This window comes from Genypterus blacodes, unplaced genomic scaffold (genome assembly GCF_046128005.1).
Source record: "Genypterus blacodes isolate CSIRO-AG114 ecotype Tasmania unplaced genomic scaffold, CSIRO-AGI_Gbla_v1 ptg000011l_1, whole genome shotgun sequence".
In the NCBI taxonomy this organism is placed as follows: domain Eukaryota; kingdom Metazoa; phylum Chordata; class Actinopteri; order Ophidiiformes; family Ophidiidae; genus Genypterus; species Genypterus blacodes.
The window spans coordinates 1,316,428-1,388,516 of record NW_027466825.1 but is presented as its reverse complement, the minus strand read 5'-3'; the positions used below and the strand labels follow the sequence as shown (position 1 = coordinate 1,388,516).

The following is a 72,089-nucleotide window of genomic DNA, read 5'->3' as shown; positions in this document are numbered from 1 at the left end:
ACAGTCTTGCACTGCTGAGGAGGTTTGAAATCCAAAGGCAAATGGCCGAGGTTTGGAATTCGGGAATGCACTGAATCCTTGTTATCAATATTGGCTCCTGGGTTTTATAACCTGAATCTCAGAATGTCAGATATTTTCCACCAAAGCAAGGCCGCGTCTGCATCAGTGTGGATGTGGCCTTGCCTGAAAAGGCTGCTTTATTACGCCTACAACAACGTACAGGGTACAGGAGTTTGCTTTCTACCTTTCCTATAGCAGCATAGAAATCACAAACTAGGGGAAAAGCAGCTTAGAGTTGATGGTAAAGTAATAAATAAAAATAGTGGGGTCGGATTTTAAAGGTTTTCCTTGCATTTCCACGCTTCCATGGACACACTCAGATGGATGCTGGCTTCCTATGCTGCTACAAAGAGAAGGGCAACAATGTTAACCCCAGCTTATATTACTGCGCACAGGCAGCAGAGTGGACTTCAGCGGTGGATAAGGCTGATTTTGTGAGCGGGGAAGCCTCAAAATGAAGTGAAAAGGTGTTCGTTTATCCGCATTAGCTTGGGCATGGCCTGGAGATGCCAAACAAAAATCACAACTTCACTTTTAACGACACAAATCTGACCGCAACAATGAGGTCATGGGCTCGGGCCCGTTTGAGAAACGACCTCCTGCCCAAGATTGATACACCTAATTAGGTACGAGACGGGTACAGTATATGCCGAAAGGAATGACGGAAAGAGACGGGAGGAAGGAGAAAGGAGGGAGGGAGACAGAGAGAGAGATAGAGATGGATGGCAAGAGCGAGGGAGATAGCGTCTCGCACAGATGTTTTCACAGACGCGCGTGCAGCTTGGCCGTGACGGGGCTCGAGTTACGCCGCGCTCTCACGGTAAGTTCCGGTGATCGCCCCCGACACAAGGAGGTCAGCCTGTACCCTGAGGCTGTGCGTCTCTTGTTCGACACAAAAAAACACAACCGCCACCGATAGCCTGCAAAAACATTTCACACACACACACACACACACACACACACACACACACACACACACACACACAATCATAGACATACTTAGGTGAAGTTAGTGCATCAGTTAGTGCCCTGCTTTTCTCCCCTAACTGCTGTAATCTATGCGGTACAATATTTCAGAATATGACCTGCCATAAATAAAACAGTATTAATCATACCAACTCCCATTTGAGGGCCGTTCTCACATTTATCAGGCTTTTAATATTAACACAGATTAAGGGCATGTCTCACGCCTTAAGTCACTGTATGTAATCCTGCTCCAGATAAGAGCTTCAGTTGTATCAGGGACATATAGTGGGATTCTGTGTAAAGGCAATAGTAATGACCTGTGTACATGACAACCTGGACAACCAAATACCAAAACTTTCTTAAGTCACTTTACCAACATTATTCTGATATTATGAATACTGTACAAGAAAAAGGACTAGAAAACAAATAATGTACCTACAAGCAGTTGAGCTACAAACTCAACTACCTTTTGCAGTAACAGTAGCTCAGGTACTTTCAAAACAATGTAGCTTTTCCAAATACTACACACGAAAAATTACTTTGAATAATGTTCTTCACATGTTTCTGCTCATTTGTTTTGAGAGTAAAACAGGCTCAACTTCTGGTGCCGCAGCACTGGAATGAAATTAATCTGAAACTCGCACTCGTCTCATTTCTCGTTACTTTCCACCCACGTGAGGTACATTTGCTTGTTTGTCTTCCTTTTCTTAAAGTTTTGACAGGTTGTCTCATCACTTTCTTTTTACAGTCGCTCACCATATCAAACAGACTGATCCGGGTTGTGGTGGCTCATCTTTTGTGTAAAGCGGCACCTTTGAAGCTAAATGCTGCTGAGTTACTGGTTGGGCTCGTTTGCATCAAGGAGCAAATGTGTGTATTATTAAATATGCTAAACTAGTGGTAATAATTAACTTTCATTTATTCAAATTATATACAGATGCTGCTAGTTTTTCTATGCAACAATGTTTAACTTTTTGAGCAGTATTTAATGATGCACATTCAATGAGGCTGTATATTATGTATTTTTGAGAGTTTCTATCAGAATCTGGAGAAGACCAACAGACTGTTCCAGCAGTTGATATTTTGCAATAAAAAAACATTCAGCATCAAGTGCAGTTGTCTTAAAAGCCACTTAGTTTCCATGCTGCACAATGGAATCAAATCCATTGTGTTTTAGAATACTGGGGTAAAATTTACAAAACAGTGCCCATCATTTCTCTGTTACATAGATACATTTAATATAAATGATATAATGCATCCACTAACAGTGAATACATTATATGAATAACTCATCTTCTATGTATTCCGTACTTCTACTATAATATGAAAGAGGCAAGTATGTGCAAAAGTAACATGTCTTCTTCTTGGAAACTACAGAGCAGATACAGTATATAGTGATACTATACATGTTACTAGGCGATACCACAAACACTGCTGCTTCAATTTCAGATTTAGGTGTCACAAATTCAATATAACTGAAATCAAAATGCCAGGAGATGAAGACAACACACTCTTACAGTGAGAGTAAAAAACAGTTACCACTAGATCAGGTCAGGTCCCTTGTTAAAGTCAGGTTTTAAATTATGTTCACTCTGGCCAATTAATTGATATTTACGAGCCAGATTTAGCCCACGGGCCACTATTGAAATAGTGGAACACACTGTTTACATCTGCGTCTATGAGCATTACAATTTATAATTCTTCCAAAGTTGTGTTATTCAGTTCGTACAAAATCGCAAACTTTGCATGAATAAAGTTGTATTGCTTCTCGGGTGGATTAAAAGGAAAAGGCAACTTTTCCAGAAAATAAATTATTCATCAGCTAATGATTATGACAAGAAATGCTACTCATTTCCCCACACCATCGAGGCATTCCCCCTTGTCTATCGCTCGCTGTTAACACCTGCTTCATTTGTCAGAAAACATCAGAAAACGAAAAATCTTGCTCGCTCTACAGCCGCGCACGTCTGTTCTCAGCAGCTCTTTACTGCAGAGCAACAAACAAATAAACAAAAAAAGATGAAAGGTGATTTTCCCTCAAGTTTTAATTATTCCCCACTTGTCTGCTGCGTGGCGCACACACACACACACACACACACACACACACACACACACACACACACACACACACACACACACACACACACACACACACACACACACACACAACACACACACACACACACACACACACACACACACACACAATTTACAGATGCAAATAAGATGAAAAAGCCATTACCTTGAATTATAAGAACAAGCTTGTTTTGCTTATCTCTACTTCAGGTAAGGATGTTTTGAGGTTAAGATTAAGATGTGCTGAAGCAAAGTAACCCCCCCCCCCCCCCCACTCTCTTTCGTCTCTTCATCATGGCAGACAAAAATGTGAAAATATAGATATTTATTGTATATTTATGCTAGAATATGCACGAAAGACTCTTGAAATTAAATGACGAAATGAACATTAAGGCTGCCGGCTACAATTACACATGATGTCACCATAAAACGCTTCCAAAAAGGTACTACATTGCAGTGTAAACTCATATACCGTGAAGGGTTTTTTGCCGTACCTCTGCTCCCTCTGGCCCCTTCACTCCCGTCACAGTGCCCTTTGCACAACATGGGCTCTGTGCCTCCTTTTAGTTAATAGGGAATTCTTGTAAAGGTCACATTAGGATGAAAAGCCAAATGGAGAACAGGAGATAATCCCCCCCATCCAGCTATTCAAGCCTCCTCTGAGATACGAACCCAAGTCATACTTAAAACATATGAAGCCACATTGTCACACACAGCCACCACACGGAAAGATAATAGAGACATAAAAGGATTTGTAAAATACTCAGCTTCGCCTAAAAATTCATTCTCCATTTCTACCACAGCTATGACCTGAGAAGATGACTTCACACGCCGAGCACCTTTGGTAACTCCCTGTACCGGCTGTACGAGGGGGCAGATAAAGTGCACTAGACCTCAACTTCAGCACTGAGATAAGGTGCAAAACAATGGCTGTGGCCCATCTCCCATTTTGAAAAAGAATACTAAATAAAGGATGAACTCTGCAGTGTCAGGACAGACAATATGCAGTTGAATAATTCAAAGTACATAAAGTTATTTCAGTTTTACTAAAATCCCCAGAATAAAAGGTATCTAGCAAAACTTTTCTGCAAGGTTTACGTAAGCTAAGTGACTTACACAGAGTTACTGTAATTATGCCTATTCTGTTTCAGACTGAAACATACGCATTTTACCAACACATGTCAAAGTCTTGAAAAGTATTTTTTGGTGAAACAGAGCTGTCAGGATATTATATATGTTCGTTTGAGCACTAACTATAGCTTCATTTTCAGCGTGATGGCAAATACTCTTTTGAGGCAATCCAAAGTCATACATTCCAATGTCATTAAAGGCAAATCTCGATCTGTAAAGAGTAAGTTTACATAAGTGAGTAAAGAAATAGTGAATAGTACAAACTGGAAAATGCATTCTCCCTGACATAACCCTGAACACCCAGGCCAAATAATGCAGTTATGTACATTCCCCAAGAAAACTCAACTCCTGTGGGTTGTTAGTGTTGCGCTGTGTCTGCCGAATGTCTCTGTAACTTTTTCCAAATAAAATGAATGTCGATTTCAGTCTACAATTTGAAACTGTAAGGAGCTTCCTCCTCTTTATATTTTTCTGAGAATATCTATGCACAATTCACACAAACTATAGCCAAAGGTCACACTAGCATAACCTCATAGCACTCAGCTTTAAACTAAATGTAGCTCCTATATGGGCTCTTTCTTGGAAAATGTAAGATATGCATTGTGTTAAGTGAGACTTGGAACACAAAGGCCTCGCTCTTGGCAAAACAGTAGAGCCCCCTTGAGACAGAGGTCCTTGATGTATTCCGAAGCACTCATCGGCTCCAGGTCCCAAAGGCTCACTTTTAAGTCCTTATTCTCACAGTAGTTATAGCTCCAAGCCTGAAGTCACTCCAAAATGTCAGAAGAGACCTATTATCTTATGAAAATGGATTTCACGACATAGTAAGTCACCATATTCCTGTACTGGGTGCTAATGAGACAACCTCAGTGAGAAGTACCTCTTGATCCTCAGGTGAGAAATCACACATCTGCAACATTTCCACAGATGTTAATGCAAGAAACAAAGGGCGCACATCAGACAAAGACATTTTAAACGCAGCAGTTTTTGTTGTGTTCACTAAAATAAGCCAGCATCTTTTCACAAAAAACGTGTAATTGCACACACCTGTCACTTGATCCAAGATGATGTATTTCAGACGTACACTGGTAAAACGACTATGGATACAGGAACTATCGTCTAGCAGCCAAAGCCAAGATTAAACCTAAGGTGTAATTTCTCACTGTCTTTCAGTTGTATTGTTTTAATTTGGCTGCAGACAGTAAAAAGTGTTCCGAGTTCACAGACATGGCCCTCATAATTGTTGGCAAGTGTGGTGGAGTGATTTCTGCTGCCACTAAACCCCCTGTGAAATTCACAGCTTGAGCCTTGGGACCATCGCCAAACTAGTTTAAGGTCACCTTGCTGAACACGGCGGCGGGAAGCGAAAAGCTGCCGTACAGCTGCTCATCCAACACGTTTCTGTCACAGACATTCAGCGTGAAAGCAGGGGTTCCTGGCAATCATCTGTCTTTTGACGATACCGGTCGCCGGCCTGCATCGACCACACTCCCACGCGTCGCTAAAGCAGCTCCATTTTTCACCTTCCCAGAGTGCAGCTGCGGCCTACTCACTCTGCCCCGGCTCTGAACCTTGCTAACCATTTCCCATCGCTGTTATGTCAGGCCCGTGCTCCACCTAACAAGGTCCTGCTGACCTCCAGCCTGCGTCCTCTTCAGTCCTGGCGCCGGAAAGTCATCGCCGCCGCAGGGTTTGCAAGTTTAATTAACCTCAAACCTGGATCAGGCCAGTTTCGACAGTTTTCTAGCATCTGGGCTGCCCGCAAGTGGCAAGGTAATAAAAGCAACGTCCGTAGCCTTACACCTGTCTGTCTTTACATTGAGCATGGAGAGGAGACTGCAAGGGTAACAGCCCATTTATAGTGTCAAAGCAGTGCCCGAGACATCAAGAGGGAGATTATTTTCACATAAATTATAGTTATGCGAATTGTTTTGAAGAGTGATTAACTTTCTGAACAGGTGGTAAGGACAGATGCATTGCAAAAACAAAAATCTTTAACTCTTTTTAAACACAGCCAAACTTTTAAAACTAGCAAAGCAAAGCATTTCATTTCAGTTGGTAAATTCCCAAACATCTTCAAAAGGCCCACACTCTCTGGGGCAAAAATGAGCTGCACTTCAAAAATGAGCTGCACTTCAGCAGATAAATGAACAGATAAACGAACGCTCCCCCCCCCATCTTCCCAGCATGCATCAAATGGACGGTCATTTGCATGCAGGAGGGTTAAAAGAAAAAAAACATACCGAAGGAAAATACAACCCGGATCTCTCTTTATAGATACGGGTCAGCGATATTTCAGACATCAATAAAATTTCCTTATTTCAGGACACGTGCAAGGGCCTATGGAGGAGGCGGCTGCCGGTGTTAGATACACAGTCGTCCCTCTCAGTCTCGCCTAATACTGTATTCAACTCACAGCTAAGGACGGGAGTGAAGCTAATCACCGGCAGACAAACCCAATTCAAAGCTGACTTTGGAGGGAAAATCTAATTAACATAATAACGAGTGAAATAGAGCGAGAGAAGAACCGGGAATGTTTTCACCTGCTGGTTGAATAAGTGATGCGATCGGTGTCAAGACGAGCGAGAGTCAGAGAATTAGCCTTGTAGTTAAACTGTGGCGGGTCGAGGGTCGCGCAGCACGACATCAATCGAAACACTGAGAGGTAGATCGCTTTCTCTCGCTGAATGAATAGTGACTAATGTCTATAAATAATTGACAGTGCTGACAGAGCAGAGCGAGAAATTGATTTTATAACCCAAGTCAAATTAAGTGAAATGTCTATTTTGCATATTAAACAAAGTAAAATATAAATGTCAATCACAGTGTTTTTTGTCCTCCACATCCTTTGACTTCTTCGCCCAAACTTTAAGCAATTTCACTCCAGTTTAAGATGACATGCAGGAAATTTCTTTAAGCTTTGGACTCGGAAGACAAGTGGAATCTCATTTATGAGAGCTTGCACAAAAGTGAAATAGAAAAAGGAAAAAGGCTAAATTCAACAGCTCTGTCAGCACTGCGCTGTGAATACCTGGGCAGTGCGGCACCTTGGAGTTCTTGTCACCGATGTCACGCATCACTGTCTCATGAAATTGGAAACACACAGAAATACAAATCTTGACATTGCTGGATATCTGTATGACATTGAGGACGTTTAACTGTCACAGTCTGCATATGCAAGCATTTACCGTCTTGCATACAAAACAATGCCTTGCTGTGTCTGTGTGTGTTTGGGCATCTCTAAAAACACAAACGACGGCAACAATCAAAATCTTTAACCAGCTATATTGTAGGTACGAGAGCAGAATCGTCCCATGCATTAATTATGGTCTCTTTGCCAGGTCAGAACCAGGGCCAGAGAACATTGGGAATTATTCATTCTGTCAGCTGAGCCATTGGAACCCCAGTGTATGTGGAGGCCTATTGATGAGCGCTTAGGGTGCACAACTGTCCTCCAAAAACACACATTCTTACACCCTTTTATTTAGGGAGCCTCTGGCTCCTTTATCTGCCTTCTTTTACTCTCCTTTACCCCCCATCACTCTCTCCTACTTCACTTCAGGATATGAAGGGCTGTGAGGCAGTGGGAGGATCACTTTCCCTCTTCCCCATCAGCTTCCCTCTCAGTGGGGAGTCCTCTTGCGACACAGCAGTATCTCACGATTACTATGCTTGCCATTTGGCTCCCCGAGGTCTCCTTAGACTGTCCCACCCCCCTAAAGAGAAGTCACCTTTTCCTACAAGTCTGACTGCGGCTGGGTAGCGTGCAACACAGGGAGAACAGTCAAGAAAGAGGCGATGCGAGCGAGATGAGTTGAAACATACCCGCATACTTCTCAACGGTGCCGTGCCACCTCGCAGGTTTTGCTGAAATGATAGCCACAAGATTCTAAGCTTTGAGGTTAATTTGCCTCAAACTGCGCTCACATATAATGTATCTCTGATTGGGTGAAAGAGGCACCTGTGCAGCCATTTGGAGGCTTACAGACTAATGGAAAAGGGTGTGCAATATTGGGGGTCAGCAGGGGCAACACGTGTCCTGGTGTAAGTCAAGTACGGCGAGCTCCAACGGTATTCCCCCCCAGAGTGCCTGAGTGAACAAAGGGTTTGAATCAGACACTGGGAGACCGGCAGCTCGGCACAATCAGGGAATCAGCTAATGACAGGAGTGCCAGGTGTATCGCCAGGTGTGGTTGATTAGAGGGAATGAAATTCACAGTGAAGGTGACAACTGGCGGCGTGCTCCAGCAGAGAATTCTCCATCTGATTAGACATGGGAGTTTGTGATCAAAGTGGAACAGAGGACAAAAATATACGAATGATCTTGAAGCTGACAGTGAAAAAGGAGAAACTTTTACCGCAGTTACGCAAGATTTTCAGCCGGGGCTCTGCACACTGTGCTGCTGGAGCCCAAATCAGAAGCCTTACTTTTTAAGAACCTGACATGAACAGAATGAAGTTGTTGTTTTTTGGTGGGACACAAACACCGCAGAATTGGAAGTGGCCGCATTCTCCAAACTCTGTACGAGACTTCATCCATATGCCCAAAAGGCCCAAGATGCACACTGGTGGAACACATCATTGTTTCTGGCTTCATAACGTTTGATTATCATAAATATCCCCAAGCTTAATGCAGTCAGACAGAGAGCTGCAGGGGTGGAGGTGAGAATTTTTAATAGAGCTCTTGGTTCTCACAGCGCGCTTAATATTTGATCACAGTTGATAGTGAAATCTCTATTTAAAAACAAACTGCTGACAAGGACGTTCTTCCACTCCCCATTTCTGCAACGGCATTAACACCAATGTCAACAAAGCTCCGTCTCTCTGGATTCCGACCGTGCCCCGGAGTAGTCGGCGAAGGTTTGAGAGGGTTTATGTCATTTCCACCCAGTCTGCCGCGCGTAATGAGGCTCATTCATCAGCATTCCGCTCATGCAAATTGAATATCAAAGAGGGTCTAACATTGTTGTCACTGCAAAAGTCAGCCTCGCATATACTTTCTGAAACACATTTACGAGTGAGATGAAAATCTGGAGGGGGAAATCAAACATGCTTAAATTCTACGTGGTGACTTTGCTTATCTGGTTGTTTGAAATATGTTAAAATACCATTAGAATCTATACATTTTGACAAAATTGACAGCGCCATCAACCTGCATATCAACTCAGTTTATACTAATCTTAAATAGATTTGATGTAGCCTTATGCAATGTTTGTTTACATATTAGGTTTTTGTACGTTTATATTTATTTTAGTTGCTCCTGCTGCAAGTATAAACTCAAATTGCAGATGTTTTTGGGGTTGTATATTTCTATTCAAGAAGCAGTTGATATGACAGGTCAAGGAAAGAGATGTTGATTGGGGACGATGGAGTGAGATACACAGGTGGATAAAATGTATAAAGGGATGACTTAAAGTTTAAGTTACACCATTTAGCAGAAACATAAACAAAAGGCAACATGATTTCTCCTAAACAGGCCCAAAGTTGAATCACTTGCACGAGTGGAACGTAAATAATCAGTTGGCGTGCAGCACATGGCTCTCTTTCCGCATCCGCCGCTGATTTATTAGACTCCAGTGTAATAATTTAATATAATGAGAAAATTTCATGAGTCAGAGTTGGCAAGGATGATCTATGGATCATTTTCGTGGTAAATTGTGCGCTTTTTTTCTCCTCTCACACAGCTTGATGAATGAGGGCCAGTGTCTTCAGTGTCCTTACGCCTCACTGCTTTATGGACACCTTCTGTGTCAGTCTGCATGTGTGCATCAACAACAGTACACAGCGTGGACTCGCGTAGATACGTGCTGTTTTAATGAACGACAGCCAGATTGACTCAAGTTTGAGTCCTGGTCGCATCCGCAACTTTGGGTCAGAATTCTGCACAAGAAGTCATGGTGACGAATCGTTTCTTGGCAACAAATGTGGAGGGTTCCTTAGCAACGGCGATTAATTTCTTCACAAACACACACACACAACACCTGTTACCAAAGCCATTATACCAGCTGCACAGAGCTACATTTCCGTTCTTGATGTTAAGCTTGATTGACAGGCAGAAGTCAATCAAAGGGTCACATCTAAATTGTTGCTTTACGTTGCTCTTTCATCTACCAATGTGGTATCATCCTCATTTTTAAACATTTAGTGAGGTAATTATACCGAGTTAGCCATGATATCTTCCTCACAGCTGTTTAATGTCCTGCCATAAACATTGATGTCTCTTTAACAAAACAAAAACAAACACTTTTTCCCCAAAACCAAAGCTTCACTCGTGTCCCAGAGAGAAATCACTTTCTGAAGTATTAAAAGCTACGAAAAATAGCACAAATTACAATTGATGTTTTGTTTTAGTAAAGATGGTGATTAAATGAACTTAACGGGCAATGTGGTCATCAATCTGACTGGGCTCTTAGCAGAAAATACTGCTTTATGAGTAAAACAAAGAAGAGTACTGGCCTTAATCTACATTGAGAAAACAGTTGAACGTGAAAATGCCCTTAAATAAGAGTGTATTAATGAGTTCACCATAGAATTAACAGATCCTGTAAAGAAACGAGAAAACCAACATCACACAAGCAACGGACTCTCTTTACATCAGTGCTTACATATTGTAAAAGCATTGATTAACAGAACCTTCAGCGTCACAATGAAACAGACAGCTTCTAACTCATTCATGTAAATTTCTCATGCATCGATATGAAGTCATGTTCATGCATGATGAGCCCAATAACCCCAGTTTTTCATTCAGTGCATCCACGCTCATCGTTCATACATCTACAGTCTGAGTCCAATTTGAAGCGAATGAACCAAAAACTAATCTGGAAGTCTTTTGTGCTCAGACGAAAATATGGAATCTTGTGTTGCATCTTCGTATGAAGCCAATAATGATTCATCCACTTTCATCCATTAGTGAGTCATTCATTGCCAAGGCACAAACATGAAGTTGTGGCAAAACCCACAACAGCTGCAGAGACTTCGGTTTGCCTGCAGTTACATTGATAGAATGGAGACACGCGCTGTAGGTGTCTGCCTTAGGCGATGTGCAGTCAAGTAGAAGTGGAAACGCACTTTTTTCCCGCAGTCACCCCCCCCCCCCCCCCCCCCCAAGGCCATGAAAGCGGTCGGCACCACAAAATGGAACGAGGACCTTTCTCTGACCACCCAGGACACCAAATGTCAAACTGTTCCGAAAAAAAAGCAAAGCAATGCCCGTAAATGTGGGTGCCTGCCTGGTATATCCGGGAGTTGCAATCTGTTTGTTTCTAAATGGGTCAACATGAATGAAGGCTGCGTTGGGTTGCGTGGGCTTTAAGACAAAGGAGAATGAAGTGCCTGTTTGTGCGTGTGTGAATGTGTGTGTGTGTGTGTGTGTGTGTGTGTGCAAGAGGGAGAGAGGAGAAAGCAGGGATATAATACGAGAGACTCTGTTGTGAGTCTGCTTACAAAGAAAGCATTTATAACAGAGATGAAAAGAGGTATATTTTGATACACACACACACACACACACACACAGTGTTCTTCACTTTAGGCATTACAGTTTCCAAGGCTACCACAAAAAACCCCTTCCCTCTGACAAACGCCACAGAAAAGCTTTAGTTGCCTTTGACCTTTGCACAGACTATTCTTCAAGGTCATCAGTGTGTGCACGATTGCTGCCGCTTCTATTAGGTCCTGAAGCAATTTACCTCCCCATCAGTGAGTGTGTGAAATATTAAGTAGCAATGGAGTTGGACAGGGGCTTTAAACTGCTTTGAGCAGATGCTCTGTGCTTTTAAGTGCTGAATAATACATTTTGGTTCAATGTCTCTGTCTCCATTAAAGCCCCAGCTAAACGCTGCCGGGATTTCACTACTGCGTTATTATTTCTCATAAACACTACTCACAAACTAACAATTAAGATATGTTAGCACTCATGCTTGCAATAACACACACACACACGCACGCACGCACGCACACACACACACACACACACACACACACACACACACACACACACACACACACACACACACACACACACACACACACACACACACACACACACACACACACACACACACACACACACACACACACACACACACACACACAGTGTATACTGATTCACAATCTGTGATAATGCTCTGTAGCAGAGCCGGTAAGGCGGATACCCGGACGGTCAAAATCACCTGCTGCTCCAAAGGAACATTAAACTTAATTCTAAGAGTAATGGATCTCATCAGTCAGTGAACCTAAAGCATTATCCTTTGACTCGCATGAGTGCACGGCCATTAATTCCGTCACGGCGATACTTTGTCACCAGTACTGACCGGCTGAAATTGCAGCTCGTGCGATAGAGTTCGATATAGTCTGAAATTGCTTCAACTTTAATCCAAGTTAATCGTGTATTTGTGTTTCCACACATCACACAGACACAGCTTTGGTCCTTATTATACTTTTTACTCCACTAAATGTATCTGAGAGCTGTGACTACAAGTTACTTTGTAGGTTCAGACTGTGTCCTCAAAATAAGCTTGTAAACTAGTGTACCTTTTATCTACAAACAGTGCTTCTGAAGCTTGTTATAGAATAACCTAGCGTCACAAAATGATTTGAAAGCAAAGACAATCAACAATGTACGTAGGGTTTGGGTGAAAATGTTCAAGTTTTGTTACAAATATTTTATTATTCCATTGAAAAAAAACATTGCTAGCAAAATGATTTCATTAATATTTATTTTACTGGCTTTCATTATCGTATTTTCCCCTTTTTGTATACTTATGGGTACTTCTTAACTATTACTTACTGACACTGATTTAACACTGGAGGGGGTTTTCATGTATCATCACGTATTTCACCACTTTAACCCCCACACAGGATTTGAGTACTTCCACTCTGGCTGTGCTGTATCTTATTGCTTCCTGTCAGTTTGTCTTTGTCATTTCACACTAATCCTCAACTTACAAGGCTAGTGTGTGTCTCATTGGTCACACTGCACGGCACCTCTTCAGCTTTACCCCTTTAAAAACCCCTTTTTGTCTGAACTGTTGATCATGTAAGTGGATTGACAGAGTGGGGACACACACATCTCTGTTATTCAATTACAGCATTACAGCTTCCCGGGGGCTGCGGCGGCTAACAAGGCGGATTCCAGGAAGTGGGGAGAGATGATGTGCAGTTATGGCCGTTCACCCAAGATGCTACAGCTAAGACAGTAACATCCCCCCACAAGGCCTCTAATCCGTCACAAGCTCGGTCAATCCGTGCCGTGCACATTGACGGAAATTGACGGGTTTAATTGATTTCTGTGGGAGAGGCGGACGGTCTCATCCCAACTAAAAGCCCCCCAACCGCCAATCGACACCGGCGGCCAAGCTCAGATTTGAATGCCTGTCCGTGGCGAGGGGGACGAAGGCGATGGAGCGCGTTACTCTGGGGGCAAAACGCGGCGGTGCAATCTGAGCTCTGCGAATCAGCGTTCAAACGACAAGGCAGCTGACTGATCGAGACCCAATCCATGCGGGGACGCTTGAATGCGTCGGGTATCTGTTAAACTCAGCACAGATTTCTTGGCAGACGGCGCGCTCCGCTCACTGCCAGCTCCTTTGATTATCCCTTAAAAGTTGAGCACATAAATGGTGGGACATGTTTTCATTGCCGTGGAGTCTGCACATTCCCTTAAATATCGTTCCAATTTTTATGGACCAATCAGCGGCATTGCACTGCCTAATTAATCTCCTTGATGCTTTTGTGAGTCACCATTTCATCTTTTATTTGATGTCTGTGGTGTTAATAATATGCAGATTTGGTAGTTTACTTCTGGAGGCATATGGGAGAGTGAGACATATGTATTGGATTGGGTAGTAAAATATGTGGATGTGTCAATTTTTATCCATAGTAACTTTTATGCCATCGTATAGTGAATAGTCAAGTCTCCATGTATAAAGCTATATGTTACAGGCTGGTGAGGCCCAAACTACATCTGATCTAGATCCGATCTGAGGCTACAGATCAGAACGCGTGCAGGGTTTGTTGTCGTCGTTGTTTATGTCTCACTTTTCTGTGTGGTCGTAAAAATGGGGGCAGGTGGCAGCAGCGAAGGGCGTCAGCGGAGAGAAGAGGAGCTTCTAAAGAGAGACGAAGCTTTATCCATCATGAGAGGTCACCGACAGCTCAAGGAGCACAGCGAGTAAAAAGTCACATCCAGCTTCACATTTGCATGTTCAGTCACACTCGTACGTTGAAATTGTATTCACTCACATTTAGGAAGTGGCCTCCTGCATCGCAAAAGCCCCACCCTTCCAAGTATCCATTTTCAACACAGTTCGAATCTAATTGAAAAATAAGTGATTGAACAGCAAAGAAAAGGCACTGCCATAATACTTGCAATAAGGTTTTAATTTGAGTTTAAGTAGACGCCTGGAAGGAACATTTAATTTGCCTTTTGTAATTGCATTAGGTTTCATACATTTTAAATCTTCCACCCTGTAACTTGTTGATTAAAAAAGCACAAATGGGGAAACTTAATTTTTCCTTATAAAGAATGTTAATAATTCTCTGAATAAAGTGATATGTGCCCTCCCACCGTGCACACACACACACACACACACACACACACACACACACACACACACACACACACACACACACACACACACACACACACACACACACACACACACACACACACACACACACAGTGTGGCCATATGTAGCCAATTTAGATAAAATACCATTCGAGAATTCAACTTAAATGTTTCATTCTATTATTATTATTTATTTTATGGTTTTATGTAATTATGGATGATTGATGTTACTCTAATAAGGATGAAATGATGTGCTGAGCATTTATTTAGCTAGTCAGTCACCTCTGTCATATTAAAAACAGCACTTTCAAACTCAGACTCAGCGCAAATTAGACAGAATCTCATGCAGCCGAATCTCAGTGGAGTGGAGCCCCCCCCCCACCCAAACACAGACACACAGTTCATATTTCATAGCACACCCGCTAGCATTAATTGCGTTCGCATATTCGCATACCCGAATATTCAGACGCAAACTGCTTTTAATACAAATTACTTCAGACAGCAAGTAATAACTTTTCCCTCGTTCACAACAGTCGCAGCCTAGCACATCTTTCATATTCCTGCCTCATGAGAATACGCCCACTGCTTTCTAATCAGAGCTCATGCTGCACGTTTCCACTCACACTGGTGTTTTTCTAAATGTCACTCGTCTCAATAGAGGTTGAGGTCTTGTAAAGACATTTCCCCATCCAGAAGGATTATATGAGACATTAATTTGAGATTGCAAAATATACACTTTACAGCTGGATGGTTTAAGGTGGTATATATAAATGATTAAGCAGAGACATCCAGCATCTTTGTGCTCTGTTCTTCCTTGATCTCCACCAACCTCGGACACCTTGTGAGAAGAACATCAAGCAGCTATCTGGCATGGACATTCTCTCATCTCTTTCACCCCGAGGTTAGACCGTCTACTTGACATTCAGCAGGAATGGGGTTTAGGCCCTCCCTTCCTCACCTTAGCTACCCTTGTTGTGCAATCCCAAACTACCTATGTCTGTTAAGGTCAGTCCAGGGTAGTGGCGGGCCTGCATGATTCAGACACCGTTTCTCATTGCTCAGTTGGCCAATACAAATGAATTCGGATGAAAAACAAAATTGTTTCTACCTCCACCCTCTTGCCTGAACTAGAAAAGGGTAGGAAAAGAAGGATTAATGCAGCTACATCTGAGACAAATGGGTGTTCTAAAAATGCCTTAATTGGTACGGAAAACAGTTGGGAGTATAATTATACACCTCATGTTCCATTAATCAGTTTTAGGACATTAACTAGTAAAGTCAGCAGAAACGCAAGAGCAACCGTGTCACCTAAATTTTAACTCAACACCACAGAATTGTGTACGTACACAGCAGGAGACAGTGTGACATTCTTATGTTCTAAAACATTGTAAAACAGTCAACATCAGAGGTCAGTTTGTGTGGAATGTTTCTACATGATTACATTACAAGCGTTTGACTAAGTTGTTGCCTGAATGACTATAATATCAAAAAGCTTTATTAACTTGCAATGTAGCTTTTGCGTTGTGAAAAGGTGTTGTAATGACATTGTGGTTTACCTTTGTGATGTACATCGTGTACATCTGATTTGAGCATATTAATACCATGTGTTGTGTTAATGGAGATTCACCATGCTCAAGAATAGATGGATGACAAAGTTTAAAATAAAGGATAAAATCTTCCGAGCACAAGCCCTGGAGCGCTTTTGGATCGGAACTCTGGAGAATCGACTCTGAACTTTTGGAGCACAATGGATTGCGGGGTGTGTCAAAGTGAGCAAGCTCCCTACAAAAGGCAGCAATCTGCTCTTCCACAGAGCAGACAAAAACAGACTGAAACCTGCACTCAAGCTAATGCATGAGTCTTTCCCTTTGCATGGATTCTATTGATGATGTTGATGTTCTATTAATGTCTATTGATGTATATGTGAACCACTCGGAGACATGAAAATGGGAGCCTAATGATATGTCTTCACTGTAATTAGCAATTGATTACTCATTCGCACCCCTAAGTAGTAAGGAGGTACGTTTATGTTTGGACGTGGAACAGAGGAGTGAAGAAACAATATGGTGTATGTTTACATTTGTAGCGAGGCTGTCGTGGTGTGATTTCTAGTTTTCTATCACTGTCAGCGGGTAAAAACATGTTCCAATTCCACAGATTAAGGCGTGGTCAGAGTTGTAACATTCACCAACATTTCAACTGCACTGCGGCAGTAGTATTTTGGTCTGTTTACAGTTTGTCAGCTGCGCATTTCCCGTTTCTAGTCTGATCCCAAAACTTGAGTGCACTTGAGTGCGAACTGAGCCGTACAGCAAAAAGCACAACAAGTTGGTCATTATTCCTCTGAAGACTCTCCTCGCTATTTGAAACGACTTACATAAAAGATTATGAATCAGTGGGGGTCCGTTTTCCTGATGGCGGGGAGTGTTTAAAGAGGGGGAGGTCATTGGCGGTGCTGCGCCCGCCTTTCCTTCTTAATGACGCCTCAAAGAGAGAGCGCATCATTCCCTCTAATTATTGTTGATTGCATTCATTATGTCATGTCCTGATATCTTGGAGGCACTGTTGGTGGTTTGGGCGAAATGGCAGCAACGGGTTAGCTGTTGCTCAAAGCTAATTGGATGGCTGTTTTGAGAAGCAAACAGAGGGAGGAAGAAAGTGTCTCTCATCAGCAGACTGTCCGCCATCAAATGCATTTTTTATGAGCTGGCAGACCCCTCGCTGAGCAGACAGTGGCCCAGGGTTGTGATGTTTGCAAGATGTCAAGCACTTTCTCCTCCAGATCCCCAAAGCTATATTTTAATCAAATTAACAAGGCTCTGTTAGATTCTTATTAAGAAAATATGCTGCATTGACATCTGACACAGCAATAGGCAATGTTTCTTTAATAAAGTTTACTAGAAGTAGATGAAAGTGCACGCCGGGCTTAATGGAAATTAAAAAAGAGAAATGTGAATCTTCGGCATTGTGGGTTACGCTCAAGACCGTCGCCTCCATTTAAAACTCTTAAAAGAATACGGAGAAAGCTGCTTGTGTTCCGAGTCACAAAAGGGAAATGTTTTTGTGTGCAGGTTACATTTCCTCTGTGGAGAGAGAGGGAGAAGATTAGAAAAGCACTCGGGGAGCAATTCTAAATCTTACAGATCAGCAGTGAAGGGACAGCCAAGCTGGCAACAGAGATATGGAGGCACAATGGTGAATCACTCCCACGCATCCCCCAACAATGCGAGACAGGGCAGTGACTCAGAAATACTCATTCACCTACAGTATACGCCAACTTGTATGCAGAAAGTACAGCAGGAACCACTGCAAGCATTTTCATACGACAGGAATGGCTTTGCATATTAAACACCCCAAAGGTAAATTACACCGTTCCAATCCACGCTGTCGTTTCGGGTGAGCTGAACATGTTTCACCGTGGGTAAACAGACGCTTCTTCCATTCACAAAGCCCACATTCTCACAGTGAAGCAGGGGGAAAGTCTCCCTTATTTTCCTGCCCTGGATTCTCTCATCAGCTTATTTCTCCAGACGAAATCTCCTCTCTGTCCCCCTTAATGCAGCTTTTTGCTTGTGTCTGCACGTAAAAGAGCTCAGGGCTCTTCTCTGCATTACCGAGATTGAAGAGAGAGAGCGAGGGCAAAAAAAAAAAAGAGAGGAGGAAGGAAGTGATCCATTTCTCAGCTCTGCTATCAGCAAACCCACACAAACTCTTGTTGGACGTGTGTGTGTGTGTGTGAGCTTTAACACATACTTAGCATGTTACTGTAAATTGAATGTCACATTCTGCATGTCAAACAGTCAGTGCAGGCTATGTATACAGATATATAGAGTAAAACACACCACCACTAAATGAATACGAGTGAGTAAATCTTTGAGCCAAGTTTAAATTGTATGGAGGCTTGACTGTGCCAAGGGAATAGACTTTTTCAATTAATTATAGTTCATTGCTTAAATGATACATTTAAAAAACAATTTATTAAAACATTTAATTGAATTTGCAACTCATACATGCCATTAAAAACTTAACAATAAAGTTTCAAGCGTAGAGAAGTCAACCAAGAAGCTCTCATTGGTCAGACGGCAAGAGCAGAGCTTGGTGAAACATAATGGCCGGCCAAACATGATGTGGTAACAACTATATCTATTTAATGAGCTGAATTCATAACCGAGAGCAATACAAATAAATATGAATGTATATGTATTTCAAAAGATAATAATAGAATATTATTGCATATTACTAAGTACCCTTAAAGTAATACATTGAATACATTGAAGTATATTTTACACTCTGTACACCGAGTTGACTGCCTGGCATTCCGCTGTCACAATGTGTTCTTTGGCTCTCTCCACAGGTGTCACTGTGCATTTTCCTCACACACACATGAACTAAACACTTTCCTCAAATTCCAATCTACACAACTGTTCATGCTGTATTCTAAAGAAACGTGAATAAATAGCTGCCAAACACGGCGGGACTGACAAATGCGGTGTACTATTCTAGTGCTCTCACGGTATCCAGGTGTGTTAAATATACTTTTCCACTGGACTGTATGATTCCGAGTAAGGGGGCCAATTTGAGGGCGATGGGTAGTGACGATGCCACTCGGCGCCACATGGCACCTGTCAGTGCCTGAGATGACATGTGGGACTGAGGTGCTCGCCCTCCTCCCAATGGGAAGATTGAGTGGAGAGCGAGATATATGGCAGGTAGCCTTTAAAAGTCTGCCACTTGGCAACACTGCATCATTAACAGGCCTGCGGAAGGCCTGTGCTTGGCCCAGTGCCAGAGAGAGAGAGGAAGGGAGGAGGGGGAGAGAGACTGGGGGAGGGAGTGAGAGAGGGAGAGGGGAAGAAAGAGACAGAGGAGTGATAGAGGTAGAGAGAGAGAGAAAGGGGGAGGGAGTGAGAGAGCGGGAGAGCGAGAGGGGAGGGAGTAAGAGAGCGGGAGGGCGAGAGGGGAGGGAGTGAGAGAGAGCGGGAGGGAACGAGAGAGGTAAAGAGGGAGGGAGAGTTCAAGAGAGCTCATCAGCACTCTCACTCTCCTCTTCATTTTTTTTAACAGTATTATGCAAAGTCAGCGTTCTACAGCCATCTACCTTTCACATCAAACACGTGCCTGTCAGCCTTTTCTTCACAATGAGTGAAAATGGAAAAGAGAGAAAGAACAAGAGGATAAATAAAGTAGGAAACCATTGTGGCCACAAGGTTCCTATTATCGTGGCAAACAAGCACAATGCGTCCCTCACGTGTCATTAACGCCATCCCCGTCAGGAAAATATGCAGAATTGACAAAATACCCATTAGTATATTTTTCAATGAATGCTGTGTTTACTTAAACATGAAACACATACACGTGAAAAATCAGCCTCAGTCCTTCATCTCGACTTTATATCAAGTGGTTGCTCCCCAATACATCCCAAACCACTGTAAAATACCAATTACTGGTAAAAAGGCCCATTCCCTTTTAGCGAAAGTTGCCTTATTAGAGCAGTAAGTGCTCTCTTTATGTGAATGCATGCTTAGCAGGAGATAACAAGCAAACCAGCCAAGCGAGGGTCATCAAGGAGGCTTTACCTTGAGCAGCCGCACAAGTGTGCACAAATCACTCATCATAATCGCAGTTGCTCCTCCGGCTTTCCCACCACCCTGAACCCGTCCACGGAGAAAAAGCAGCTGATCTGAAGCGACGCCGAATCGCCCCACACGTGAGTCGGTTATGGAGGGCAAACGTAGTGAAAGTGGAATAAAGGAATTTTATGGTTATTTGTGTGATGGTGGACACGTTTGCCTTGAGGAGATGTCTCGAAGAAGAGGAAGAATTAAATGGGGAGGTACAACGTGGGGGGAAGGTTACATGTGTGTGGCATGATTGGTTAGGGTTAGTGTGTGTGTGTGGTGGGGGTGCTGCGGGGTCAACAGATGAAGCATGGCCTTTACCCCACAGATTTATAGCAGCATCGGAGGGAAGATGTGATGGGTGGGTTTGGTGCACTTTACGAGCGGCGCAGTTCGCCCAGTCGGTGGCCATTACAGGGATCTTAGAGAGGAATCCGTGACGCCAACACCTCCCACAAATGATTTTCTGACACCAGCGAGTTGCTCCTCCCTGACCGTGTTTGTGGCATGCTGGAAAGCCCCATTAATTTCAGTATCGGTCTTCCCACTTTTGTTGAATTTGCTTTGCTTGCTGCCGGTGTATGCTCGCATTTTCAAGCGGTTTCATCATTGTGTGACAGCCGCGGCTTTCGAGCTGCAACGTGCCAACGATCTCCGGTCAAACTGGCCCCCCGGGGAGCATTTCTATTGCATTAGGAGCCATCTGTTGGCCACTAGGGAAATTGACAGTTGCAGTGGTCATCTACTCTTTCTGTCCTCAAGGCTGTCCCATCAGCAACTCCACACAAGCGACACTGAAGAAGAAGAAGAGACATGGGAGGTGCACTGTGTGTGTGCCGTTTCTTGAGGGAAGACCCTTCACTACACACAACGCGTTATCCCAAGAGGGAGCAGCACCAAACCCTTCTGCCACATCACACTTGCCTCTGAGACGGATATTTCAAGTAATTCTGGTGGAGAGAATGCATTTTAAGATGAAATGAGGTGGTTTATGCATGATGAATGTGAGTTATTCACACGTGTGGCAGATTCTTAATAAGCTAGATTGTGCATTAAAAAGAGAAACTGAGGTTAATTTGGTGTAATCCAGGAACTGCAGGTTGAGTTAGTGTGCTGCGTTGTTACTTTTTAAAAAATCATTTCAAAAACAGACAAGGGCACAAAGGAAAACAAGGCAATTAATCTGTGAGCAAGTCTATCAGTCCCAACGTTTAAAGAAACCATTCAATTACTGAAGGCTTTGGTCAAAACGTGCACAGTATGTTTTAACCAACATATATTCTAGTGCTTACATAAACGGTTTGCTCATGTTATGCATTCTTGGAATTGAATAGATTTAGACTTAGTTTTTAGAGGCCGCCGGGTTGCTGAAACGCAGATTTAAGTTGTAATTAAAACTATGGAAAGGTTTCTGCATCTTTTGTCTAGTTCATGCTGTAGTCTCTTCAAAACTAAGATGCTACGTTCTAACAATATCTTAGACATTTGCAACTACTGTACAAGTACATCTGGGTACATCATTAGTACCTTGTATTCTATTCTCCTTAAATTTGTCTCCTCACTTGGACACATAGGCCGATGTCTCCTTAATAAAAAGGAAGCACAACATCATCTTGAGCTGGAACCATAATGTACATACTCAGTGAGCTACATGAGTCCATGTTGCCGTTGTGAGATTGAGGGCTCAAAGCCTTCTGGATGGCAGATGAGTTGAGTTCTGACATGTCCACCACATGGTGTGAATGATCGAACGAGGCGAAGAGGCTGAAACGATGTCGATACACCCTGTGCCAATTATTTCACACTGGAGAAAATACCCCAAAGTGCAAGCCTCCTCAAATACGCCAGTGTTCTACTTTTGATCCGCAGCTGGCTCTGGCTGCCACGCTTGGCTTCTTCCCCAGACTATCCAAAAGGCATTGATCACATGGTCGGGAGGCCTTGCTAACAGAGCGCTGGCCATGTGTTATGGCTAACAAGGTGAAGAAATAATAATGAGCAAAGCCAAAGCCGAGATCCCTGACTCTCCTCTGACCCCGCTGCTCTGTTAGTATTCCCTCAGTCCAGATCATGCAATATATTATTCCTGCTGGGGTGGACGTACACTAAGTGGGACGTGGTGGAAGGGTGCTCATTATCCATGGCCCACTTCATGCATGCATGTTAGGGCAAAGGACAGAAATTAGATCGTTCGTAAGCATGTCATACTTGGGCTTAAGTACGAGCAACACAAAGTCCCATCAGATTCATTTTCACCGTACACAGAAATGGAAGGTGAGTGAACCAAGGCACTCGACGAGGCAGATCACAGTGACCACCAATGCGACTTCCTTTTGTAGTTATTACTTGACACACGGTGAAGAGCTTTTGGCATGTCAGCAAAAGCTGTTGAAAAAGCAAACAGTCATCATCTCCCACCCGGGCAACTTTGAGCAGCTTGTTGCCTGGCATGAGACCGTCTGTCGATGATGTAAGCCGACGCACTTTGGAAGCACTTTATAAAAACGCGCACACACACACAAGCTCAGAAGATGCAGAATGAGATCTATATCCGACCGAACGAAAACAAATAAAGGCTGTTCGTCAAAATTCATCTTTTACTGTGCATGATTCATTAGTGGCGTATTTCTGACCAAAGTAAATGCTTATGGCACTGTCAGCGAGCTTGTTACTCTTGAGGAAATGCGGAGTGACAGAAATCAGTCACACACTGTCACAAATGAACAAGTGTTGCGTTTTGTTGTGTCACTCACAAAGCAAAGATCTATAACAAACGCAAGACATCTAGAAGTGATGGAAATTGAAGCAAGAAAATGACTGAAATAGCAAAAAATTGACCATCTTAAACGAGCACAAAACCCCCATCCGCCCATCAGAAACCCAGAATACGCCACCTTTGTGCAAACCGCCATCAAACAAGATTGCGCTGATTAGTGACTCTATTTGCTCTTCTTTTTTTAATTACACTAATATCATGAGGCGGGAATTTTAGGATGGGAGATAAACAAGAGTTGTAAAAGCGCAAAATTGGATCATTAAAATGTCATATTTCACAAGGGTGATCTAATTCATTTAATCAGAAAATGACTCTGGTTGAATGGAGACAGGAGGAGGGGGAATAACATTGAACCAAAAGGTCATACATCACCAAACCAAAACTCTTTTTTTCCCAGTGATTTACAATGGTCTGAGTGGGAAAAACGAGAGTGAGAAAAAGGGGGCGAAAATCTATAAGGTGCCACACATGTCTCGTGGCTACGCCGACATACGGCGTTTTGAATGGTTTGGAAGTGATGGCTATTTACAGCGTTAATTTAAGGCCTCTTCGTGCCATCGATGGCGGGGGAATGGTGAAAAATAGGGTGCAGCGCTCACATGGACGGTGGGGATATGCAGGATGCCTGATTAGAAATTGATTTCTTCTTTATCAGGGTTATATGTTTGATGGGACCTTAATGGCACCTATCTACGCGTACGGTCCATCATGGCTCGAGCTGCTTTTGTTTTCCTTCTCATCGGGTTTGATCGAACCAAAGTAATTGATTTACTAATTGCATTTAATTATAAAGTAAATGACTTCTTTCTGCCGTGCAACTTGGGTTATCTGCTTTGGTCTCCATCAAAGAAGTTAATAAACTGCATGACGGGGTTAACAATCACAATGCTAATTAAAGCTAAATAAGCATAAAGAAATGGGATTACGTCATGATCAAATAATTGAGTGCAACATCCTCTGCAGTCTTGGTACGATCATTTGAAATCATTCTTGGAATGAACTAAACATTGACCATAAGGAAAATTGTTATTTCCACACAAAAAATGTTCCATTTCTTCATTTCCGTGTGTTTTGTCAGTGGTGGAGGAAACCCTTTGCAGGTTATTGGCAGAAACGAATCATTTTGCAGCACTTCATTTTTACCTTCTCTTTCTACCTTTTAACTTCAGATCCCTCCCTGTTGTGTCCGCAGAAAAGAAGGAGAAGAGATTTGTGCTACTGCTGCTTGTTGTTGAGTTAAACACACTGCTTGCTTTGCCACCCTGATAAATAAAACATTGAAGTGCTTCAGGAGAGCGGGCTGCTTCCCTGCCTCCCTCACGCGCTCCCTGAATGCACCATGGACACTGTGTCTGCGCTTTGACACCAACGCCACACACACACACACACACTCTCACACACCGAGTTTCACCCTTCGGCACTCTTGCTGGCCCCATCCCACCCTTCATTCATATTCCACATATTCACTTATTCTGAAAACACTCACTCGCAATCTCCCAAGTGTGTGCAAACCCACAGGAGGACATCCAGCGCATGTTTTGTGGTCACTGCCCGCATTTACATTGACACCTGCAGAGGATGGCGCACACAAAGACGGAGCAGAGATGCAAATCAAAGACACAACTCCTTGTTAATGTTTGCATAATCCCCGCTGTTTATTGGTTTTCATCTGAATAATATCATTAAAACACATTTTGATGTGTGAGGAAGTAAAACGGCCAAGAGGAGACAGAGGAGAACTCCTCATGGGCTGAAACGTGACCGTTCCTAAATGGCTAATACACGGCTCAGTCAGCGCCGCCGTGCACTCAGGCTCCTCGCCGTGTTCCGCGCAAACACTCCCGGAGTGCTTTCTGCACAGTCAAACATCATACATTCATAGATAAGAACCGCATGCATAATTGAAACAGCACACACTGAATGCCATGACATGAGAGCAGGGGAAGAAAGAGAGAGAGAGAGAGAGAGAGAGAGAGAGAGAGAGAGAGAGAGAATGTGAGCGAAAGCAAGAGAGGGGGGAGAGAGAGTGGGGGAGAGAGAGAGGGGGGAGAGAGAGTGGGGGGAGAGAGACAGGGGGGAGAGGGAGGGGGAGAGAGCACCTCCTTTTACCGTCTTGAAAATAAACAAGAAAATGAACAAAATGGGGGCCCTGAAAAGCCCTATGAAAATTTAATGGATGGATATTATTTAGCTGTGTGTGAATGGCTGTTGTACGGCTCAAAAGACAGGAGGGTGGGGTGGGGGGGGTTGGGGGACCACATTGTAGCACGTGAGCTGAATAGGAATGAAGGGCTTTAGTTCACTTCTAGAGAGATTTGTCCGAGGCTCAAATGCTCTACAGTGCGCTGGTGATGAACTGCAGATGTACGACAGAGCGAAGAGTCAACTGCCTCCTGACACACAAACACTAAAGGTTCATCTCTGCAGGTCAATGCCAGACTTTGAAAAGCTGGCATGGAGACAACAGTTATTGTGAAGGTTGTTTTTTTAGTGACCTTTCATTTCACAACCTTTGAGAGGCTCCGTTTCAAAATGAAGTGGTGCCATTCTAGGATAAGGCTCACTATAAAAGGCTAATAAGTTATAATAAGACTTTGTCAAATCATTTATTAATTCTTTACAGATCAGGTAATTGCGGCGTCTGGTATTAAATCTGTGCCGAGTGCGCGCAGATGAACTCTGGCTGCATCCCACTGCATCTCTCTCCCGACCTCAGACTGAATAATCAGTGACTGCTGGCAGCAGCGCTGCAGACAGATGTTAAAATCAATTTCAAACCATAAACTCAGACATCCAGTTAGAGCTTTTAGATTTTCAGACCTGATAAGTGACTGACACAGAAGTAACCTTCGCCGTTTCAGTCCTGGTAACATTTAATTTGGCCCGATCATCTTCAGCAGCTTTGGTTTCGTTTATTCTGATGGAATATTAATGTAAACGTTATCGCCATGGTGAGGTTCCACTCACAAACATGCTATTCTACAGACTACATAATCCTCCAAGTATTAGTTGACGCCCTCTCCCTGTTCCTGCTCCCTCTTAGATTTGTCCCTCCTCAGAGGCAGGTTGTTTGCACCTAACGACGGTTACCATCTGTTCAGTAACCACTGAGGACATTCTTCTGCTTACCAGCATAGCTGACGGGATATAATGATGGATTACATTATTAGAGAGTATAATGAGGGAATATTTAACTCTTCACCTAGTTCAAAATGTATGGGAAGCACGAATTCAAGGATACAGCCAAGAGACTAAGGCAAGAATCAACCTCAAATCTAACGACACGTAGCCTTGTGTACTTGGTTCGCGTTGACGCTCATGTCAAATAGCTGAAACATTCCCCATCACCGCAGCAACCTCAATGTTTCAATAACCGTTTTGGTTTGCTATGGATAAGCTAATGAAACTCCAGAGGTGAAAATTATAGACTTTTCATTAAGTGGTTGATTGACTCTGCCCTGCTGATAGAGCAGCGATGGCTTCTGCGGCCTATGCGAGGGGCTAATTGATGGCCAGAATCACCGCATTTCCCAGCGGGAGCAAAATAAGCCCCTGGCCTCTGAGATTAATGCATCTTAAGCACTGTGCGAGGCGAGCATTGCTTTCAGTGTTATGCCATCATAAATATCAAAGATGGAAATGATGAACTACACCAGTGGAGCAGAAATGGTGGGTTTACTTATGCATCTGCGTGTGTGTGTGTGTGTGTGTGTGTGTGTGTGTGTGTGTGTGTGTGTGTACACGTGTGTGTGTGTGTGAGAGAGAGAAAGACGTTTGTATTTGTGTATTGGGGGTTGTGTGATAAACAAAAATCAGCTTTTTGTTGAATGCGTGCATAAAAACGGGCGCTCCAAACTATAAACTGTATAATGTGATAGAAAAACAGGCGCATGAAAGTGAGTCAGCTATCAGAAAACGCTTCCCAGTCCCTTCTTCTTTCCTCAACGTTACCTCTGCTGGGAATGTATTTTGGGGGGAATAACAGCTAATCCACTGAGACGAAGTCTTGGACTGTTCCAGGAGAGGAAGAAGAGCAAGAAAAAGCTGCTTCGGCAAACAGCCAGGAACAGGATCAATGACAGGCCCCCCCTCCTGCACTTTACATACAAATAGCTGTCTGAATAGAATTGCCTACTTTGAATAAGAATATACAGTATGCCTGGGACAAAAACGCAAATATATGAAGGGGCAAAGTGGTCCATTGGAACAGACGGGAGGCATGAAATAAGATATAAACGAGTTCTAAATCGAAAGACATCATATTAATAGTTATTCTATTCCCAGCAGGATATATTGTACCTTGATAGAAGTCAATGGCTGACCTCCGAAAAAAACAACTGTGGTGCATCGAACAGAGTAGACGACTGTGCTCACAGAGTTATTTGTGTTTTTTGAAAGCAAAAAACTAATTATAATGTTAAAAACAGAAGGAAAATACTGCAAAAAGTGGATCTTTGGATCTGACTAAGACCTGTTTCCATGCAACGGACGGGAAGCACGTCTTCGGGGAATGGGTGTAGCTCGAAGAAAACTAAAAATTCAGACAGATGGCATGAGATTTTGGTGTAGGTCATAACAAACAGGTATCCCAAGATGAAATTCCTGCTGTAATCGCATTTGTGCCTAGCCTCGTTGCTGAATCTGACAGCAAGCCTTGTAAGGTCAAGCTCAAATTGCACTATAGAGCCACTTTCGTTTGAACCGTTTCCCAAAGTTGTGATAATCGCCGCGCATTAGCCTCATCGCGCAATCTTAAGATGTACGAGGGAGACATGGCGGCTGCGTTCTATTTGCGGCATCCATTTTGATCTTAAAGGAAACGGCCAAATAGACAGAATAATCAAGAAAAACGAGATGATTATCCATCAAGGGCATTACACAAGCAGGGGCCAATTTATCCCCGACGAGACGGGCTGTGAATAGGCTTGATAAATCATCGGGAGAGAGAGGGGGGGGGATATCATTTGGCCTAACAGCGAAAAAACTGTAGCACAAGCATATTTCAAACCATTAAGGGCTAAAGTTAGCTCATCCCCCCCCACCCACCCCTCCTGCCAATCTATCAAAGGGCGTGCAGTCTTTAGTGTGAGCCTAACAGCAGGCTGGGCTGTGTGCCTGTGAGGTGCCCTAAAGAACAAATGTTTCATTTTCATTAGTTACCAGGTAGTGTGCGCCTGGGGGGCCGGGGACAGGCTCGCTCAGTGTCGGAGCGTAAATCTCCCCGGGGAAGATAAAGGATGGAGAAAAGTTTGAGACCACTTTTCAGTTTGAACAAGGGTGCAAGTGTCAGCCGAGACATACTGAATATCGTAAAGAGTAGTATTTATCTCAATTTAAGCTGTGTTTTCCAGCATTAGAGTAGCATCAGTATGACTTAGCTTCCCTCTGCAGTTATTATCACCATGCCTGCAAGCTTTGATGTAGCGTAGATGATTGTAAATAGCAGGTAATGACTAACCATTACTTTGAATGTCCACAAATCTCCACTGAATCATTATTTGCCTTGTTTTGTTTTATTTTATTGTGACACTTTGTCCAAACTTGCTTGTATTGTTTCACATAACAGCCATTTCAGATTCATGAAGCAGGACCGTGTGATGCATCGGTGGGCATTAGACAGACAAAAGACTGCTTATTATTTCGACACAGTTTACCAGAGCTGAATATACGCATGGAGATTAAAGCTGCAGAAACGCTTTACCCACTGGGTAGCAGCAGAACTCCAAAACAAGCTAACCTCGTATAGGACTGACGTCATACATTATCACAGTATTCCGTCTGACTATAAACCACACTACGGGTATTTAGTAGGCAAGTAGTAGAAACACCAATGGCTTACCGTAATTTTCGGACTGTAAGCCGCGGCTTTTTCCCCATTTTTCGACCCTGCGGCTTATATAACGTTGCGGCTTATCTATGGATTTTTACAGCTAACGGCCACTAGGGGAATTCCTAAATCTATGGATTTTACAGGTTACAGTCCTCCGGAAGGCGGCCGTGTACTGCACCTTAGCCTAAAAGATGAAGACGAGGATTAATGACTTTTCTGGTAGGCTGATTACCGTATATTTTAAGCAGCCGTGTTACTGCAACTTTATGCTTACGCGCTTACTGTCGTGTTACAGGCACTTTATTTTGCACTTTTAAATAAACATTTAATTTAGCCATTGACGTTATGCAAATATGCAACTTGTTTGTTGAAATGTTAATAAATGGGAGCTTCCTCAAACAGCCGCCTCTTTCCCGACAATCCCCTCTGTGCACGAACCCTTACATATGGTAATTAAACATTAAAAAACCTGCGGCTTATAGTCCAGTGCGGCTTATATATGCCACATCATTCAATTTAGCTTCTGCGGCTTATAGTCAGGTGCGTCATATAGTCCGAAAATGACGGTAAGTATCATCCGCCACAACGCAGAGGATTCACTGCATTTTGTATCTCAGTGTCAATACAAGTTTAAATTGAAGTATCTAACAGAACACAGCAGATTCGGCAGCCGGTTCATTTGTCGTGTCTGCCGCGTCAATGTGATTCCAAGAAACATGTACTGCATTACAAGACTCTTTCACTGCTGAACGTTGATCGACTTGAATCACTGTCGTGCCACTTTCTCCCCCCCTTGTCTTTCCTGTCCGCCCGCGCCCTTCGCCACGCGCTCTTGCTTACGGGGCCGAGTCTAGCTAGACGGGAGGGGGGGAAAATAATAACAGCAACGTTTCTTTAAACAAAATACACAGATGACACAAAGCTAACTGCTCCAGGGCTCAATTCTTCTTTCCTACTTTCCCTTCTCTTCTGAAAGTAATAACTTAATCTCTAGGAAGGCTTATACAATGCTGGGCCTCCTGCTGGTGGATGGTTACAGGTTTGGTGGGACGGGGCTTTGTGCATGCCCCTTCATTTTCACTCAGCGAGCGTCCTTGCGAGTGTCACTTGATTTGTTGTCCTGCAAATGTGCCATGTGGGCGGAAGTGTCACTCTAGCCCTGAGATATGTTAGGACATTCTAAGGATATTGTATACTTCATGCACCGTGGGTTTACACAACGGGAGAATGGTGCCAATAACATCCATTTCATTTGAAAAGGAATATCACACCCTTCACAGTCAATAGTTACCCTTTATTCTACAGCAAACCGTTATAGAATTTCAAGAAAAACAACATTAAACAGTGGGCCGCATTCAAATAATGAAAACAACACGCCAACCGTGTATTTATGTCTGTATTTGTTTCTGAAATTGATGGTTTTGGTCAAGCAGAACATTCGAAATGGCTTTTTGTGTCAAAGCACGCCCGTAGTCTTGCAGACAAATTATGGTATAGTGAAGCCGTTGATTGGGTTTCTTAACAAGCAAGCGAACCTGAAATGACAGGTGCGAAAAGACAATTTACAAATCCAAATCAGGTGACAGCCCTGCAATCATTTCGCTCTCGACTAATTTGCAAAACATTCAGAGGACGCAGGCCTTGTGGAAAGTGAAGAGTCCCAGCAACAGCAAACATGTACACATGGGATTAACTCCTATAGGTATGTAATGTAAAAAAGACAAATGGTTCACTCTGTACAACGACGGATCATTCCAAAGATAGTATTAGTACTACCGGTCATATTGACAAAAAGTTAATGACTATTGATTGCCTGTAATTGCATTATCCTTAGGTTCCATCATTTATTATTCTCCCCTGATAATGAAAGTGCATAAAGGCAATGAAAACATTTTTACACATTTATTGATGTGAACTACTGCTTTCACAGCAAGTTCATGCCAATAAGTAATATTCTTAGTCATACTCGATGTAATGTATACAAATGGCCGAGGCTCTTCTCAATCACTTTTTGCCCAGTACCACCATCAGCTTAGCAGAGCAATAAAGTAAAGTGCTTTAAGAAACATGATGACTAATTTCTGCTCTGTCCATTTGATATTTATACATTTATGATACAGGCTGATTTGATTTGAAAGCTTGTGTGATCATTCCTGAATTCCACAGAGCTCCTCCGACTCATGTATTCCATACACGCACACCAAATGCTGTACGCAAATCCCTCGCCAACTTTTCCCATGGTTGATGTGTGTTGAATCAGATGTTCGAGGTTTTAGAGTTAGACAAACATGAACATTCTTGCTTGGAAATGTGAGTGTAGAGTTGAGTTGAGAAAATGACATGAATTCATAAGAATCATAAGTCAGTCTAGTCATTATATTCTCAATTTGTTTAGGCGTCGTGCACAGGCCTGAACACAGAAACAATCCTACTCACATGTGCTTTGTGTGTGCCCAGTGGTGCAAGGCGCCTCTGAAATGTTGTGGTCATTTTCTCCTTGATAGGAGGCAAAGAGAACAGCTGTCAATGAGAGTGACCCACATGATAGATAGCCCATTCTGCGGGGGCCAGCAAGGCCATCGGCACGGGGGACATTCACTTAGGAAACCCCCTGTTCCCCTGCAGAATTTATATCCTCTATCCTTTCCCAAATCAAAAGCCGTCTGTGTCAATGTCATCTCCACCACGAGACCGCGGTGTGAACTGCAAAAGGTGCATAGCAACTCCTTTCTGGCCCAAAAACTAAAACAAATAAGTGCCACAACACAACACAAGCTCCCTATGGGGAAGTGTTGAAATGGATTATCTGTCTTTAAACACCCACACGCCTTCCTCTATTTCTCGGAGCTCTCCTCGACATCTCCGGTTCTGTGATCCAAATTATAAATCTCAACTGGAGGGTGAAAGATAAAAAGTTCCCACAGGAAGGAAAAAAACCCGCTTTTATGAAAAGATGTGCGTTTGTAGGTGCAACAGTGACAGACACAGAGCTCACAGTGTAAAATGACAGCCGAACGACTAAACAACACCAGCAGCAGGATTGTTATTACTGACGGTTGATCGGTAGAGGGAGGGAATAAAAAATATACTAAGTAAATGAAATAAGGGTGAAGGCAGCAATGCCAAAATGAAACAAATACAAGAAAATAAAACTAAAAATTCTAAATTCAAGCAGCAGCACTTGAACATACTTCAGTTACTGAACACTCTAACTTAAAAAAAGATGGTAGTTGTGAAGAATGGTCTGACAAAATGCTGAACGATATATTAACTTAGTAATGCAAAACTGCACCGCAAGTACTGCAATTAAAATCTCCAAAATTGGAGAAAAAAAAGGCTTTTCCACCCAAGAATAGAGATTTTCATAGGCGACTTGTACGAGTAACAAATAAGTACAGCTGTTAAAGCAATGTAGTGGCGTAAAAACTGCAGTCCTTCCCCTGAAATGTTGCAGGGCAGAAGAAGATGTTCCCTTAAAATATAAACACAGGGGGCCTTAAAACAAGTGCAGTTCTTCGATGAATGTACTCAGTTACTATTCTCCTCAGGAGACGGTCTGATGAAAGTCCCTGGACGTGTTTTTGCCTTCCATCCACTTGTCAGCGACACAGAGGACAGACTGAACTGATCCAAACCAATAGCCACAGCTGTATCGTAATGAAACCAGCCGCCAGATGAGGCGGAAAGTGGCAGTATACGCTCCCGCTCGTACCTGGTGTGCTACACTCTCAGCATCACAGCTCAAACATTACTAGGTTTTCTTTTCTGTGTACATAAATATATATTCTTTGGAAAATACATCTATACTATATGATATTCTATGATATCTATATAAAAACACTTTTGCAGAAACTCTGAAGCGGAATCAAATGTACCTAATATTGTCTCCTGCTGGTTGAAAATGGTTGGATTTTTGGTGAACATCTCTCGGTGGGCGCCTGCTGGCTTCCATGGCAACAGCCGTCGACTCGCTTGCACCAGCTCCTGAGCAGTCTTGTTAACCTCAGTCGTACACCTGACAGGGAAAACACATTACTTAAGTCATAACATGCCACAGACATATATCTTTACACAAGGAATTACAGGACCTGGCGAGCAAGATGTATCACTACTCACATCCAAAGATTGTAAATATAGAGTTATGTCAAAACAAGACGAGTTAAGAAACTCATCTCTCTGATTAAAGCAATTACAATCGTGTTTTTTCAAGAAAGTATCAACCCGCCTCCCGAGTAATGCAATAACTATGTTTCCAGTCCAGTGTTAAGTTCTGTCGAAGCTTGTTTGTTACATTTATGACATCTATTAACACTTGGCAAAAAAAATAAGAGCAGGTTCACTTTTCACAAAGCCAGTCTGAATGAGTGCAGGGCTATAAGCAGCCAAGTGAAAATATAGGCTCTGGCTTTAGTCGCGCGGGCAAATATTTTGCTGACTTCGTATCAATCTGCAAGAGCCAAGAGCGGGCCAGAGCCAAACATTAGGAGTGGCACCGAAAGCCCTCTGAGGATGAGAGCGTCCAACTTCTCCCTCTTCATAACAGTCCACACTTGGCAGACGTATAGCGCTGCACCAGATGACTTTGCTTAATTGGCTTGGTTGGACGCCGGTGCAGATTTAGTACGTTAGTGATTTAGCATTTAATATCTGATGCAAGAGAGATGGAAATGCATTCAATCGCACACACAGGCCAAGGCTGAGAGAACGCCGTCCTTTACATGTCAACCAGCAAAGCAATTAATGACTAAATACATCTTAATATATGACCAAACAGAGGTTAAGAGATGTTGAAACAATAAAATATTTAAGTGATTTCTATAACCTTCAGTATATCCCACAATTTACCAGCCACTACTGTGGTGTTGGATTCATTTTGTGGTCTGAGGACCATCCAGTGTCGAGCCATTATGTTTGCTCTGTGCCAGCACAAACCTCTTCTCCTCCAGCCTTCATAACTCTGTGGGAGTTGATTAATGAAGCAGATTTCCAGCTATCAAGCTGGGTGCAAACTGTTCAATTATGCATCTTGGAATCTCCTTAGATCATGTTTTAGTGAGCTTCTCCAGCTCCGTGGGACCAATGTGTGTGTGGGTGGGCTCGCCACAGACGCGCCACATAAGCAGCACGGGCTATATTTGTCCAAGCGGCGACCTTTGCCATTGCGACAAATTAAAGCCGAGTGATTGGCGGAGTGCTGTCAATTTGCTCTTTCATGAGGTCATTGCTGCGGTTGTCACAGCGATCCTGGCAGGAGTCGGAATTCACATTTGGAGTTAATCAAAATGCATGGCCGGGCAGGGAAGCAGGCAGCAGGCTCGCGCTGTAAACAGTAAAGAAGCCGTTTACAACCTGACGCAGACATCTGTCCTCATCAGGCACAGCTGCTCGGAGACGGCCTTATGATTGTTGGGTTGCCTTTGCAGACACTTGTACCACTTCCATATTCTAGATTCATGTGTGCAACTTATTTTACAGCCCTCACTTTAGCCGCTCTAAGACGCTATAGATTAATAGAAAGTCTTGCTAGTGCAGTGTGGGAACCAACCATTCGAATCGCCGAAAATTAAGGTGAAGGTTAATATACTCGTCAATTTCAACTTCCAACACTGTGAAGAGCAAATATCTCCATTGAAACCCGAAATACAAACTAACCTTCGTGGACACAAAACCTGACGGTGAGATGAGGCAGCGGTTTAAAGCAAGTTATTTCCCTTTTTTTCAATCTAACTACCTGGCTCTGCAATGAGGAGCCTTCATCTGTAGAGAAAAAAAACAGCTATGTCAAGGTGCACCAAGATGAAATACATCATAATAGGATTCCATTTATTCCTTCGTCAAAAGTGTCAAAACGCATCCTTACTGAATAGTGAAGGGATTGCGTGCAAAATGGAAGGCAGATTTCTTCACAGAGAGCGTGCGGGGGTCAGGCAGCGTTTCTGCCTTTTCATGACAGGAAATGAGCACTAAATATTTAAGTTGTAATTTAAGGCCTCTGGTACGGCGCTAATGTTACAAATATGAGTTGGTATAACAAGAAAACTGACCTCACGTCTTATTGCCTCGATTCTCTTCTGATTAAAACAAGTTCATAATTATCAAACCTGCTGCAAACTGGACCGGTAAATATAGCATTTACAGTGATTAATCTCGGTGCAGTAGAAGTGAAAGCAAATCGAAGATAAGTTAAGGTTACTGGGAAGATATAACATAATTAAAGGCCTAACACATCCGCACAGGCCTAATTTTCTGTTATTTCGGCAGGTCACAGCTTGTTCATGCCGCCAAACTCCCTAAACCTATAATAATTGCAACAGAGTCAAAGTCGCAACCAAGAGCATCACAACTAACTTCACAATTATCTTATAATTGACTGCAGATTTCTCTAAAGTACTTGTGTTGCATGGCATTATTATGTCTTTAAGCACACCAGATAAAAACAGCCTTAACACAGGTCGCACAGTGACTTCATGGATCCGGGAGATCTTTCAAATAGGGTAAAACTAACATCTGAAAGCTGGCCACAAGATGAGATGACACGTTATGATAGATATTTGTTCCCAGTGCACAATCACTGCTTCCCCTCTCCGTGTTTGCGCTTGGTTATGAATCCCCCGTGAGCAATGTGAACAGGTGGGTGGACAGACAAAACAAAAGATCAAATCAATAGTTTCAGCCACAGTCTTAATTGCAGAGAGAGAGCCAAAGGTTTTTTATTACGGGTGGCCCCGGTCAAACTTTTAATATACCTGAAGCCTCTGGAGTACACTGGGGGGGACACACAGCACCTGCGGAGGGCTTCATCAGAGAAACAAAGCCTCTCGCACCCGTTCATCTTACACACCCCGTCTCTTCCAGTCAACCCGTGCAACATCCAGTTTAGAAGAAGAATGGTGTACAAACAGCGGAGGATGTAATGAAGTCACAGTATCTGAATTAATCCGCTTATGAGATTAGAGCGCTCAAAGCCCACCTTCTTCGGGGTGGAAATTATTAGAAAACAAAAAGGGTTCACAGAGCGAGGAGAGATTTAAACCGTACCGCAGATGATTTTCCTCCTTGCATCAAACGTAAACGCTGGTGAAACGCGCCCTGCTGGAAATTAGTGACGCAGTCTCGCTTCCAACTGAATGCAGGATTGGAGGAAAAGCGACATAAAAAAAACAAAAAAAAACATCAATTTGCCTCTAAAAGCTACCACATTTTAGCGTTACGGTGCTGTGAGATGATTTGACAGACACGATCAATTATTCCAATATCACGGCCAGGTGTCACGGATGCTTAGTGAGGCAATATCAGTTTTTAAAATGATGTGCAAGATTGTTATATGCTCTAAATGGCACAAAAACAATCCCAGTAATGACATCAGCACACACAGAAAATACAAAAATCACAACCGCTCCTCTCGTCATGTGGAAGATGTATGTAAAGATGTGGACGAGTATAAAGTGGTAGAGTATAAAAAGGATTGTGTGATAAGCAAATCTCTCAGTTTCAGTCCCGAGGACAGGAATAAAATGTACAGGAAAGGGCAAAGTCCACCAGTGTAACCGAGCTGTGTGTGCAAATATATGTAAATAGGAGCTGTTATAAAAGCGCTATGCATAGGGGCATCTCAGAACACACACTTCACACAAAAACGTGAAGCCGATCGCGAGAAACGTGAAGACAGCTGCATGATTTAAATGCAGAAATAAACCTTCCCCACAAACTCGTGATCGGTGGATGATTTAGTGCTGTGGCCGCCTTCCACAAACATCTTACTTGTCACTATAGCACACACCGATACATCTATGTAGAGACTCAGGTTCCTAAAGGAACCAAAGGCCCATAGAGGGGAATAATACATTTATACAATGAAACACATCTCGGTCTTGATCTGTCATAATTATCTAAATTCTGGGCTCCCATTTATTATATGCAAGTTATATCCCATATCACAACTAAAAATTCTGCATGCTTAGCTATTTCTTCATTTTTTCACAGACTCCAACATTAAACTGTGGGTTTATTATAGGAAAGTCTTATTTGACTTTTCAATGCACCTCTTACAGTCGAAATGCCAAATGGCTGCAATATTCGATTCCAGAGCACACAAAAGAATTCAACTTCGAAAAGCCCCAAATCTCATTACCTGTTGCAGGAATCAGAGTCTCTGGCACTGATCAACAATCTGGAAACTGATGGCTTCTGTGTACAGCATTATGAAATATTATGTTATTATTCAAAAGCACAGTGGAGCCAAGACTCACCCTTTGAGCTTGTACCCAGCTGAAACAAACTCACTTGTATCTGCTTTCATCTAGCCCACACACTGTCTAGAGGAGAAGTACTTTGCTAGTTAAAAAAGAAATACAGAGGTTTTGGCGTTTCATAGCATCTTGCTTTACATTACTCCAGTCTGGAGCGCTGGTGTTTGATTTGGGCTTCTTTCATGTCAGCCGTTCTTCTGGGTGATGTTGGCTTCAGAGGTCCCCACTGTCCTTCGGTAAAACAGATGTGTGGGCAGGGCACAAACAAGCTCCCAAAGCTTTGCTCGCGCCATAAATAAGCTGTTCGTCTTCATCCATCAACTTTGTGGATGTGGAGAGCGAACCTTTGTAGCATGTGGGGGCCCGGTATTAGCTGGGTGTCTGAAGTATCATGATGTATAAGCTTGTTCTTTGAACAGGGGTCCGGTCCACTACAGGGCCATTATGCCAGGCGAGTGCCACCAATCCATCACCCTTAAGCACTGCAGAGCCCATTTCACTTGGCGGCGAGCCACCGTCACCCTCCGCTCGTCCATTTCCATACTCAAATCTATGGATGTGACTTATTCATAAGGTTGAGTTATTCAGAGGGACGGATAGATGCTCGCAAGGCTACCCTGAGATACACAGCGGGGAAATTCCTCTGCTGCATTCCTACGGACAGACAAGGGCATCTGAGGCCATCTTGTGAAAACACTCCAATTTCCTCCCATATAACCCTTTCACACAAACAGCACATATAAATGAGAAACGTTTTCTCACCGTGTAAAAATAAACCACATTTACATACAGTTTACTGAATATGCACTGAATGGCTCCTAATTACACTAAAACAACATCTAAAGCTTTACACAGCACCAATAAAGCATGAAAGTCAGCTTTTGTAATATTGTGGTTCTGCACAGACGGGAATAATGGGCGCCCTGCCCTCATTCCAAACAGTCACCTCAGCAGTCATTATTCTGCACCCTGCGCAGGTGTGTTATTTTTCCATTTCCTAATTATAACCCTTTATCAGCAAGCACTCCCCCACCCCCACACTCCCCGTGATTGGGTTTGGCTGATAAGCACGGAGCGAGAATGAAAATACAAGCAATCATAATGTTCGAAATTAGGGAGGAAATGCTTTTATTTCTTCTCCTTATCAGTCCGGGGGAGTAACACCCGTTTGAATGGGGGCGATGTTGAAATGAATTTTGAAACATTACTTGAGCAGGGAATCTGAGACTCATTTTGTATTTCAGGGCATTGTGTTGCAAATGTTTGTTTTTTAAAACGAAAGCAAGCACTTTCTTGATGATCTCTGACGTGGAGCTTAACTGACAAAGCAACTCAAAAACCTTTATCCAAAAAAGTCTCTAACAACTTCCAGTGCAACACAATTATGCATAGCTGATCTTTGTTTGAACTTTGTTTGAGTTCACATTCAAATTAGTAAGAACTGATGGAAAGAGATGTCAATGATTTCAGGACAATGTTATATTCGGCAGTTTACATCAATGCAAACAGCAGTCACATTAATGAGGTATTCATTTATTCATCTGGCTTTTCTCCTATAAATAAAGCCATTTGTTTATGGATATTTGCTTCATGCTTTATGCGACAATGCTTTCCGTGAAGTATTTGTCAGGCTGATTGGTATGGAGGGGATGGATAGTGAGAAACTGTGGAGCTCTTACATTCTATTTGTTTATGATCTTTTTTCAAAAAAAGAATCTCCAGATGCTCAGCCTGAGAACAGAATGAAAGTAAACGCAGCAGAAGCTTGTTTTTTGCCTGCTCTGAAATAGTTGCAAATGGCTTTTTTGGTGCCAAGGCACATTGTTCGAATGTTGATGGATGCCAACTGCTCAGGAAATTGGTTAGCAAACGGCTAAGGCAAACATCTGAAGCGGTGTCTGGAATGGGCCTGCTTGTATATCAAAGATGCATCATCCGAGTATAATGAGAACAAAATTGATATTAAAATTTAATCCCACGACTTGTATTCATACAGGTTTGTCGCTGCACGGCTGCCATCTATTTCCTACTGCTGTTCTCCAGCATTCGCACTCAGCAATCAGTACTTATTGGTTTCTATTCCCCAATATTCAGTGTGTGGCTCATTCTATAAAGTCTCAGTGTGTCACAACCTCATTTAACAAGTATCTTATGAATTAAATTACATGTGCTTATTTACTGAGCGTGCCCCGACTGTACTGTGATTAATCAATAGTTATGGATGATCATGAAACATCACTCCTGATAGGTCTCTATGAGCACAGTTTTCACCCGGACTCCATTTCCTTTATTTTCCATCACTCAGCTCTGTCCAAAATCCTGTCTACCACGGCTGCCTCGCTTGCCCTGACATGCCACTGATAAAAATCAATACGACCAAAATATGTCAACATAGTGATCGCACAGATGATCTATTCTGTAAAACAGCATCTGTGGTAGATGAACTGGATGTCAGCCATTGCAGAAGATGGCACTGATCGTCTTCGACAACAGGAAAATCCACTTTGGCAAAGCTCAACCTGCCAATTTTCGAGTACTTCTGACCTCGTTTGACCTCAAGTTCAGTTGAGACTGCTCCAACTCACACAGCAGGCCACTTCATCGCATTTATCAGCTCAGGTCTTCATTAAGTGCACTTTGTCTTTTCTAGAATGTCCACTTCTATGGTTTCCTTGAGGCGTAACCTCAGATCTCTCACACCTACGCAGGTCTCTATGGTTTCAGCTATAGATTCTCCTCATTTAATATCAATACACTTCTCTGCTCCTCTCTTACCTCCTGCCTTGACCGTCTTCGCAACGCTGGAATCCGACCCTGGCCTGTGTCAACCACTCCGAACCCATCCTAATGCGTCAGAGGAATCGAACTCTACTCTGAACTGGAAAACTGACCCCTCCAAAGATTAATCCCTTAAAAAGACAACTGCCAGGATCTTTTATCAGTAAATGTTGACCTCTTGTAACACAGTGCTATTAAGTTTAGCACCTCTTATGATTAATGGCCCTTTAAAAATGTAATTCCATGCAGACACACTGGAACCTACGGAGAATCAACTGAAGAAAATGGACTAAATTCAGCAGCAGCTTCCAAAAAGAAACATGCATAAATGCCCAAGGACAGGTTATTGTGTCCCTGCTATGTAGAAGATTGATAGCTGCGAAATCCTGGATCTTTTTACCACACAATCATCAGGGGACCTCGTTTACACAAACAAATCTGGAAGCAGCATCTGAGAATATACTAATGGCTCATGCTTGCCGGGCCCACACAGGTCAAATCGATGCGGTGCTTTGGCTTTGAACATTCTTCTAATGTATTGCCAGGGGTCTTCCCATGTCGCCTAATTTACAAGTTGGGAGATCTGTAAACACCAATAAGGCGGATTTCAAACTTTTTATTTTCTTGCTCCAACTAATCCAAAAAATGTTCCTTTATTAAAAATGTATAGCAAATAAATCAGTCATAAGATTTCTTCAGTAGCAAATTCCCGCTGATCTCTCTCAGATGTATTAATATTACATATTTGGCATGGTTAGCCAACCAGAGCAATGTGTAACCGATGTACTATGTACCTCTACGTTTCCAATTTGTAGGTGTCACAGCCAAAACAGAATTGAAAAGAGGTCTCTGGAGAATTTTGTTCTGCATGCTTTTGGTGCCAACAGGGCTTTTTACGGTGTGTAACACAATGATGATCAAGAGACGAAATTGGGTCAGTGGTGTTGGGATGAGACCACTCGTGTGCACCTGTGTACTATTGAAGTTGATCGTGCTGTACACTGATCAAAGCCCCTACCTGCAGATGATTCTGAAACTGATTCAAACACTGTCGATATGGGTGTTGCAGCCGCAGTCGCTAATTCAAAATGTGACAGTAGATATTCTAAGTGCAGGCTGGGATACATTTGTTGCTGAATACTAAATTGTGACATGACAGGGCATATTTTTGCCTTTTAGTTTTGTGAACTTAATAAGTTTGCCTGATGCTAATGACACTCAGCCTCGCAAATCAAATGGTGTTATTTTGACAAGGACCTCAATTTAAATGTGTTGAAACTGAAGTTGCTCATTTCCAATATGCGTGACAGGAGATCGTTCTTCTGTGCAAGTAGTTTAGTTACAAGCAGAATGAGTAAAATAGCATTTCACTTCATCAGGCAGCCAATGAGGGATCTACAAAGAGTAGTTTTAATATATACACAAAACAGTGAAACCTCAATTCTTGGTCTACATTAAAAACATTTTGAAAACACTTCTGGTGCCGATATCATTCTGAAAACACAGCTTCAGTTACCAGATGAAATAAATCTTGTTCTGTAGGTGTTTGTTTGTTGGGATCTGCTGTTAATTCAATGGATCAACACAGCACAAACAGACAAAAAAGCCTATATTTGGTAAATGATTGCTTTGAGGAGAATATGATGTAGTTGAAACACACGCTTACGCAGCTTTTTCAAAGCATTCAAGGCAAAGTTAGCAGTAATGTGTAAGTGATTACTGCTACTTCCATCAATGGTGCCCACCCCTAAGTCCTTACTGCAAGAGTCAAATATGCACAGTGATGAAATATTCATACAAATGTCAAGGATTCATCTTATGAGGTAATTTACTATACTTTATTTCAAGTGTGTCTTGGAATTCTAGACATTTCAAAGTGAGTGCTTCTTGTATTTCTAGGTATTGGGTGAGTGACTGAGCACACACATGCACAAATGGTAGTTGAAGGTCTCTCGACAGCCCCAGTCGCTCCTCGGTGTCACTCATTTCCCTTGCTCTACGAGTTTTCTCTTCCCTTGTGGGCCCTTGAGGATCCAAAAAACAACCTGTGGTTTATGTACACTTCATATCTCAGCTGCAATCTTCTGAGAGGGACCTGGACTGTTATCCCAGTAGAGAACAACACATCATTTTCTCCTGTCAAGCCTTCTGTTAGGCCTCATCACAGAGAGCAAGCACTCAGGATCCATGATATTATTAGTCTCCCAGGGAAGGTTGTTCATTCAATTTTCCCCACAACATTGCACTGTAGCAAGGTCCTCCAGCGTGGAGCAAAGAGAGAAATAAGAGATACGGCTCAGGCACGGCTTTATCTGGCCTCTGTATTGAGAGATATATTGGTAAAACAAAGCAATCCAATATGATCCATATAGACGATCTGTGCTGAATGTATCAAATTCACTCTCCGCTGTGCACTCTTCACAGGGCCTCATACTGAACCTGCTGGTTCTGGTGCTTTTGATTTCAGTGTTCAACTGGGGCCTCTGTGATCAATGGTAGCCCTCCAGTCTTCCATACAATGCTATGGCAAGGTCGGGGAGATTCTCCAGGCAGATATACTCAATAGAAACATTTGCACATCAATAGTATTGGGAAATGTTGTAACTTCAATAAAGGGACTGGATTTTTTTGGCCACATGCAGGGTCCAATCTTAGGGATCTGGAACATGCAGAAAAGGGTGCTCCCCCTGTATTTTCAGCAGGGCTGCACAGTTCAATCCCACTCTCACTCTCAAAGCCTCAAGGCTTAATCCCCTCACCGGTGAAGGCGTTTGTTTGAGGATCGCCCTCACCACAGCCGTCCGCCTCTCTGTCCTTGCCTTGCCCTTCAAATCTGCGCTGGCAGAGCTTCAGTCAAGAGAAAATTCTCTCCCAAGCCAATCTTGCCTCCCACACTCAACCCCATACTACAGGTTTTAACTCATTTCTGAATACTTGCACTGTGTCTTTTTGACACTAATGTCAAAAGTCAGTACTTCTATGTCGTTCTTCTCATTAATATACAAGTCACAAGTATCAACATAGCTCGTATCCAAAGATGCAGGACCCTGTTCATCAAACTCCAAGGAAAAGCCAAGGAAGCTCGTCTTGGGGAAATGTGTGGCCTAATGCTAACACCGCTAAAGAGTCATAGCTCATCAATTACAAGCAATAGCCAAGGAAATTTCTTTGACCCTTTTCCAGGTACTTCGCACAAAAAGGAAAAATGTCAGTCTTTGGTTGAATACATGTTCCCGTTTCCATGGTAACAAAGCAAATTTTCTTGGTATGAAAAGGCATCATTAGTGCCTTCATTATCAGCACTTGGGAGGCGTGTGGGCAGTTAAAAATCTCATCTGAGCTGGCCCCCAATCCCAACTGGTGGGCGACGGTTATCCTTTGAGAGATTTCCCCCGTGCCAAACGAGGCATTTAAGCTGCCGCCGTCGCCTTTGCAGAGGGAGTCGGGCTAAGAAAGAATCATAATGTCCTCATTCAGATTTGACACACTTGAAGGAAAACGCTGACCGTTTTGAAGTCATGAAAGTGGGAAGTGGGTGAGAGAGTTGCAGCCTTACAAATGAATTTCACTCCTATTCAGCAGTTTTCGGACCAAACGGGTATTAGACTGGGAACTTTTCTATTAGATTTAAGCTTAGCCTCTCACCAGCCTGCCAAGAGTAATCCCCCAGTGGTGGGTTGAATTAAGGAAAATAATCTCAATCCTTGCATCAGTTTTCATCACTTCCCAGTGCGAGGGAGCAGCCATCTTGTGCTTCGTTTAAGTAATGCAAATGAAATAATAAACATTTCTAATTTAGATGGAACCATCAGCATGTAGATCTCTAATCATGATTCATTACGACTCAAAGACACTAGCACAGCAATTCAAATCATTTTTGCTTACCCACCGTCTTCTGGCCATTTTCTCCTTCTTTTTCAAATGAGCAGTAATGGTAAAGTAAACATTTTCCACCGACAGCCTTGATAATATAAGCTTCTAATTCGTGAAAATCTGGGCTGACTCACACTCCACACACACACACTGAGGGGATAGAGCGGCAGAGAGGAAGCAGGAGAGATGCGAGTGATTGATCGCTGAGCTGTCGAGCAGATCTGCGAATAGGGGATTGGGGAAAGCTCGGATATGCTGAAAATATGCCAATAACTCATTTAAAAAAAAAAAAATAAAAAACACATCAGGCTGCATTTACAGCAAAATCGGAGACACACCGGAAAGGAAAACATGTTCGTCTTTATACATAAATGTTCCTGCGATGCACAAGGCATAAGCTTGGCTGAATCACCGTGAATGTTTTGAAGTTTGATCCTAAAAACATACAACATGGCCATAACTATCCTTATTTACAGTGTAGCACATGTTCATAGAACATTCATCCTAAGGCGTACGTGAGAGCAATGTGCACTCTGTTAGAATGTGTCAATAAGAAAGGCCTCGAGGGTTTTCATATTTATTCATATTTAAACTGGAACAATTTCTGCTGGAGGTATCAATTATTTTCCACACCTGCGGGCTTTCTGTAGGACCACTACTGTATATACGCATCCACCAGCACCAATGCACCAGGACCCTCAGGCCGGAGAGCTTAAGTTTTTTTGCATTCAAACAGATAAACCCGGGAAGGGAATCCGTATTTAGAGTGAGTGATAAATGTCAGATTCAAGTCGAGAATTGTGCAGACTTCTACATTTAGATGATTTGTAGAAGGCCACGCTCGACACTTTGGAGACGGTTTTCCGTCCACCATGTTTGATGTGTAGCAATGTGTTGAACAGGTTCAGGGCTTCAGTCGAGTTCTGTACAGTTTGTGCTGTAACAGCCCAGCCAAACCCTCAGAAGCTGCTCCCTGGGCTTTCTACTGCTTTGTTTTATTTTCCCTGTAGTTCCCCCTCGCTCTTTTGCTGGTGATCCCACTGACTTTCGGGTTGTTTGTCTCGCAGCAATCCCGAGAATCGGAGCTGGTGCTCACTGAAGCGGCTCAGCGCCCAACCAGTATCAGAGTCAACCGCATGGCTTTCCGAAGCCTTTTCTCACGCAACAACAGTTTTGTTTATGCTCGGGCAGAGTCTCGGCACTACACAGTAAAATAGGATAATGCAATCATCAAACAGGTAGCGAGGAACGACTTTGCAATGGCGCAGACCTTTATGACACCATCAAACTCTTTTAGATGGTAAACAAGGAACATTCTGATATATTTGCCATTTGGAGCAAATCCAAAATGTGAACTAAAAGTATTTAGGTACTGATGTCATCAGAGATTGCAAATAAAATGGTATAACTAAGAAGCAGTTTGTTAATAAAGGCTGCAAGCGTGTAAATGTAATATCAGTAAATAATGCATCGTGAAATATGTGACATTCAGCAACCAATTACACTGATACAGGAGGAATCCTCTGTGGCACTGATGCGATCTTCGTCTTATATAACACAGCTTTGCTCTATGTGGGCAACATAAAGTATTCCTGATATAAAAAGAAAAAGCATACATATGTATTACAGTGTGATAATTCCACCGAGTTGGCCATATTTTATATTCGGTAAGACACAGACACGAGATAATGCAATAATATTGAGAGAGGGCCCCGTTTACATTCAATAAATTATGAATTTCTTCAACCGGAGTGAATTATTTCAAAGTGGAAATATATTGGATTTGACTTGAAAGGGGAAAGTTCTGAGGCTTGATTCCTCTGAGGAAATGAACATCTGGATTTTTATCCATTTCATCTCTTTTCATCGCTTTTATCCATCCTCCCCAGAAGAACGAAACTTGTCAAATATGATTTGTTGATGCGTTTCTCGCCTTCCATTCTTTACAGTCTCACAACCTATACCGTCACATTGAAGCCTTCAGACCGGCTCATCTAGAGACTTTTAATGGCCTATAAATACTTAGAACAATACAACCTGTTGAGTGTTGCGTTATGATTGCTTCAGTAATTTCAGGGATGTGATTATGTAGCATCACATAGTAATAGAAATGTCAGCTTCACTAAGCAATCAAGGGCATAGATACAGCAATATTTGAGTCACACCAATTTACTGAGATGGCTTTGTAACTGTATCTCCTGCACTACCACACAGCAGGGCTGCATAAACCCGATAGTCCTCCGAGTCAGAGTTGATGTAAATAACAAGAGCGCGTCGTGTCCAGCCAGAGCCTAGGAGGAGAACGGATATCAACCCAGCGATGTGCAATTTCTATAGACAGCACAGAGGGATTAGACGATGATCTGTGGCGTCGGTGAAACAGAAAAGGCACAGCGGAAACGTGCTGAGCTGTAATTCATGTGTGTCCCGAGCTTGCAGAGTTGTTTTCATGGGATTCCAACCAACAAATCCCAATCAGACAGCTCTCCTGATAGGAGGGAGAAACACATCAGCGCTTCTCATTTAAATATCTGTGCTCGCAACTTTTATCGTTGACAGACAGACAACAGCGTGTCAGGCAGGCATCATTTGGCATTATGTTCTCCTTCCTCGTTTGCTGCGGCTGCACTGCAAAACAGACTGCATGTCTCTCAATTGCCTCACATTTTTTGGGGCCCTGCTTTTGAATTTGTTGCTGCCGGCCCCTGACAGGCCTGCGGGGAAGCAATTTCTTAGGTGCGAGATGCAACGTCTATCTATCCAAAGTGTGTTTTTTAAGTCGCAGGCGAGGCGGATATTCCACCTGCGCCTGCTGTGCCAGCTGAAGGGGAATCCCCCGTGGCACCTTGTCGTGTGGCCATGTCAATTGTTTGTTTGCATACTGAATAGCTCGGGGCGCCGTGTTGTCTAGCTGGGAGATAAGCATCTCATCCCTCGCCACAAATCGGCCGGTAATTTCTATGCCAGCTGAGAAAAACTCACTGGGATCTACAATCGTGTAACTGTCATTAAAGGTGAAAAGTAAATCTGCAAGGTGATGGAAATGAGGTGGAAGTGACAGGAGGAAATTACGACAGCAGGAAAAAACGGACATTTCATCAAAAAGACTTGATACATGTATTCATACATTACACTGATACTTTCCTTTATAACTATTCAAAGTAATGCTGCCCTGGCTCCAGAATACACAAGAGAGAAGTTTGTAGTCAACTTATTCATATCATTGCTATTGATCTCTTCTGACAGAGGCAGTTTTCATAAACTTTTCACTTTACCTTTACTGCTGACAAGGTCAAAGAGATGACAAAACCTTGACATGAAAGTTGTACCTGTCCTTTAATATGGTAATGACGTATATTCAATTAGCTTTTGCCCTGAAGCGTAAAAGGTAAAAGTAACAACCGGAATCTGCAATGCCGAGTTGCCAAATTGGCCACAACTTCTATTTGGTTCAGAATGAAGGAGCTAAAGACATGACAGCTGAGCAGAATTAATTAAAAATCTCACTATGGCCAAATCTAGAGCCCTTATTTTACGTTGTTTCAAAGAACTGAGCTCCCCTGTCTTTAGTCAAAATGTAAATACGGCCACATTCCATTGTTAGACCATGGAAGAAGAAAAATGCTTTTCTGGCAGAAAATTGTCTTCACGGGTTTATCGCTGTACAATAAGACGTACGGAAACTCCACTGCCTCTGACGCTGTTTATGAGCTTTGGTTTACGACTGGTGACCCTCGCTTTCTTAGTTTTGCATTTGTAGTAAATTGAGTCTCTGGGGCTAGCTTGACATGTAGGGCCGCTGACTTTGAGAAACTGTACAGTGCATTTGATTGATTCCCTCACGACAAGATAACATAACTGCTTCCATGACATTGGAAGCAAAACTAGTCCCTTCGGCACGTTAAATGAACTTGTATACAGTAGGCTGCTGTGCACTGCTGCTGCTCGTGCATATGCCATAAAACACCACGCCATTAAAGCACACACAAGACCCAGAAACTGAGCCGTGTCTCTTTGATACATGACATCTTGTCATCTTGTCCGGTTTTTAGCATGTCATTGTAAATATACCCTGCGCGTAAAGTATGTAATTCGATTTGCATCTCTTGCACGGCGAGCGCATCTCTTTGCACGGCTCTTGTGCGAGAGGCGAGTGTGACATGGTCGGTCCGCCGAGCTGCCAGCTCCCTCGCTCCCTTGGGAGAGATCCCGCTGCATCTCGTCTCAAAGCGCTACTTAGACAGGGCCCTTTGGGACACGAGTCACCGGGGCCTTGTGGGAGGAGGAGGAGGAGGAGGAAGCAACCCTTCCTCTTTTTGCTTGGCTGCTTTAGAAGGAGGGAGAAACGACAGGCGGGATCCAGTGTTGTTCTTCGAGGATTACTTTTTGCGACCAAATTTGGACGTTATTGGACGTCGACTCCCATCTGCCGCAGCTCTCCATCTTTGGGAACGACACAAATTGATCCTCAAAGTGTTATTTTGATGTAGAAATACAGATTTATGTGACAATATGAGCTGGAGCCTTGGCACTTTTCTGCCATAGTTGGAACAGAGAATCAGGTTATATCATGGTGTTCCATCTCTGAATTCCACACCATCTTGGCATAGTCTACAATCACCCAACCAACATTTTGAAAGTATTCTATTCTGTCTTTCAAAACCCCTGCAGGCTGTGTGAAAGTCAAACCAAAGGCATAAATAATGGTGGAAACGGATATCAGTTTAAGGATTTGCTTATTAAAAATGAATCACTAATTAAACATTTGTCCTGGAGAACAGTAGACTGGAAAACAAATTTATTCCTAGTTGAAATAATGACTTTCACAGCTCTCCTCCTCTACACCTCTCTTTGTGTAGCGTCTTGTTCGTAATGTCAACGGCGTTGTTGTAATTATTCAAAACATCAACTTTCTCCCTTTGCCTACCGATGCTCGGCACTCCTCTCTGCAGTTCACTTGCTTGATATCTCCCAAGATAATTTGATGGGAAATTTGTTTCATTTACACATCATACCACAGTGGCTGTAATTAATTGTTCTGCTGCTGCCTGCGCAATAGTTCAGTGACTCCATTGTGTGAAAGCAGGCTCGTTACTGTTCCGTGCTGCCTGTGGCGCCGCACTGAAACCGGTAACAGATGCCACCGTCACCTAAAATGTCCACGTAGATGACTCCCAAGCAAAGAGTTAAATAATAAACTGCAGCCGAGCGTACAATGTAATTCCTTTTGATGGGGTTACTAGCCAGTGAACTTCTTTCATTTCCTTTCATCATACACACATGATACTGAATATTAGCTTCATGTTTTCCATCCAGCCTGCATCCGCTGACATATTGAGTTGGGAATATTGGCCCACGTATATATGGACATATATATGTTCAAAATCAGATGTTCCTCAGCAAACTCAGTGTTTATGATTTCCATCTGTGTCCTGCGAGATCAATCGAATGGCCGTCTGGAAAAATAGCTAGAACCCCAAGAGTGTAACCTGCTTTTGCACCCTGAAGAGAATTTACAGAACACCAGACGCTCCTGTTACAAGTTTAGAAATGTGACACAAGGTCAGTTTTGAGAATTATGCATACAAAAATATAATAGCCAGCTTATATCTTCAAAAATGTAGAGTGTGCATAGTTTCCATGGCGCCGAATTCATGCAAAAAAGACCCGTTGCTGTGTGCTTGACTGCGAAATGCATGTAGGTTTGTACTGAGAATAAGCTTTCAAATAAGACCTGCAAAATATAGTAATTCTTTGAGACACTGCTAAAAAGTCAACAGCCTCCTCATAGCTGGGCTCACCCTGACATATCAGACCATACTGGAGAGTTATGGAGGAATTACTGTCATGGATCAGGCGGCTGTTGAGCTCGGTGACACCAAGAAATCACATCAACCAAAGTTTCAAACTGCATTTATCACTAAACTACCAGCAAATGCTCCTCATGCGACTGTAATTACAGGTACAGTCAGATGATTAACTGCCTCCAACCTCCTGTCCAACCTCCAACTACTTGCCGACAGAGTTTCAGCATCAAGTCAGTGTTCAAGATGCGAGTTGCCGAGAAACAGCACCCTGCTCATAGACAGAAAGACAAAGCCTGAAAGCTAAAGTCATTCAATATTGAATCAAAATGTCACATCAAAAATGACAAAAGAATCTGAAATGAGTATTGTTACGCCCTTGGTGTCAAAATGTAAACAAACAAAAGTGCCAACTGAATTTAACAATACACAATTTCCCCTGACAAACTAATGCAGCTATAGGCATTTCTTGCTCTATAGAACTTTACTGGGGTGCATGCTTCCAGACTATGACACCATACATGTTTAAAGCCCTATAGAACAGCAGACATACTGTACGTCCACCTGGGAAACATTGTATGTAACACCTGAAGACAAAAGGCAGGCAGCATTGTGTCGTGGATTGTTGCCATATTTTTGTGAGACTCCAACACGGCTCAATTTGCAACTGTAATGAATCTAATTCCAATGTCCTTCATCCTCTGCAGCTTCCCTCAGCAGAATTTGCTCCCGGGAACGATCCCGCAGCGCCTCAGAGACCCGCTTCCTTCTGTTTCCGAAACCGTTATTCTTCCTCGTTACGGAACAGACTGAGGCAACTCCTCCAACTGCACGTTTGCATTAGCTTAGTGTTTTAATCTTAAATGTTGGCACACCGGGGGGACCGTGAATGTGCTCTTGTTTTGCTGCAATACAGATATTTCTCAGAGTTGAAGTCAAATCAAGACAAAGGAAATGTTCTGATGGCTTTAGCCGTGAAGCTCTTTAATGGAGGCAATTACGTAATGCAAGTAAGGGCCTCTCAAAGGCGGCAAACTGCACTGTGATTACTGAAAGCCTCATTTTACAGTGAGGTCAGTGTATTACTTAGATTACTTTGATACAGGTTACTCCTCAACACTGCCTATTATAGCCCCATATGCCTGAAAATGTACGCTGCCTGCTGAATTGCCTCTCTTGGGTTTCATTTACATCCTGCCGACAGTAGGTTGCTACGGCGCTCATTGACAGGTCTTTAGACTTAACAACTCGTGCTGCAGCCTGTGTGCCTAGGCACATTTTAATACCTACACAAAGGGAGTTCCACAATTCCTTTTCCCGTCGAGAGCACTGAACGGAACCCTTTGAAACGCCAGCACAGACAACACACGCCGTTAACGTCCGATTGTTGGTTAAAAGCCTCGGTTAGTTCACTACAATGCAAAATTCCAGGCAACGCAGTGTTACAGCAGCACTACACTGTGAAGATCCTGTGTATATTTTTGTACAACTGCAAAGACACAAACTGCTTCTATTTGAGGTTTCACTGCATTAATTGGATGATGCATTGCTGCCTCAGTATTAGATGGGAGAGGAAAATACCATATGGCTCAGACGAAATACATGAATAATAACTAAAAACCAGCAAGCTAAGCACCATAATTAACAACAGTGGCGAAACAAACAAACAATCCAAAAAACAAGGGGGGGGGGAAGCCTTTGGAAAAAGTAGGAAAGCATATGGAAAAGCAACCAAAATCCAAAAACTAATATGGGTAAAAAATATAGTGGAGGAAGATAGCAACAATTACTCTTTGAAAAGTTCTCCTGAGCAGAATGAAACGTTGCAATATGTCAAGGGAATATTTCCAGGTTACAAAAAAATGCTTTCCCTCTATTGTTTGCCCTTCATTGTTGTTCAAAATAAGTTGCCAACCCATCATGCTGATTCGTCTGAACTTGGGAATGATGAGAACAAAAGTTGCGGTGCCCTTGGGCCAAAGCAGGAGGGAAAAAAAGTGTCTTTGTCGCCGTTAGTGCAGCGTTGTAAATTCATTGTTCATCGAAGTAAATCTGACATAAGCGGTGGAGGTCAAGAGAGAGACAGGCCAGAGCGGGGAGCGAACGTTCCAGAAGGACTGTTCAGAACTTAATATGACTGAAGTGACACAAATTATTAAGAGGGCCATCTCATCTCCCGCGTTCCCAACGTAGGCAAAGTTCACAACACGGTGCCGGTCCCCTGCCACTACTGGCTGTCATCAGACGAGGATGATGTGGAAGGACGTCCCTAATTATCCCTTGTCAGCCAAATGACATTCTAATCACGTGTTTCTGGTAATTACTTCACTTTTAAGATCTCTACCCGCACATCTCTAAGTGACACCGCAGTGGTTGTCAATGAAATGAGCCTCGTTAAATGCATTTCAAGCTCACCAGTGGACGAGGTAGTCGAGGAGTCGTCGTCGTCATCGCCTCCATCCTCCTTCCTCCATCCCTCAGGCGCCCTAATGTGAAGGGAAATCTCATTTTATCATCTTTGGTGCATAAAATGGAGAGGTGTGTGCGGTGTATTTACTTGGGCTAACAAAGTCTTGACACCAGCACGGTTGTACTTATCTGTGTGCACACCTTTTAGGCAGCTTTGGTTGGGAGGCCTCCATTCCCCAACGTGCACCAACTGAGCTGGTTATATGTGAAATTAAAAAGAGGAAATTATTAGACACCCGGCTGAAGCTAAACACGGTGTTTGGACACACATACTGGGGTTTATTTCCCTCCATCCTTGTAGCTGAAATTCAACATTTTATGTACATACACTTCCAATATATGTCTGTAATTCTCAGAAAGTGCGGAGTGCTTTAACCGTAATTAGATTGGCATTGTGAAAGCACAAAAGCAAAACGTTGGTTTTGAAATAATAGTCTGCAAGTTTAAACAAAAATAGTAAACAAAATATACAAAACTAGATATTACATTTGCGAGCGCTCTGAACGACACTTTTTCCTTTCAATTAATTTTAAACGCACCAAACAGCGCATGAAGTGATATTAGCGATGTTAATGACACACCTGGCTTAGTTTAACAGCGCATGTGCGGCAGGTGTACCGTCATTGCACCGGACACAATCCGTCTTACCTTCATTCTGCGGCGGAGTTTTCACGTTTTTCCAAAGTTCAATGAGTGTTTTCGGTTTCCCAGCTCACTAGTTTACTGCGTGTAACCCGCCGCCGTCCACACCAGCTGGGAAAAGAACGTTAATGGCCGCTGTAGTTCCATGGTGCACACAGAACGAGCAGAACTACAGCTCGAGCTGGTCAGGAAGTCCACATCCGGGTTACGTGCGCTTTGTTTACCTTTACGTCCGGTAAATTAAACACATACGGATCGTAACAAATGCTTTTTTGTTTTTGTTTATTTTTGTCAATCTGTATCTTAGGCCTGTGCTACTCCTCGAGGCAGCAGAAAAGAAAGAAAATCCAATGAAAACTGCAAATATGTTCTATTGGTTTTAGGCAATCAGAGTTCAACCAAATCAAATCCATCATCGCATTGTAACTCTGTTTGATTCTGTGAAAACAAACCATGGCAAGCTGCGAATGTGTCGTCTTGTTTGGTGAAATGAAGGATAAACAGACAACAGTTCATCTGTGAGGGTGGTATGAGGGGTTTCAGACCTGGTTAAAGTATTTACACCTTTAAACAAACGCCTATCAATAGAAAACGATTATCTGCTTGGGTTATCATGGCCCGAGTATACCTTCTAATTACTGATCACGAAAGTAGGTTGTTAAAAGTATGAGGACATCTTCTCCTTAAAAAGGATGTATGATTACCAAATATCATCCTTGGAATAAGAAAGACATTTCAAGTGGCAGTACTAGAGGTGAGAGAGATAACAAGCTGCCCTCACCACACAGCAAATACATCCATCTCCATATGAAAATAGCTCTCGCGTTGTTAGTCTGCTTCTGCGCAGTCCTGCTGTGCCCTGTGGTGGAAATCAGCTCCCAAACAATTCCTAAAACATCTCCCCGTGGATAATCATTAGTTGGTAGACGTGTGACATCATTTGAAACTGTGACCTTGCGAGGCTTATGGGACCGCCGGATCGGTAGACACATCATTGAATAATACGCTCCTTTTTATTTGCTGTGTGATGCACAAGGGACAGCGAGGGGAAACAGCAAAGCATTATGCTAAAATATGTACTATTCCCACAGCGGTCCATTGGGCCTCGGCTGCTGTTGTTGGCGACGCGTTGGCTGTCTTTGGATCTTACTTTGCTCTGTTTCCAACTCGGGCCTCATTATGTGTGACAGCGCTCGGAAACAAGGAGAGGCAGGTGGAGGGAAGAATGAAAGGTGGAGAGGGAGGAGGCTTCCTGTAGACAGATAGGCCTCTGCCTCCTCCTGATATCACGGATGAATCAATTGATGCTGTTTTGTGCACTTTTTCTGCTGATACAGCAAGACCGGGGGAGGGGGGATATCCGGCCGCTTGCCTGTGGCACGGCAGGCAGAGTTTGAGTTTAGTTCACTCTGTCACTATTATTCTCCCCACCCTTCTTGGAGCTGCAATCCCACAAAATATGTGCACAAATGCATACACACACCCATACACCATCCCCTTCCTCTGAAATGCATTTGTCGCCTGCGGAGTTATGGCATTGGACTGTCTGCTGGATATTAGGGTTGCAGGGGTAAATCTAGGTGATGGATGATTTCTGTTGTGCTGTCAAAACTGCCGCTTGATAAAAGAACAACACGGGGACGGATGCATAAGACAAACGGATGGCAGGGGGGTGGGAGCTTGTTGAAAGCAAAACTCACATCAATATCTGCTCTTGCCAAATTCATAGCCGTGGAGCAATTTGAATCGGCACCTATAGCGTCACGAGACTTCCCCTTTATAAAGGGCAGTTTGTTTACGGTGTCAGATGCATTGACGGCGGCGGCTGCGATAGATTAAGCACACCGCTCAAAGCCATGCTTGCAAGGTAAACAATATTAAAGGGTTCTCAATCAAATTTTCTTGCCTGCTCTTTGTGTCGAATGTCTATGGGCGTCGTCAGCTGACTGTGCCCAGGACAAACGCGCTGTCACCACCTCGTCTGCAAGAGGGAACAAATATTGATATGCTCCAGTGGCCTAGTATGTTAATTAAATGCATGCTTATTGAAATTCAATGACAGCTGGAATTTCACAGCGAGCAGGGGATCTAGCCTCTCCCCAAGAGTGTAAAACATAATTGGTTGACAGCAAAAAGTAACACGCAATTAGTTAGGGAGGTTTAATTAATATTATTCATGCGAGGTCCTCGGTTTGGACGCATCCCGCCGTGCACCGCCACTCTGTCGCGCAGACACGGCGCTGCGAGCCAGAGGCGATCTGCTGACACACGCCACAGAGGGTCCAGGGGTTGGATCTGTAACCTTAAATGGAAACACACTTCAACCCCCCCACCACAGGCCGACCACGCTCATCTATCTGGGCTTCAAATGTCAGAGTTGTTCCTTAATCTAACGCATATCTTTACTTTCCTCCCCTTTCACTGTTCTGTAGGAGTGTTTATGTTTTGTCGATGTTAACAGCGATTACTGCACGTGCAAGGACTTTGAAATAGAGACTAATTAAACATGTGATTAAAGAGTGACAAGCATTGTCTAGCATTGGTGGGGGCGTAAAACAAACTACATTCAAGGCACAAAGACATCAACCCCACTGATGGGACTGATTATATTCTAATAAGGTAGGAGTGGTTGGAGCTATTTTGAGCAGCCTGGGAACATTTCTTCACTTTGTGCATTGAAAATATTAAGTCAGTGACAATTCAGGCACCTCCAAGACTCAGGTTGGACACAGAACACATCAAGCAATCGTGTAACAATCATTGGCACATCAGCGAGAATTTAAATAATCTACAAAGAAACAAAAACAAGAGAAACAAGAAACAACAATGTGGAAATCTGTTTGCAATGAAGCTAATTTGGGCAGAATCTCGATTAATATTGGATTGATTGTGCAAGATCTGAACAGTGTTTAGTTACAAGTTAACACCACAAAACGTACAGACAAGCGTACAACAATCCTGATCCCTCTGACAGCTGCAGACGATCACTTGTGCTTTTGTTATCATGAGATGACCTTTACCGGCAGGCCACAAATACTTCCACAACCTGTCAGCCCTGTTTCAATTCTGCGCTGCGACTCCGCAAGCATCCATCCCACCATCTTGTCACAAAATCCTGAAATCCATACACTTAATTCATGCTCACCTCCCCTGTCCTCTCCTTCTTCCCTGCAGTGCCGCCGACACCTGTAGTCCTCTGCGAGTCATGTATCACACTCACTTAAATGGCCTCGCACGGCATACGGACAACAATCCGCTTTGTTTTGGGCTTTTGTGCAAAACATTAAAAAGCAATTTGCCGGCAGACCTATCGAGCAATCGGTCCCCCAACATCACTCCCCAGGTGAATTGTTATTGTCACTGAGTGGTTGAGGCAGGGGGGGCTCTGACAGAAGGTGGCTGGGAAATTTCAGGGTTTATCGAGCCGGACTTAACAAAAGCCAAATGGCACTGAGCCTGAGTTGAAGATGATAGTGATAATGCAGATGTGAAACAGTTTATAACCTGCAGAGGGCACTAGTGCCAATTTGTTGCGTGCTATTGATAAAGAATAGATAGACTAGCCAAGTGGTTTCCAAAGTGGAAAGACAAAAGAGAAAATTTGTTGAAAGCAGAAATGCTGTTACATAGTAAAAGTTACGCAGAATTACAACATAAGACTTTTAATAATTCCAATGTTAAGGTGATTTGTCACTTTATTATTTATTTTGTTTTGTTAAATAATAAGTTGCAGTTTTATGAATTGTATGTGTGTGTGTGTGTGTGTGTGTGTGTGTGTGTGTGTGTGTGTGTGTGTGTGTGTGTGTGTGTAAAGATTTTCTACAAAAAAGGGGCCCTGCAGAAAAAGTATGGGAACCACTGGACTAGCCTAAATAGAGCACATTATGTTCTGGCTGTCATGTAATTCCGCAATGTGCCAGCTGGTGATGCTATTAAAAGTAAGGCAGTAGAAGAACATTGTTGTGATCCATTAACAATTCATAGAACATGTTTTCAGCAACATGGGTATAACTTATGTATCGACCGAATCAATTATGACCGCTTTCCAGAATTGGTTTCAGCTTTCCCGTCCAACAGGAGTACGTCAGATCCCAACTTCAGCGACCGATATTGTCGCTTTCATATCACACCTTCACCCAACAAATACAAGGTCAAATTAAAAAAAATAAGGCTTGAGCCCTGTGCCACAAAACGCGTCCGTCCCCAAAAAATACAAATTACAGATTAGTGGAGCGCTGTACGACGGGACCCTGTGCATTTGTGCTGAACAGCGGTTGTTTATTTACTGTCTCTTCATTACCCGAGCTGCGTGGCAGTGGAGCACTCGCCCCCAGGCAGCACACAACAATCACTCAATGACAGAGTTCATTCTTCTATCCAGGCGCTGATGAATGATCTGGAGTGTCCCTGACGTGGATTAGTTGCGGCGCGCCAAACAACAGCAGCAGTCTGAGAACTTTTTTTAAGAAAACACTCACTCCAAAACGCTGTGGAGTGGTGGTAATTTAGCTTTCTCACAAGGCCCCCGTGATCGCCGGGCTGAGGGAGGCTTTAAAACTTGTTACAACCTGAGGGCGAAGAGATACCGAATTCATGGATCACGGCTGAGATCCTGATGCACCGTGGCAAGTCTGCAGTCTCGCCACGGAGCTGAAACGCTCTGCAGAGGCCCTTCAAAAATTAATCTCGATGTTGATGTTGATGTTTTGTTGAACTACACATGATGCAAACTCATTAGTGGAAGTCGCGAGACACAAAGAGAGGCCTCACTGTTATAATCAACACGCCAGTAGCACATTTTCCTCCTGTAATAAAACACAACCGTGCCGCATCCACGACCAATTGTTTGATGTTTTCATATTAAGATTCATTTCGCATGTGGTCACAGGAGTGATTGTATTATTGACGTCTTCATCATCAATTTGCTATGGGCGCATGAGCGGTAGTGCTTGTGGGCGAGTTAATAAATTATCAACCATGGTAGGAATGGTGAACATCATACTGTGTTATATGTGATTTTGCTGCCACTCCACCACATAATGCTTCAGTTATTGCCATCTTGGGGTCTTGTAGCTTTCTGAAAGTTTTGGTAAGATGCAACTGAGGGGAGTCAGTTTCATGGGCAAAACTACTGAAAAAACTCATTTGCCCTTGTGAACGTACCAAGATAACGCTTCATCTGACGTTAAAACTCTGTCGGATAATGACTTTAATGGCACCGATTTCTAACTTGATGTAGGAACTTTCATTCCTTTCATTTTTTTGAAAAAAAGCTTTACAGGATTTATTAAAAATGATGCTGTGCAGGGTAATTTTGACAGCGTTTAATGTAGCCAGAGGACAGAGGAAATGTTGCCACAGGCGAGCCCCGGGACCCTGCGGCTCAGAGTACACCAATTACTGAACATTTCCTCTCGCTTGGCACTTTGGACAAAGGACAGAAGGAATTAAGGCAAACTTTGGGATGCGAGAGCCTTGGATTCCCAGCGCAGATGATGATTTTCCGGGCAATTAAGGCAACGTTGTGCTTCAGGAAGCGGGGTCAGCGCACGCTTATGGGAAACGAGTGTGAAGGAATCTGGCAAAGCTGTTACAATGCTGCATCTCTGCTTGGGCAGTTGACCCAGCTTTGAGACAGATCACTGACATTAACGACTCATTAAGTGCTTTACATTAGAGTCCCTTTAGAGATACTTTGCCTAAATGATGCACTTTTAATCAATGTCTACACATTTTGATTGTCTTTAAAGCTTTTATCTACAAAAGCCGCCCTAAACGAAAATGTGCAACCCATATATAATGGAGCAGACGCTTCTCAAATACCGTTTCGACTTTAAAACACAAATAGCTGACAAGAGTATTCAACGCTTGGATGCTTCAGGGGCCGTCTGCTCTTTCTGAGAAACAGTATAATAATGTAAAATCATGACGCTAAAAACAGGTGAAGTCTTCTGCTTTAGTAATTTAATTCACCCGGCAGTATCTTGTGCAATTCAAATTTCAAGTTAAAGAAGGCTTTTCAGCACTGCATACTTCACTACAGTACAGCTGGAGGCAATAGCGCCGCAGCTGGAAAGATGCTTCATGGGCGCCTTTCGCACTTATTGGTCGCTGATAAACTGTGTTTGTCAGTGAGGGAAAGAGAGAGTTTGATTCCGACACATGTGAAAAGTAAGTGTTATCAGCTCCTTACATGTGAGACTCGATAGCTGTCAGGCCCATTAAAGCCTTTGCAGTTTTGTGTTGCGACGTTTATTTCTGTATCTTTATGTTGAGTAGAATGGAACAGATTAGAATGGGCTTGTTTTCTCTGTGGCCATGAAAACAAAAAAACTGCTAATACAATGCCAATGCACACAATCCTGCGTGGAACTCATTGTCAAACTTCGACGCCACTTCACCAAGCATATATTATTTACCGTGTTGTGTTCAATTACTGTGCAATCCTCCCATGCTGTGTAAAACCGCAAATGTTACTGCTGAATTTGTAGGGAAAGCGATGAGAAAGAGGGCATCAATTCTATAGAACAGCTTTCTGATGTTATAGAGCCTGTTCAGGTAGTGAAACAGAGACACGGTAGCTTTCACATATCAGTTACGAGATGACAAATAACACTGTGTAATCCTTCAAGTGCAGTTAATATATGAAAACCGCCTGAATGTGACACCATATTAGCGTAAGTGACAACCTGTTTTGCTGTATCAAAAAGCTTTCAATGGGCTTTCTAACATCTCACCAGGATGAATCACTTTAATTATCAAAGGCCCACTTCACTGAAAACTAATCTACCACACTCATGCACGTATTTGTAATTGTAAACAATCTCTGAATTCGCCCTCTGAGTGAAGCTTTCCAAAGGACACTGAGGGACTGTTAAATATATTTTAAATAAAGAGAGGGGAAGTGTGAAGCCTCAATAAATTAAATTGTTTTTGCATGTAATATTTCACCGCAGAGGTAAATTACACGCATTTTGTTGAGAAAACTGTGCTTAGATGTTCCCACTGATTGGAAAATCTTCATCCTTGTCATCGCTCTCTCCGCTCTCCTTCATATCGCTGAAGGTTACTGAGACTTCAAAAGGCACACAAATAGAATTTGAGAACAAAAACTCTGTGTGTGTGAGTGGGGGGGTCCTGTCGCTGTTCACAGGAGCGCTGCGAGACGTTCCAGTTATAGTTTCACTTGTGAATGAGACACGGTGGATGTGCATAATCTTCTCGAAGAAACTGTAAAATGCTTTTCTGTCCAATGGGAGTTCGGTTATAACGGTCCATATTGCTTTCAACAGCAGATTTGATCCCAGATGAGACGCTCCAGCTACGCTACCATTATCTTGCCAAGTTCCGTCTTGGCTCCTTTTGTCTTGTCTTCCATAACCCAACACATTTCACTCATCTTCCACGATAAATTATTTAGCAGCGCAAACCACATTAATGGGAGTGATCCATCTCTGGTAGATGAGAGGTGGAGAGTGGTTATTTATGTACAATGCAGACTGGGGAATTAAGCGTTGTGTTTCAAATGAGCAAAAGTTAGGGGGGGTAGTGGCAGATCGGGCTGGCCCCTGGGTTTATGTGTGTGATGTGTGTGTGAAACAGGAAAAGTTTGTCTCAAAGTTGATAAGCAGGCGCATAGAATAAGAAGAACAGACTGGCATGTTTCTCTCAGGGGAAACACCGATTATGATGGATGTGGCACATTTGGTTGACTGTTATATTATTTAACACTTTCGCCTGATGCTCCGCCTCCTTCCATGCTATTTGTTGTGTCCGGTCTGAGGCGCCCTTCACTCTCGGGCTCCTCTGGCCGGGGGCTTTAGGAGCTCCACAAACCTGCCAGTGATTTGGTGAGCCTAATCCTGTTAGCTGTCAGTGGGACAGAAGAGGGGCGGTGGGGGGGAGCTTTACGAGGACCTGATATTTTTACAGGCTTTATAAGTCGCCCAGGTTCAGCTGTGAAACTTTTACTGATCCTCAAAACTGCGATTAACCCTGTCTGTTTCTTTATTTAATTGAGTCAACCTGGGTCCAGCTGGGCGGATTAAAGGGCCCAGAGGAGCTGTGGAGCAATGTTTACATGAGCAGGTTCCTGTATAGTTTGTATTCTCATGCTTCTGACTATCTTTTAATATCCAACCCCTTAAAATACTTTCATTCATATTTTCAAGCTTGCTTATTAGGCCTGTGTGTCAAATTTTCCGATTTGCCTCTGAAAAGTCTTGCACAGTTCCACATAGTAACAGTGGGTGGTGGTAATGTGCTGTAAATAGTAACAACGAGCCAATAAAGGCAGAGAAGAAGAAGATTGCTGGCCAATGTAGTCGCTATTCATGGATGTAAATAATTCAATGACGTTTGATGAGTTTTATATGGCTCAAATCTCTAGTGCATCATTGTCTCGTTGTCGCAGCCCACTGTGGGCGTGCCCCAGCCTTGGTCATGGTGATTTAGTGAACCGGCGGTAAACAGGAGTTGGTGGACTGCAAGTTCTCTTCAGTCGACTCCCTCGCCGCCCTACCAAGTACACTCACAAGTGCCCCACAGAGGCGCAGAGGAGCCCCCCCCCCCAACCCCCCGCCATTAGACTCTTCATCTCTAATTAACCTAAGATCCATCCTCTTCCCATCATCACGCTAATGAGCAATCTAATACTCTTGAGTGATTTGTAATGTGCGCAGGCTATCAATCACTGCGCCTAGATCGTGGCAGGGTCCAATTATATTAGTTAAAGATGGAAGGTCCGCCCAAGTCCTCGGCCTGTCTTTATGAGGACGAGTGTTATTGTTATTCCAGTTCTTATTATTGTGTTGCATTCCCTTGATTGGCAAAAATTAAGCTCTCTTTTCATTTGACACAAAACAGCACCCATGGGCCCCCAGCTGCAAGCTCATCAGGTCATTCTGAGTGATGCCTATTTGATTCACATAATATAGGTTAAATGGGAATCAATAACCTGGCAAAGTATGTCTATCTATCAACTGAGATAGCTTATTGATCATTATTTGAACTTTCTATTCTATTTTTTGGGTTCTGTCCCTCCTTTTTCTCCCAATTTCAAGTGAACTTTTGCTCCCTATTTTGTCCTTCTCACTCTACGGAATCAGGCTTCCCGGGCCGGGGAAGCGCTGCCACCCCATAGCCTGCCCTACACCCTGCAGTTGCCTTAATCGGCCACTAGGAGTCCCTGGTGCTTAGTTTGGGAATGCCCAACTAAGTCAGAGGCCCGACTAATGGTGAGTGAACTCTGCAGTGAACCTCTGTGCCCCTGTGAACCCCCTTTCAATGAAAATTCAAATACTTGATTTTTTTCCAAGAAAAAAGAAACAATGAGGGTGAAAGTTGTGTTATATCATACATACAGTATTATATAAATGTATATGTATACGAATACTATACTATAGTAACTTTAGGTTTAATCAAGATTCCTACAGGATAATGTTTTAATTACATTGTGGGACTGCAGAATAAGTGTATATTTGGCTTTTCTCATCATTAATTTCAATGGAGCAGATGCATTTGCTTCTGTGTCTGTGGTAGAATTGTTTGTAATACGATTTTGAAAAATCAGGGAAAACTGATTGCAAAAGACTTGAAAAAGATGAAGGTGCAGAATGGAATGCTCCTCTCGCATTCAGAGGCTCCGCTCTCTTCAGCAGGAGCCACATTACTGTAATTGATATTTGCATCCTGAGACAGTTGAGTAAAACAAGCTCTTTGGCTGAGGGAAGGAAAGGGTTTCCCTGAAATGTAAATGGAGCTCGAGGAAGGTCGGGAGTGATTTAAGAGTCAGTGGCATCCACGCCGCCGTGCAAAGCCGGCGAAAGTGCTGAGTGCAGGGCGCCAGGTCTGTCTCTCCCTCTCTCTCCATCAATGTCTCCATTTCCCTCTTAAGGCAGCTGCCATAACTCAGACACTATCTTAATCCTTTCTGAGTGCACAACCACACACACACACAAACATACCGGCGCACACGATGAAGCTAATCATCTTTTGGACTCAAAGGTTTGGAGCTCAGAGAGAGAATGAGACAGAGGGACAGACAGACAGACAGAGACGCTCGGTTTGCAGCCAATTATTAAAAGAGGGTTGTTTGGTTTTTACTGATGTTTCAAAAACCACAGCCCTAAATTGTTTGCTTCAATCAATACAGGCGGGCTAGCTAATACATTCCAATTAGTTCCCTCAAGACGCAATCTGTGGAGTTTCAGTCACAGATCACATCGATGAGCACAGACAGAGGAGAGGATAAACAATGATTCTCTGGTGTAAAACATTCACAGATATCCTCCTTGAACTTGCACTGTGTTGTTAACTGTTTACATGTACACAGACTTATTCTAAAACAGAGTCTTAAACAACTGGATTAGTTTAAACTTGGTAAGCAAGTGAGGTGCCTGCTTACATAGTTTGATCAGTATGTAGTAAGTAGACTCAAGGAGATGCTTTCAGTCCAACATTCCCTCCATTTGTACATTTGATGAGCTAGTAACTAATAGAATTGAACTGATTTCAATGGGATTTGTTAGACAAGGAACAACTAAATAGTTTTTAGTGTGGAGTGTGCTGCTGTTTGCCTTTTATAATCACAACTTTACATCACATTTAAAGGTTATAGCTCACTGGCCATGATGAGAAGGTATTTACCCCAAATCATGGATACCACCGATGGGATTGTGTCTAATTGGCAGTGGTAAAAGTGTTGAACACTTTCTAAGGTTTTAGCAGCTGTGGACATGAAACCTTACAGGAGTAACATTAATTGGTTTATTTAAAAGACATGATACATACACAATCCCAAGGCAACAGAGGTTGATGTAAACAGTTTAACCTAATTAAAATCTATATTGTAGTGTGGCCAGTAGCTGGTTACTTTGTGTGTACGGTAAACACGTCCATATGTTCCCTAAATGCACGCAGCATGAGGAGGAGCATGCATTAATCCCAGGACGGCGCGGATTGTCGTGGACGCCACTAGTGCGATCCGTCAAGCGTCTCTGCAGCTCCTCTTTTTATTTTTTCTCTTCCGCATCCTTTTGTATTCAGCTGGTACTTTCAAGGGTTTCTGACAGAGCTGGCACGCCAATTAGAGATAAATGAGGTGATTTAGCACGCCAATCAGAGATAATAACGATGTCGTTTGGGAGGCACAGCGATCATAGCCATGTATGGTAAGTTGTGAACATAAAAATAAAAGGGATAAAAATAGATTACACCTCATATTTAATGAGGGGAGGGTGGCTGCGGGAAGCTCGGCGCTTGTTAACCTAAAATATGCTGAATGCTTCGTTCTTCAAACAAACACGTGCCTTTGATCATTACGCGGTCCTTGGAAGGGGAGAGCAACAATAGCAAACATGCTAATTTATGCCAAAGAAAAGTTGTTGCGTGTATTCACAATTAAACGTGAATTACTATGGGGAATACCGGCTTGCACGAGCGCACGATTGCGAGGCCTCTGCGATGAAATTAGAATGTTCTCTGTGGTGGTAAGCTAGAGCCCAGTCAAATCTAAAATAAGCCCCTATAATGGAGCGAACACACAAAGAGCCCTGCTGGTTTGCCTTTATGGCCTTATCTGGCCTCAGACAGCTCAAAGTGCATCATGGGAGAATGCGTGTGTGAGAGAGAGATCCAGTGTCTCGTATCTCTGTGACTGTGGGGAATGTGCATCGCCCCCAGATCTGCAGGTCATTTACCAATGTGGGTGGTTTCATTAGTCTTCTCCGTAACAATACTCGCTGATTGCCATCTTGTTTCATTGTGATTTATAATTCGAACCCCTTGGAGTTTGCAGAAATACCTTAAGCAACTGCTCAAATAAGATAAGAGGGGTGCTTTATGTACGCTGTTGTCTTTGGTGTACATCAGAGAGGGAGCGGGAGAATGAGAGAGTGAGAGAGAGAGAGAGAGAGGCCTCAGGGTGACGCAATACTTTATTTTTTGCAGCATTGACAGTTTTCGCCGCAACCAAGAGCGCAGGAGGCTGTTGTCTCTTAACTTCTGAAACAAACACTGGCTGAAAATGAATGAGACACTTGTCAGGTTCAATTTGCTTAAAGCGCAACGCTACGCCACCTTTGGAGGGCTGCGGCACATCTTTGAGAATAAAGCAAACCCAAAGACAAAAAGGGGGGAGAGAGGAGCAGCAGATCATGGCAGTTTTGTCATTTCCAAGGGAAAGATTCTGCCTTTTTATCACTCTGCAATTCACATAAAACTATACAACCCTTCAAATAGCAAGAACAACAACAACAGAGAAGGAGAGAGGCCAGGGGAGGGGTGGAACCACAGAAAATATAGGAGCACAGAAATAGCATCTAGCATCTAGCATTAACATCTTCACAGAGGTGCAATACTGTTAATTGGATGCAGCCAAAATTAATATTTACAGTATATACCCTTTATACCCTTTTCAGGGAGTTTGGCTTTGCGTGGAAACCAATAAAATGTTTCACATATGGGAATGTGAAGCAACCTTGTCCACCTGCTTCTCAACAAAACCCACATACTGCTTGGAGCTCAACAAAACCCACACACACGACTCTCAGACAACAAGAAACACAATTTAAAGCCATTTCCCATCGATTCCCATGATTACCCTTGGATCCTTGGAACTGCTCTTCACCTGGAAGATCGAGATGAATCTTCACAAACACAATTTCTGCCAAAACTAAGATTAAACACTTTGGCTTGATGGCCATGCCTCACATCTGGAGGAAACCGGGATTAACGTTGTCCTAAAGATGAAGCATTGGCAGTACAACTCAATACCTGTTGGGGACCTCAGGCTGAGGCGGCGGTTCATTTTTCTGACACGGCAACATCAATAAGCACACAGCTAAGACCACTCTAGAGTGGATTGAGGACAGAGTCTGTGCGATTGTCCTTGGGTGGCCCAGACAGAGTCGGGGACTTGAAGCCAATTGATCGTCCCTGGAGATACCTGGAAATGGCGACACTTTGACTCTCCCCATCTCTGTTTTTGTTTCGTCAATGTGGAGCGTGAACACATCCGGGGAGATGACTGAGACGGAGAACTTTCCGTTACTGCTAACCTGTGTACTCTTATTACAAGTACGCGGAAGGAAACTCTTGTGGTAATCATGTGACCACGCAGAGCCTCATTATTACCTTTGGATGTGCCTTGGGGGCACTGAATCTCTTCCCATTCACTCGGTGTCCTCGATGTCATAGCTCTCGCAGTGGATTAGCAGAAGCCCATCAGACATCACATCACATACAAACCCTCACAATTGGTTTGCAGCAGTGTCGCGGTGTACAACTCCCCATTAGCACAGCCACACGTCTCGCCATGTTACCTCACTATCTAAGCGAGCATCTCAGCTCATTATGGTTATGTAGGCCAATGCATCTCTCAACCCCCCCCCTCGCCCTCGCCATCACATTGGACAGGAGTATAGCCCGGGGCATCCTGTCTGATGACTGAAGAATGAAGTGGCCGTAATATGCGACTGAAAGATATACAAACATATATGGAATATCACCATAATTAGGTTGCAATATTATCCAATAATGTGAAGGAATGGGAAAGTCAAAACATCATGGGCACTCATGAAGCATTTTTGGTGTATTCTAGTCAGGGAGTGATGTTTCAAAGATACAATAAAGACAACTTTATTGATGCAGGGTGTCACCTCTGCTCTCTCATGGAATATCAAACATTTGGAGGGGTCGTAAGTCAACACAAATATTTACTGAAGTGATTAACTGAGTCGATACTGGAATCAAGCCAATTGCCCCAAACCAAGTGTGAGCCGGCAAACATGATTAACATTTCACAACAGGACGTTTGCGAGTGGCAATGCACCACAATAGCTTCCAGCACTGTGAGGAAACCCTGAAACCAGTTTGTCCTCAAAGAGGAGCAACAGTCTTTTGTGAAAGTTAGGAAACATCACCTCAGCAGATTTGCCTACGAAACCAACTTGGACACAAACTGCAAAGAGCCGTGCGCATGCTGGTACAAGCACTCAGCGGTAACTCATATGAATTATTCAGACAGTTTAGAATTAATAGCTTAAACGCAACATCTGTTAACACTGTAATATTTGGAATAGATTGGTTCTAATAATGTGGCAAGCCTTGGTGTGTGTTGCACTAGTCTGGCACTGTGTCTTCCACATACACTGTCTGCCCTCTGTGTTGATGCCGGAGCTGCTTCATTAGTTGGATTCCCTAACTGCGAAAGGTGCAAGGCCAACTTGGATTTTAGCGAGCAATTCTCCTCGCTCTTCTAAACACACCAGCCTCATTTTGCAAAAAGCACGAGCTGCGGCATAATCCCAGCAGAAACACAGAGTCGTTCTTACATCATATGAGCAGAATTCATCAAGAATAAATGCTTTCTTAAGGAAGATCCGTAATGTGATTTGCGTATGTGAGACTAATGCAGTACTTGTCCTTGTACTGCTCTCTGTCTGGTTGGGGCTCATGCATCATTTAGTTATCATGGAATGCTTTCCTACCAGCCCTCTTCAGATTGGATTTTCAGCTTAACGGATCCTTTTTGTTCAACCTACCTAAGCTTCTAACTGAACCTGACAGCCGTTTGACGGAGAGAGGCAGAATCTGTCCACAGTATAACTTTAAAAGAAAACAGCTGACCCCTTTTCACTGTACATTAAGCCAATTAGAGGAGGAAGAGGAGGCTGTACGATTAAGTGTTGGAGAGGTTTAGCCAAAATGCTCGTCAGCATTGCGGGGCACAGACACTAAATGTTTTTGGAGGGAAAACTAAAAGAATCAGTGTTACATGCTGATACGCGCAGTTGGGTGCTGGGAAATGTTTGTTTCAGGAACAGACAGTAGCAAAATAATGATGTTCATGAATAGTGATGGTGGAAGTCTCAACGGCCTCACACACTTTTTAAAAAAAGCACCAGGCAGCAGAGAGAAACTGTCAGGATGAAGCTTATCGGGCAAATGCCACAAGATACAAGAGGGAAAATACTACAAATCCTTCTTGGCGGGAAAACAGTTGTGCACGGGTGTGCGTATGTGATCGAGTGTGTTTGTGGATCTTCCCCAACACAACGTCCTAGGGGTATATGGGTACGATTTGTGTATAAGCTGTAGGGCGCCTATAGTATACAGTTGTGTGCAAAAGAAGGGGAAAGAGAGGGGGGAGAGATAAAGAGAGAGCGGGAGGAAGGGAGGGAGGGAGGGAGGGGAGGAAAATACAAACTAATCCTCTAGATGTTCTGCCGTCACAAGGTAGAGGACAATCGCAGCCACAGGGTTTTCCGACCTAAACGGGGACGCCGCAAAAAAAATGCCCAGACGAGCACCGGGACCCTGGGCGAGGCATAGAAAGGGCAAGTCTGTAAAGCGTACCAGAGGCGAGGCGAATCAAAAATGAGCATAGATGGAGGGCACATAGAACGGAGGGAGGAGGAAAAACAATAAACAAGTCAATTTGGTTGTAGTCTACGAGGAGATCGCTAAGGTCATTCCACCTCTGCGGAACCACTTAGGAAATGTCTGTTGCAGCAGACGGGGTTATTAACCTCTGCGGACATGCAGAGAAACTGTTTTAATGGGATCATCAAAGTCACATGCGTCCCAGTACATGTTATGTTTCGTTGCATACAAACACAAACAGGTGAATATTCATTTCAGCTTGACCCAACTTGATCCCCACCACTTTTCTCCCTCGACTGGCGACGACCGCTGATGAATTTGAATTGTGGAGAAGATATTCTGCAAGAGTAGACGTGCAGGAATTCTAAACATATATAACTTGGTGTCCCAGATTTCATGAAACCTGTAAAGAAAGGAACGGAGCAGACACCAGAGATGGTGTTTCTTATTCTTCTGTGTTCTTCCCCACAGTCTCGGGTAGGATTCTGTGGGTCTGAATTATTAATTCTCTCCCCGCGTTCAATTTGTACGGCTTGTCACTTTTATCAAATTATATACAGGATCTCTCATTCGTCTCAGCACATTCTTTTAATAAAGTGTCTACATTTCAGCAATAGTGGAAAAAGAAGAAGAAGTAGTCTAAGGCCTTTGCTGAAGTAAAAAGAGTGCCATGATGGAGGAATTCTCAATTCTATTTGAGTAAAAGTAAATATGTATTAGCAGTTAAGTATTCATAGTGAGTCAATGGTTACTGTCAAAGTTTTAAATTATGAAATTTCCCCAAAATGGGAACTCAATTTTCTGAAAAATTAATAAGCCATTTCTAAACTTTGTACCTCCGGTTTTGAGGAAGTAAAATTCATGGGGTCCACTCAGAAATGTATAAAAAAACACACTGATTCAGTGCCCTTGCTGCAACCCTGCTATGCACACTGAATGTAAACAGACAATTGGTAAGGTACCGTCTCTTTCAGTCTGAAACTATCTGAAAACTACAACCATCAGAACAACCATCAGATCAGAACAAAGTAGCAAACGTTTAAATACCTAAGTGAAAGTAGCCCCACATGTATATTTTGATAACTTAACTGAGTCCCAAAATACCATTTAAACTGTGACATTTTGCTAGATTGTTGCGAAAACAAAAATGAAAACACTTCTACCGACTAAATCTAGCGGATGTTTTGGGGATGGGCACTTCATCTGATCATTACATAATTGCCTGGAAATTCCAACCTGTCAGCAACCTGCATTTTCAGAAGCGTTAACCCCCCGAATGCCTGACCTCTGACTGCCTGACTTGTCACGAGCAGAGGAGGGAGGACCACTTATTTCACAATATTGTCAAGTGGTAAAATGACTCCCCGTCTATCTGCCTTTGTATCAAATTGTCTTGACTAAGGACGGAGTGAAGGCACTTGACCTCCCATCACCTCTTGGTTATTACATGTTTGGAAAGCAGTGGCGGTGAATTCAGCCTCTTATTTTCCCTCGCTCTCTCTTTGGTTGGCCCCTCTTAATGGCAGACGCTTGGTCTGCTGTGATGGGATTCAAACCGTAAAACACCCTGAGGTGGTTTACTATCACCACAACCACCAGCAGCAGCAGCAGCAGTCGCACTATACAATTGTTCTGTCCAGGGCTATTTACTGCTTAATCGCATCTCGTCGCTTTAATGACCAGAATTGTTAATAATCACACTGTAAATTAGCGATTCATCTTCTCCGAAACATCCAGTGTGTGCAATATCCTGCTGCGTTTGCATCCCGCAGCTAAGTACTTCCTCTGATCGACTGAGGGGTGGTCACATGTCTTTCGATTCCGATCCTGCTTGCTGACTGTGGCTATCTGGACAGACAGAGGAGAATAATCCATTCATCGCTGGCCCTTAATGCATCTTTAGGGTTGAGGCTTGACGGAGCGATTGAGACGTTCACCGCCTGTGCTCCAGGTTGCCTGTTTCACAACGTGAGCTCTCGGTTTCCCCTATTATGAATACTGAAACACATTTTCGAATTACCTCAGTGGCACACACACACACACACACACACACACACACACACACACACACACACACACACACACACACATTCACACACACACACACACACACACACACACACACGCTCACACACATGCTTACACACACACCCCCTCCCCTCTGTTACAGGCTCAAGAGAGGAAGGCATACTTAGAGACCTGAAATACTTTTAGCGCTAATGTGCTGTTCAGTGAACCGTCACAGCGCCAAGATTGACACCATTTTTTAACGCAGCCCCCCATTAGTGTCACTCAGCCTCCATTGTGGCACATTAAAATAAACTAATGATGTTTCTTCACGAAACGTCTCATGGAATATTAGCCCAGAGAGTGGCTCCTCTGTACTTACTGCACCTTCGTCCAAAAAGTGCTGCAAAATAAATTCCTTGCCGCAGTAAAGATGTAATTTAGGCGCGTTATATGCAAATCTGGTCTAAAAATGATTTTGGCAGAGGGGGGAGAGCGGGAGTCTCTCGACGGGAAACAAGAATCACTGCAATGACAAAAACTAGAACCCCTCTGTTCGCTACGTTGACCATAGTTGCTTTATTTAGGCTGAGTGGTGTTGCAGGGGAGGCGGATCAGTGTCAGTGAGGCAGGCATGAGGCTTAGTTCCAGCCTAGGGCCATCCCTGCTGCTCCAGTGGCCTGCACGCGCAGCCACTATGGGCCCCTTCGTGCAGACAGCCGTCATCCCTAACCCTCTCTGGACGCCACTCTGGAACTACTGAAGGGGAAATCGAAATATGCTGCAAATCCGCAAGGTCGAGCTGAGGCGGGGACCGATGCCTGCTGCTGGTCACGTCCAACACAACATCCGGAGGCTTTCTGAGCTCTGTATTCTCTATTGTGTAGTGAGAAAGGCTTACTTTAGGTTGGACGCGTTTAACTGCAGCCTTGGACACAGGCTAGGCATATAGGGGAAAAAAAGAGAGTGCTGACTGCCATGTAGTTTCTATAGGAGTTGATTGGCTTTACCTCATTACATAAAGGGAGAAAGAAGAGAAGCAGGGACTTGATGTTAATGACTTTGCGGAGGAACGCAGCACACACAGAAGGCTGGAGTGCAGCTGACACATTGTCTCATTCCTGCAAAACGATATCTTTGTTCATTATTGATGTCCCATATCCTCTCTGCCTTCCACATCTCTCAAAACTCTCCATCTTAAATGTACTTAACCCCATTTTTCATCCTCTTCTCTTTCATTCTGAGAGACACTACATTCCAATTCTGGGATATTGAATGCTGCGAAGGCACTCGAGCACGTATCGATGAGTGTATATATGTGTACGGACCCTCATTATTCCCGGAAGAAATGTGCAAAGGGAGATACTGAATTGACCCCAAGCAAAGAAAAACACAGAATCTAAAAGGTTCAGTGACTTGACACCCATTAAAATGGCAAATCACACAAATATCTCACAAATCTTGACCTCTAAGGACGCTCTGTACTCTTGTGGGGTTATTTTTGTATTTTTCAAAGTTATGGATTTAATATTTTATCTATGTCCAAAGTTGTTCAGAGTTTAGCTTGATGGAGTTACAAAACTTTAAAGCCCTCTATCTCAAAACAGCTCCGTTGGCAAAACATGAAAACATTCTAGAGTATATTTCTACTCTGATCATAGCAACAGATCAGCTGTGTTGGGAGAAGAAATAGATTAAATCAATCCTGAAGCATTTTGGTTGGAAGATTGTACTTCATAATGAATAACTGTATGATCTCGGGGTATGACACCGAGCTCACAACTTATCAGTCAACCCTTGTGTAACGAGGTGTTCCGGTTCTAACAATGAGATGTTGAGACGCCGCCGGGGTATCCAATGA

The 72,089-nt window shown here is 43.1% G+C and overlaps 1 long non-coding RNA gene across 1 annotated transcript; it reads right to left on the bottom strand.

The window, feature by feature from the left end:
* Nucleotides 1-32,907: 32,907 nt before the first annotated feature.
* Nucleotides 32,908-52,945, bottom strand: LOC143007880 (uncharacterized). Its single transcript, XR_012964530.1, has 4 exons — nucleotides 52,844-52,945; nucleotides 52,337-52,390; nucleotides 52,142-52,212; nucleotides 32,908-33,037 (listed from the first exon to the last, which is right to left on the bottom strand). It is a non-coding gene; the product is annotated as an uncharacterized LOC143007880 (long non-coding RNA).
* Between the last annotated feature and the right edge of the window lie 19,144 nt (nucleotides 52,946-72,089).